The following is a 72,089-nucleotide window of genomic DNA, read 5'->3' as shown; positions in this document are numbered from 1 at the left end:
CATTAGTTACCAAGTAATTAAAACAAAATTACAAAAAAAGTGTTTTAAGAAATTGTTCGAGAAATATATACCTGTTGTTCGTAGAGTGTAACATTTGTACAGTCAGCGTCACAAATATCTACACCGGCCGGGTATAGGCATAAACATATATGATTCAGTTTTAGATTAAACTAGAAATAGTATAGATCCCTTTTGACACAATACGGTAAAAATAGCATGTTTCACACAGCTTGGGTATGACAGGTGTCATTTCGTTTTAGGGTTATGAATTGTATGGAAATGACTGCTGTCACCGTACCCAATCTGTTTGAAAAATTCTTATACTTTTATTTAAATCTTGATACTTGTATCAAGTTCATAAAGTGTATTTTCAGGTACTTTAAAGTGTCTTGTCCGCTTAATTTTTTTTGGTTAATAAGCCCATATATGTACCTAAACGAAGCATAAAGTGAAAGTGAGTAGTACTAAGCACTAGTTACTAAACTTATGTAATCCCAGCAATAAAATAGTATTATATTGATGTTTGATGTATGTAACGGTGACTGTGCATAATTGACCAATCCCTTCAATTTGTATACAGTATATGTTATTACACTCGTGTTCCATTCTATATCATGTACATATTTATTACATAATTCGATCGTATTATATCGTCTTTTTTGGATAAACTCATTTTGCTGTACTGGATTTGACATTTGCATATATTTTATTATTTAAAGTTTAAACGGAAAAGGAAATGTGCCACATCTGAAGTTGCAGGCGTCCATAAGCTATAATAACTGCTTACCATCGTCATCATGGTATACAAATGTGCATGTTTGTGGTAATCTTTTGTTTGTATATGTTATTCGTTGCAGTTACATAGAAAGTGGTGTTAAATAGATAAAAAAATTGTTTGCAGCTTAAAAGTTACAGTCGCCATCATAAGTATCGGAGCGGCTAAGGCGCTCACAAATATCTGAACACGCCTCTATTGTCAGTGCGTTAGAGTGCGTGTTCAGATATTTGTGAACACCTTGGCCGCTCCGATACATCTGATGGCGACCTGGAAAATAAATGAGATAGTTATTATGTTTTATGCACTTGTCAAATCATAATACAAAAATGTATATGTATAAGTCAAAGTCATATAAATTTTGAAATTATAATCTTCCATTAAATTTATCATATTTAACCCATACCCACATAAATTATATTATATTTGTCCTTCCATTAAAATCGGTACTTTATTTTATTGAATATTTGGTATGATATTCTCCATATGTTAGGTCACAGAATTACCAATCTCTAGTCGAATCACTTTAGACTAATGACACAGACAAGACATCCTCCAGACTGAGCATAGTAGCGCTACCCGGTCTGCCACAAATATACGGTAGTTTTACTCCATTTTCGAGTCAAAGTGTCTTTGTGTGACGTCCGTGTCTTTGAACGGACCAATCACGGCACGGGACTCGCTCACCTCGTCCCCCGCACCCCAGTATTTTTGGCAGCATCGGTTTCATTAAATTGCTCTAAACTCGGTCTAGAGGATTCCTAGTCTATGGATTAATGATAATAAAATTGTACCTATTTTTAAAGCCCGGTTTACACCAAAACCCCTTGTGTTAATTTCATTCGATAGCTTGACGTGCGGTCTATTCTTGTATGGGATTTTGTACAGCGCACCAAGCGGGAAGTTTTGGAAACTCGAAATCCCATACAAAATGACACTTGACGCAAACGCGTACGTCATAACGTCACGTCACGCTATCGAATGAAATTATACTATAGGTACCTACTAACAAGTGCTTGTGCGAGTCAGTTTAAGTAGGTATATGTTCGGCTGACAGTAGCGCCCTCTGTTAAAGAAAAATACCTCAAAATAAGTTAATTGATTTCGGGATACGAAATCGCATCTGTCTGAAGGTGTAAATTGTACTGGTTACGTGTAAACCGGGCTTATAGTCTGTGCTGTCACTTAACTTTTCAGTTCGTTTTGATATTGCTGTTTGGTTCATACATCTGTTATAATAGTTTCAAAGTCAACAATTACAGTCATAACGTGCTCACAATTAAATATTACAGGATTTTAAGTATAATAAGAATTTAAGTAGGGTAATTCGACAATTACTGGCCTGTTTAGTAACTGGCCACCCTAAACTAAAAATGAATTATATTCATCTAAAAACAGAATTCATTTTAAGTAGTATAAGGTGGCTAGGTAGTTATTGAAGGGCGGCCAGTTATTCAACTTCAACTTCAACTTCAACATTTATTCAGCAAATAGGCCACAAGGGCACTTTTACACGTCAACATTGAATTTACATAAAAGCAAAATAATAATAATTATACATCAACAATTATTAAATACAACTACAACTACCAAATCAAACTAACGTAATACAATTACTTAGAGATGTATAAGGTCTCTTAATGTCGAATTACATAAAAAAACTATAATAATAATATTAAAATAAAAACAAAACAGATACATGGAAAAAAAATCTAAACTTATTTAGAGGTGTAAATGTCTCTAAGTGTCAGAACTAAAAAATAACATAGTTTATCAAATTATCCTTAGAGATGTATAGGGTCTCCAAGAGTCACAATCCTGTATGATTAACACATTACGAGAAAAAAAAAAAAACATACGAGAACCGAATGAGGCGTCTCACTGCAATTAAATTAAAAAATAAAGTTACTAAATATATTCGTGTTAGCTTAAACAGACCCGTCTCCACAAACAGCACCCGTTCACGAGTACGACGCGTATCTCAGCCATCGCCTCCCTCAACCTTCATTCGGGAAAGTGGCGACCCGATCAACGACGCCACCGTAAGCAAAGACTTTTAAGCGAGCATGACATGTTCAAGCTACCGGCCTATATTAATATTAAAATAGTGATAACACTTAGCTGTGAGACACAGCATTTTGTGCTCGTATGTTACATAAAAGACGGTATAGCTTCACATAATTACTAGCCTAAATTGACTTAGAGATGTAAAGGTCTCTAAGTGTCCGAATCATTAAAAATATAAGTATGTACAATAAAATAAAAATAATAAAATGAATAAATACTTAGGGATGTAAAGGTCTCCAAGTGTCAGAATCATTAAAAATAAAATAAATAATTACTTAGAGATGTATATGGTCTCCAAGTGTCCAAAACTAAAATTAAAATTAAATTATAATTAAATTAAATTAAATAAATTGAAACCTTATACTAAAATGAATTCTGTTTATAGGTGGATAGAATTCATTTTTAGTTTAGGGTGGCGAGTTATTAGCCAGTGGCCAGTTATTGACGATTAATCCTATTGGATATATTCTGCAAAATTGATTGTTTCAATGCCGTAGTAAAAACACATATTTGAAATCACTAAATTCTGAAAAACATGAGTTGATAACTTTAGCTATCGCGTGTTATCGCTTTTAGATCCTCCACGGCACACTTACGCTGCGTCTTACGTAAGCGAACAACTCGCGAACGCGACGCGGCGCGGCGCGGCGCGGCGGGCCCAACTCCCGTATTCGAACTTCAAGATATTATTCACAAGAGACGACACGTACTAGATCCATTCTAGATACGTTATAGTTTAGATATCATCTAGTTCTCTTTTGCAGCGCAATTAAGGCAACCAATGTCACTTTTGCGTAAGATAGAGTTAGATATCTATTAGATGTGAATTGGATCTCTAAGTCATATCTTGTGGAAATCGTTCAAGGGTATCTCCAGAAACGCGCACATGTCAAATTTGACAGATTAGATCTTAAACATATCGTTATCGTCTCTTGGTGATGTCTAAAAGATATCTAATAGATGTCTATTTTAAAATCCGAATCGGGCCCCAAGGCGTTCGCGTTCGCAACGAGATCGCCCACGTAGGACACTTCTAGAGGTATCAAAGGATTGATTCACCCCGCGCCGCATCGCTTCGCTTCGCGTTCGCGTGTTGTTCGCCTACGTAGTACGCTGCGTTACCTAGGTCTTGACCAATATGTAGCTAAAGGACAAATGTTTGCAACCTTCGGGTTGAAGTGATTTTACAATATTTACTGCTATCTTATGTTGACGAACGGTGTTTTATTTTATAATTATTTAGCAATTGATTCCTTATGTCATTGAGATAAGGGCTTATATTTATTAGTCACACAGATCTAGATATTCGTTTCTCTATATGTGGGTTAATAGGTTTATAATACATGGCTATTACAGTACAAATAATATACGTTTTATCAGTGATATTGATCGTATAAAACAAGTAAAAATCGGATTTTTGAGAGGATTAATCGCATTACACCATTTAAGTCAAGGTCAAAATTGTAGTTCTCTGATTGTTATAAATTTTACAAACTGAGATTTTATTCTGATTTCTGAACGGAAAATTTATTTTGCATTTGTTATGTCATTCCATAAGTCATGTTGTTCCACAAAGTCTTACATATTTTTTCATAAAAACATTATTTTACCGTTTGTCCCATATCACTTTTTTTTTATTTGTATGGAACTAAATAATACGGATTGTGAATACTGTTTATATGACGTCATAGAATTAACAGCAAGAATCAAAATGAACTGAACTCAAAACACCCAGTTGCTTACCAAAAGTGCGTATTCCAATTAGTTTCTAGAATGATAAGTCTTGAATGATTAAGTCTAGAAAAATTGCACTTTTGAAGCACTCGTAACTACACAGATATCTCAACTACAAGATGAAGCATTTTATAAGATTTGCGGTCACCACAAATAGCTCCCGTACTAATTTAGTATGGGAACTATTTGTAGTATGAGGGTATTTATAAATATTCAGCGTTAAATTTACTCATGTAAATTTATACAAGACCGAAGTGATCCCATAAGTGTTCCGTGTAAAAGTTTTGTTCGGAACACTATAAAAATCGATTAAAATTGAGTTCTAGGCTTGAATATTCGTTATTATAACATAAAATCGTGCAGAATGCAACTCGGCGGTGCTGCACTGCATTTTACAAGTAAAATTGCAACTAATATGTATAGCTCATGCTCTTTATAAATGCTTCATAATGCGGTGTCTGTGTAGTGTGTAGTCTGTGACAGGTTTTATATACCTTCATAACCTACACGTAGCTATTTCTACTGGACAGATATTTATGTACCTGTTGTACGCTATATAATATATTATAAATTATAACTGTATGTAGTAGGTGTTGTTCGCGCATTTGATGTTAATGTAAATAAGACGGTTAAGGATATTATAATATTAATTGTTACAAATGCTGTGTTTCAATTTTTACTCTGATAGGTGACCCAAAGGCCTGGCATACCGGATGCGTGTGCGTAGCCGTGCACGTGCACGAGACGGCACACCGATTGCGTGTTGCGTGACGCGTGCGTGCAAGGAGCGATTGAAACTACAAAAGAAATGTTGATTTGTGAACAAGAATGCGCACGTCATTTCATTTATTTATTTTTTTATTGATAAACATGTTTACATGACTTTACAGCTAAACCAATGCGTCACGAAACTTAGACTAGCAGCAATACTACTACTACTACTATTACTAATACTTATAACAACAATAATAGCACATTACACTAGTGTAGACAAATTACATTGGAACAGTTGAGCACCTAGCATCCATCGCCTCACAGAATCTCAAGCATTCAGTATACACTGTCGTCCATCGCCACGCAAATAGGTCGCACTCAGGTGTCAGTGCCAGGAGCGCATTGAGCGTCATACCTACTAACTTAATTATTATTCAACACCTATTCATGGTTATTAACCTTTTCAACGCCGTGTCAAACACAAAAGCTGTCACTCAGACGCCACGTCATTGAAATGTCAAAACTGAAATTGAACTTTATGCATATGCACGTAGGTATGTAACTCTGTGGTCTGTGACCGATTAATCGGTCTGGCGTTGAACCTACGGCGCGGATATATTGGTCATTGGCGTCCAAAAGGTTAAATCCTTAAAACAGCTGTAAAACGAAATAATATTTTTTCAGTAATTAAAAGTTAGAATGTATCTGTTCCTTCTTACTCAGTAAGCCTCAGAAAGTATACCTCACAGCAACCCCCTCCTCCTTCAAGCAGGACTTGAAGTACTTATGTAAACTTGCTCCCTTTTTCTCGGGTGATAAGATAGCTAACGAGCCTAACGATTGAAAGGAGGTTATCTTCGCGAAATTAAAGAGTAGGTAGGGACCTACATAATTTTCAAGAGTAGGTACTTGAACAACTTGACCTACAATAATATGAGTTTTCCTTTCCTTGACGTAGTCCTACTGCGCAACCAATTCGTAGGGCGAAAACAATAATACAACCAGATAACGATACAATTTGAAGTTAAGATGGCGCACCTACAGTGCTTACAAAAAAACCGGCCATATGCGAGTCGGACGCGCGTTCCAAGGGTTCCGTCCATTAAATCCGACTCACGCTTGACTGCACATTTCTAATACCTAGGTTTTCCTGTCATCTATAGGTAAAGAACTATTTTGTGTATTTTTTTCAAAATTTTAGACCCAGTAGTTTTGGAGATAAGGGGGGGGGGGTCTTGAGGTCGGGACCCTAATAATTATTCCAACAATGACGGATGAGTAACACAATTTTCTATATATTTCAATTAATTATTTATTTTTCACTTTAAACAAAATAACAATGTAGGTAATTAATTATATTGTCTATCTGGTGGCAAATTAATTATATTGCAATGGTAAACAAAGAATACCTACTTATTATTCGTATTTGTATGGAGAATATCATTGAGTTGTGTCCTTTCTTTTTACCCTTATAAAGGAAAAACTAAGAAAGCAGTTTCATGTGAAATAATATTTGCCTTGCATATATTAATGTTGTTGCGAAGTATAAAGAGCAGACGTGGGTAGTCCGTGCTCGGAGACGACTCGGACAACATGCGGTGTCTATTGATATTGGGGTCTTTGTTTATAATATCGGTAAGTTTTTTTATTAAATTATTAAGATAGAAACGCCAATTCCTGGGATTAGTTGCCAAGCGGACCCCAGGCTCCCATGAGCCGTGGCAAAATGCCGGGACAACGCGAGGAAGAAGAAGATTAAGTTAGAATTTTAAAAATTGTATACTCTTGTCGACTTTATATGGCAACTTTCAGCAAATTTCAGCAACGCAGTATGCACCTACGTGTAAAATTTCGTGTTTTTCTTTGACGATTTAGTCAACTTTGTATTTGAATATCTGGGTGACCGAGCTTCGCTCGGAAAACATATAATAACTCGGAAATGCGCGTCTTCCCAGAGATAAGACCTAGCTAGATCGATTTTTCGCCCCCGAAAACCCCTACATACCAAATTTCATCGAAATCGTTAGAGCCGTTTCTATATATAAATAAATAAATAAACAAGAATTGCTCATTTAAAGGTATTAGATATATAATTTTGTTTTTTTATCAGGCAACCTACTGCTTACCATCGCCATGCGAGAGTAAAACAGATCGAGTAAGTATTATGACATTTTTCTAAAATAAATCCTTTTAGTAAAGAAAATCTGAACAGATGAGTTTTACATTAGGTAAAAGGTGATGTACAATTCGATTCGATTTTCTATTGAATGAACCTCGTGTATTAAAGTTAAGCTTGTCTGAGGGGTCAACTAATCTCCGTAGCTGACTGTACCTAATCGTAATACCCTAATTATGTTACTTAAAGTAATGTGAAATACAAAAACTAATAACATAAACCACAAAGTCAGAAAATTCCTTAATATAAAAAGTGTATATAGTAAGTACAAAGTTCGTTGAAAAAAAAACCTACTTCTAACATTTTTTTTGCCAGGGTCCTATTATTGTAACAGACAAGCCGCCTGTGATCCAGTCTCCCGTGGATAAAAATCCAGGTAAGTTTCAATTCATTAACATGTAATTTTTTTTTTCCTTTTTTGGGATTGGCGGGATCATGCTCAGCACAGGGAGGATTGGAAAAGGAGAGGGGAGGCAGCAGTGGGACACACACATAGGCTATTAAAAAAAACATATCTTTTTCCACATATAATAGGTATACAGACATGGGGGCAATTCGATATGCTATCTTCCATCGCAATGAGAAAATTATATCTTCCATCGCTAACCACACAAAATAATCTATATACATAATCTAATAACATGTTTTAGAAGTATGGACAAGTACCGTAAAAATATAAATTCCCTTTAACATAACTTAGCCCACCGCTTTTACAGAACTGTGACGCGGTGGGCAAAATTTTACAGTGTGGAACCAATTGTTTTCTTGTACTTTTATCATTATTTTATTTTATGTTGTTACATTACAGGTGGGCCTCGAACGGAAATAATATCCAACGGTAAGAATCGACACTATCAAATGAATAACGAAATACCTAAATGATGTTTTAGAACTTCTATTGACAACATTTTTTATTTCATTTTCAGTTTCGAGAAATTCATCACAACTCAAAAGTAAGTCATAAGCATATTTTTATTTTTGGTTGCTAAACGGCAACAATTGAAAAATATTTTTACATTTTATTAACTTTGGTAGGTAATGGGTTTTGAGAGTCCATACAAAACAAAACACAAACTTTACAAAACAATTTTCCACAGCCACATCTAACACCAAAAACAAGCAAAAGGTAAAGACCAAACTAAAGAAAGACGGCAGTACCGTCACCATCCTGGTCGACAAAACGAAGACCAAAAACAAAACGAAAGGATTGTACGATTCCTTTGACGAGACAAACCACACCGTCATACAAGGCGGAACAGAAGAACAAGACATTTTAACAAAAGAAAAACAACAAAGACTAAAAGAAATAAGCGTTGCCAAGAATGTCACTCGACAAAAGATCGTAACCAACCCGGATGGAACTATCAAGTCAAACACGGTCAAAACAAAGGTTTCAGCGAAAGATAAAAAGTCCGTAAAGTCTAAAGAATCGGAGACGTTAGTGCGTACGAAGAAGGCGGTCACCACCGAAGCGCCAAAATGTACTCTCCCGCCGATGCCACCGACAACTACAACTGAAACGCCGTGTATAACCGTCCCGCCGAAGCCGACGAAAACTACAACTGAAGCGCCGTGTATAACCGTCCCGCCGAAGCCGACGAAAACTACAACTGAAGCGCCGTGTATAACCGTCCCGCCGACGCCGCCATGTGACACGCCGACAACGACAACGACGACGGAACCGCCGCGACTGCCGTGCGGATGCAAACGGACAACGACTACGACTGAAAAACCGAACACGTGGCCGTGTGGTCACCCTAAACCAAGGGATTAGGACCTTAGGGCAAACCTTGGCTTATCGGTGATACTTGGTAATTCGGTGATGATGCGTTGTTATCTTACGCTGAGCTTACAATGCTGAAATGTAAGCAATGAAATCGCTGCCAACCCAATTGCAAGCATCAAAACTAACAGCTGCCAACAATTTTATAGCTCGCATTTCCTCATGGTGAGAACTGTGTAAGATTATAACGCAGTATCACCGAATTACCAAGTATCACCGATAAGCCAAGGTTTGCCCTATATAACGACTTCCATTTAGATCACACAGGGGAATTTGGCGAAAAACTGAGTTTAGCGTTTTTATTTTGTTTAAATACTAATTACTCATGGCTTATAATTTTTATTGAAAATCAGTCTTAAGTTAATTGGTACCTAGCAGAATAGCTAGGCTGGGGTAGATAGGTATTTTGTTTTGTAAATAAACACGTATTCATTGTGATCTAATGATCTTAAATTGGACGTTAAATAAATGCATTTATATACTTGTTTTCTTGTAAGTATATTATTTTTTTGCAGGCTTTACCTACTTATTACATACCCACGAGTACTACCTCCTATACAAAATGACAAATATATTCGAACTTAGCTTGATAAATTAATCTTTAGTCGATCAAACCAATTTGTCAGTAGGTAAATAAGAACAAAAAATATATATACAATTATTTCTTTTGGGTGCTAGTACTAGTGTAAGACAAAGATAGCACGATTATCTCTGTCTATGTTTGAAATGAGACAGTTCTTTGACAAACTATATTATGTATATGTGCCTGCAATGGCGTAAATAAGTCTAAGAATTCTAAGTCTAAGAAGTCTAAGAATTCAAAAGTGATTAGACAGGTGATTTTAACAACAACTAAAATGCTAATTGTTTATCCGCTCATCGTTACTAAAGTCCGTCAACCAAATCTTGTCAGTAGTAAAAGGCGGCAAATTTGAAAAATCGCGGGTTAGCAACACTGTGTTCAAATAATTCCAAAACGCGTGTCATCTGTGTTTTATCTGTGGAATGTGGATCGTGAATGACAGCCGTCACCTTATTTGTTTTCATTTGGTTTTCATTCTGAATCGTTTCTGTTTCAAGAGATATTTCTGCTGTCACCATTAAATACCAATACATTAAATAAGATTAAGCAAAGCTAAGGGGCCTACAATGTACAATCATGCTCGTTGATGGTAAACATTACTAAAAATTGAGGTTATGACAAATATTGGAAGAACTCTTTCGAACTTTTAAGATTATGTTCAGTTTTTTTGTTTTAGGGTTAAAAGCCATAACTAAAATTAAAACGTATGCCTAAATCTATCCAACAAGACAATAAATTGTGTCCTGGAAACCGTCCATAGGCCCACATGTCAAATATTTTCAGCAATTACTTGTGACTATTTACAAAGGTAAACCTTTTAAACAGTATTAAGAGCCATTATTATATCGCCGTTCTTTCGCAATATCTACCTAATCTATACATGTTTGTTGCAGGATTAAATCTTGCCCAATATAAGGCGTTCGTAGTAGGTAGTATCTTTTCAGACAATACTTACCTATGGCGGTTTATGTACGTGTACAACGCCACCAAGTCGAAAAGTGACCCTTATCTTATTTACTTTTAAATTAAATAAACACCCAAATATCAGTTGTTTTATTTTTAATATGTATATTGTACAATATATACCAATCAAAAAAATTACACAGGTATGTCATATTCATCCAGAACAGTACACTAATTTACATTAACAAGTGGCATATTATATTGTAAATAACAAATATATGCACTATCTAATTATCTGCATTTTGATATGATTTTATTTTAGTAAACTTAGAAGACATAGATAGGGAACAAAGAGAATATAAGCAGTTGTTTTTGATATCTTCAAATTTGTTCATCGTTTTAATTAACATTGTTTTAACATCGCTTTTAAATTGCCCGTCCATGTTTCAATTTTTTTCAATAAACCGCGAGTGACAATTTGAATTGACGTACGCAGGGCGCGCTCAGCGGAAAAAAAAATCTGTTGGTTCGATGTACATTGCTGCTTTTCTTAACGCAATACTGCTCTTTGAGTGTTGCCCTACTTTAGTTTGCTTTACATTGCTACTGACAAGATTTGGTTGACGGACTATAAGTAATAATACTAATAATTATAGCAATAGTAGACTGATCTGATAAGTAGGTATTCGTAGTTTTTACAATAAAGTTGACGCATTGTCAGTAAAACTGTGTGGGCGATGTACGGAGGATGAGATTTGTCACTTAAGTATATAACTACCAGTGCCCTGTTTATCAAAAGCTTGTAGCGTGTAATACAAGTGGAAGTCCCTTTTTGACAGCTTTTTTTAGAAACAGTGCCCTGTTTATCAAAAGCGTGTAACGTAGTGTAATACGTACAAGTGGAAGTCCCTTTTTGACAGCTTTTTTTAGAAAGGGGCTTCCATTTGTATTACAACCTATAATAAAAATAATTAATTAAAAATTAAAAAACACGACTGCAGTTTAAAAGTGAACTGAAAAGCTAAAAATAAATTTAGTTATGTTAGTTACTCAACTTAATGAATGTAAATTAGAATATAAGTGTTCAGTCAGGGTCATAAACAGCAAATGCAAAAGTTTAGGCTCATTTAGGATCGTGACTGTACCTGTATATTTTATTTCAATTGCAGTCGGGGACCTTGATGTATTAAAATTTTCCCATTTAAAAGGTCCCCGACTGCAATCAAAATAAAATATACAGGTACGAGGGGCGTTCAAAATATTCTCGGTATTGATATCTTACGACCTCTTCTAAAATTTCTTTCGTTACTGGCCGCTAAGGTTTATTCATTGACATTAAAAAAAAGTATAATTCGAACCGAGATGGTCTTTTGTTTTTCTGCAATTGCTGAACAAACATGAACATCATGTGCGAATTGACAATGTTAACTAAATTAGAACATCGATGCGTGATAAAATTCTTGACAAAACAGGGTAAAAATCAAAAAACCATAAAAGAGGAAATGGATTGTGTTTACCGTGAGTCTGCTCCTTCTTTATCTACCATTCAAAAGTGGTCAAGCGAGTTTAAACGCGGAAGGGAGAGTATTGAAGATGACCCTAGACCTGGCCGGCCTGTAGTAGCTACTTCACAAGAAAATATTGATAAAGTGGAAAAACTTATATTGGAAGATGGTCGAGTGAAGGTAAAATCTATAGCACAAGTAACCAATCTCTCTATTGGTACCGTACATGATATTATACATGACCATCTTAATATGTCAAAAGTAAGTGCAAGATGGGTTCCGCGAATGCTGACTCGGCTTCAAAAAGACATGCGTGTAGCTTGTTGTTCCGATTTTATTGACCTGTGCGGTGAAAATCCTGATGAGGTGCTGCAAAGAATAGTTACTGGAGATGAAACCTGGGTTCATCATTATGACCCAGAGGGTAAACAAGAGTCCATGCAGTGGCACATTAAGGGTTCAGCTCATCCCAAGAAGTTCAAGGTCTTCCCTTCAGCTGGCAAGGTCATGGCCACGATATTTTGGGATTGTGAAGGAGTATTACTAATCGATTATAAAGAAAAAGGTGTAAATATCACAGGACAGTACTACGCTAACATTCTACGTCAATTAAAGGATGTAATTAAAGAAAAGAGGCGAGGAAAGTTAACCAAAGGTATTCTGCTTCTGCATGACAACGCCCCCGTCCATACTGCTCATATTGCCAAGGCAGCTATTGTTGAATGTGGGTTTAAAACTGTTACTCACCCACCGTATAGTCCGGACTTAGCCCTCAGCGACTTCTTTTTGCTCCCCAATCTTAAAAAGGATCTGCGTGGAAATAAATTTTCTGACGATGAAGCATTGAAGGCGGCAGTGGAGGAGCATTTTTACACGAAAGATAAAAAATATTTTTACGAGGGATTAAAAAAAATAATTGATCGATCTTTTAAGTGTATGAACATAGGGGGGGAGTATATTGAAAAATAAAAATATCAAACTTTTCGTACTTGTTTGTTTTCATTCTCATACCGAGAATATTTTGAATACCCCTCGTACAGTCACGATCCTAAATGAGCCTAAACTTTTGCATTTGCTGTTTATGACCCTGACTGAACACTTATATTCTAATTTACATTCATTGAGTAACTAACATAACTAAATTCATTTTTAGCTTTTCAGTTCACTTTTAAACTGCAGTCGTGTTTTTTAATTTTTAATTAATTATTTTTATTTTATACATTTTAGTGATCATACAAACTAACTATACTTTTATGATTTAAGGCAATGTAGTTCCTTCAAGGAGATTTCATCATGCTGATTTTTGATATGTTACCATGAAACGTGCTTGAAAACCTAAATAGGTCGGACCCAAAAACCAGTGTGTATCAGGATGGCGGGTGTACATCAACAAATGGAGCTGCGGTATACGTCAGGAGTTAGTGCTAGCAATGTGCCAAATGTGCGCCAAAATTGGAGCAATGTGCTCTTTAAACTCCAGAGATATTTAAGAAATAGATGACGCCCGCCATCCTGACGTCAGGTTGGCGGGTGCATTTCCAGATCCAGCAAACGGCTGCCTACTCAGGGGTGAAAGTACTGCCTAAGGTTAGTGCTCGCAATGTGCTTCCACATGTATGAAGCACAATCAAATCCAGAGAGCGGTTAAAGAGAAATATGGAATTGAATAAATATATATATAGACGCCTGCTCATTTTAAATAGCAATATTACATCTTCATTGCAGGCAGTTCATCGGGCGCACACAAAACATGCAGGCGCTTTACACAAAAAGTCTTATTTTATTTTTTCAATAGACGTGTTACTTACTTATTCAACTTGTGAGAAACACACAAAAAACTCGTTTAGGTACCGTGAAAACGAACACTCGGTAAAATATTTATATTACTCTACGACCAACTATTACACACATTAAGTAGGTATTACTATTGCTTGAAGCTACAACATTTTCTACAAACATTTGCATTTCTAGACACATGTCTACGTTAACCCATTCAAGGCCAGCGACTCTGCGTATGTAGGTATTAGTCGAGTGTGCTCAGAGCATAAAAAGGTCAACTACGGCGTTGTGTGAACAAGAGATTTCCTTTGGCAGGATTGGTCCTTAGGACCCAAGGATGGATTTAAGAAGAGGAGCCACCCAGATTTTTGATGCAGATGGGGGTGGGGAGGGTTTTAAGCGTCTGCGACGTCTGAGGTTAATAAGTTTAGGTTCTAAGTCAAGTTTAGTATCATTTTCAACTAAATCAGAGATGTAGACATATATTTCATCCAAATCGGTTCAGCGTTTATTGATTCCCCATACAACCCTACAGGCCAAGCCACACCGGATGCGTGTGCGTGACGTGCACGTACACGTACGCGTCCCGCTGCGTTGTAGAATACGAAAACACATAAGAGAGGACACACCGCTTGCGTGACGTGTGCGTGACGTGCGCGTACGCGTGACTTGCACGCAACGCAGCTCCGACGAGACAAACCGGCTGCGTACTGCGTGCACGCGTCCACGCAGCGGAGCGGCAACGTCGCTTCGTGATGACGTTGTGTTTAACTGCGATCCCTATGAGAGGGCGAACCGAGCAGGTTCGGACACGCACAGCTCGGTGCTGCATAGGTGCTGTGCGTGTACACGCGCAGCTCGCTTGTATTTATTTACAACTCGGTCGGTGCGCGTGCTGGTTTTTAATATGGATTCAGTGATAAAAGAAAAACTAAATAAAATCTTTCGTCAATACGAATGTATATTTACAACATAGCACAAAGACTACAAAAAATACGTCTTATATAAATAATTTGGCCTGTGGGAACAAATCGATGTTAGGTATTTATTAACCAGGCATGCAGTGAACGCATATAAACCATGGAAGTATTCTGTCCACTCAATTATGACCCAACGTAAAGTATTCGATTGTAGGCGGTGCTTACAGAGTGTTCGATTGGCAACTTCAGTGCGGCCGAGATGACAGTCAGTGACGGATGGCTAAATTGGTTTATAAAAACTACGTTTTTTTGTAATTAAAAATGTCTTCATGTGTCGTGAAGTGGTGCAGAAGTTGTTTTAGTTCATATCAAGGACAGTGGAATCACTTTTCACTTGTAGTAAACAGATAACTTCAGTAAAATTTGGAATAAACATGACGACATTTTTTCAATACTACCGTGCTAAGCTAAAACGTAACAACTGCATACGACTTTCATAACAACATACGACTTTTTAAATTGCGAGGATAATAGGGATGGTTTTATGCCAAATGAAGTAGACTATTTTATTAACTTATGATTGGTTTAGGTATTTTTTATATACAGTAGAATCCGCTTATAATGACATTGAAGGGAAGTAACAAACATGTCATACTAAGCGGATGTCATATAAAGCATAGTTGATAAACTTTTTATTTATTTTTTCCAAATTTATCTCAAACAATTTTGTGAGAGATGAGTTTTATTAACCTTATACCAATTATCAACTTTCACCGAGAGTAAAAACTAAAACAATTTAAACGCCACAGACGTCCTCGCAGGGAAAGATGTGGGGCCGGCCACGAAAACCAGCGAATTTGTCAGTATAACCGGACATAATTCCATAAAAATAGTATTTATAGGTCGAAGTTATCTTATCCGACTTTGTCACAAAGAATTTCATATGAAAACCAAACTTCGCACAGTAATTGCGTCATAGTAAGCGGTTGGTCAGTATAAGCGGAGTCATAATAAACGGATTCCACTGTAATTATAAATGTAGTAATAAATTCCTTCTTACAGATTTGTATTTTCCTTTTTTATTTCATGAGATGGAGCTATAAAAAAACTACCTAGTTATTTCAAATTAATAATCAAATTTGGTATTGTCATTTTACATTACTTTCCATTCAAATTCCCACAATATGCTATTCGCAGAGAACTATGGAAAAAAGCTGTCCAATTAGAGAGACATGAAATTGAGTGGATGCCTGGCAAGATATCTAATGTTCTATTCATGAGATAACCCGTGAGATAATCATATCCGGTCTCCTATATGTAGATACATTTTTTTCTATCACGCTTTCACTGAATTAATTTAACAAATACATTATCTCAAAATGTTGATCATTTTAATCCACCCTCTACTGTCACATATATATAGGTTCTCTCTCAAGCCATTTCCGTCAGTAGAAAAGAGCGGCGAATTTAGAAAATGTAAGCGCGCGAACGGTTATGGTCCCATACAAAATTGTAATTATGCGCCTTTTTCTACTGACAAACTTGCTTGACCGGCTATATACATATAAAATATTTCCATTGGAACTGAAAGTGGGGATTTATTGTGACTCCGCCTGTTCAAATGTTTTTGACCCGATTCGTGTACCTACCCATGTAAATTTTGCAGGCTGTATAGCCTGTCCGATTTCTAAGATCAAGTTCGCCATACATTTACTATGGCGTACTTGATCTTAGAAAAACGGACAGACTATACCAGTACGGCTACCATCAGTTTGGCACTGACAAACGCCGTCGAGAACGTAATTTACTTTCTATACATCTCACTCGTACTCGCATATTAGTGCAAACGAGATGTATAGAAAGTAAATTACGTTCTCGATAGCGTAAATGTCAGTTTTGACACTGTCAGTGACTCATGGTACGGGCTCTGAACGTGACTTCGCACTGCCATACAGATTGATAATAAAATATACAAAATACTTATTATAGCGGAATACATTTATACCTACAACAATGAATATTTAATTATGTTGAATTAGTCTGTCATTTAATTTCATAACAACATTTTAACTAAAGTCCGTCAACCAAATCTTGTCAGTAGTAAAAGGCGGCAAATTTGAAAAATCGCGGGTTAGCAACACTGTGTTCAAATAATTCCAAAACGCGTGTCATCTGTGTTTTATCTGTGGAATGTGGATCGTGAATGACAGCCGTCACCTTATTTGTTTTCATTTGGTTTTCATTCTGAATCGTTTCTGTTTCAAGAGATATTTCTGCTGTCACCATTAAATACCAATACATTAAATAAGAATAAGCAAAGCTAAGGGGCCTACAATGTACAAACATGCTCGTTGATGGTAAACATTACTAAAAATTGAGGTAATGACAAGTATTGGAAGAACTCTTTCGAACTTTTAAGATTATGTTCAGTTTTTTGTTTTAGGGTTAAAAGGCATAAATAAAATTAAAACGTATGCCTAAAACTATCCAACAACACCATAAATTGTGTCCTGGAAACCGTCCATAGGCCCACATGTCTAATATTTTCAGCAATCAGTTGTGACTATTTACAAAGGTAAACCTTTTAAACAGTATTATATAAGGCGTTCGTAGTAGGTAGTATCTTTTCAGACAATACTTACCTATGGCGGTTTATGTACGTGTACAACGCAACCAAGTCGAAAAGTGACCCTTATCTTATTTACCTTTAAATTAAATAAACACCCAAATATCAGTTGTTTTATTTTTAATATGTATATTGTACAATATATACCAATCAAAAAAATTACACAGGTATGTCATATTCATCCAGAACAGTACACTAATTTACATTAACAAGTGGCATATTATATTGTAAATAACAAATATATGCACTATCTAATTATCTGCATTTTGATATGATTTTATTTTAGTAAACTTAGAAGACATAGATAGGGAACAAAGAGAATATAAGCACTACGATAGGGAGTTGTTTTTGATATCTTCAAATTTGTTCATCATTTTGATTAACATTGTTTTAACATCGCTTTTAAATTGTCCGTCCATGTTTCAATTTTTTTCAATAAACCGCGAGTGACAATTTAAATTGACGTACGCAGGGCGCGCTCAGCGGAAAAAAAAACTGTTGGTTCGATGTACATTGCTGCTTTTCTTAGCGCAATACTGCTCTTTGAGTGTTGCCCTACTTTAGTTTGCTTTACATTGCTACTGACAAGATTTGGTTGACGGACTATAGTTATCTTTTAATCTGCATTAAATTATTATACGTGAATTATTTGACTGGTTCTTCAATGTATGGCATAAACCTATCCCTGTCCAAGTCATATTCTAATCAAATATGAACCGCGAATTCTCAGCGGCCAGTACGTACAGCAAGAAGGTTATTAGCGGATTAATGTCGCTGATTGGTAGTTATTGACATTATATGCATTTCATCTACACTTAGCTGTGTACGTTAGTGTAATAGAGACAGGCTCTGTAAACGTATCGTCTTATTTAAATGTAGGCGTAATTGTGTATGTGTGCTAATTTGGCCCGAGAATTTGAACGGTAATGTTCCCAAAGGCGGTTTCCAGTTATATGCTTTCACTGCAGGCATGTTATATGTGTAATAATTGCAATGGCGGCATTAGGTGAGCTGCTTCCATTTGCAACGGGAGTCACATGATGTAGGTACTGTCGCAGGAGTATTTTATTTTACTGCACGCATGACTGAGCTGCAGCGTGCACCTGCGTGGCGTGTGCAGCACACTGCGTGGCGTGCGCTGCGTGACGTGCGCGTCACCCGGTGTGACAGGGGTGCTGCACACGTCACGCAGCGCACGCCACGCAGTGTGCTGCACACGCAGCCGGTGTGGCTCGGCCTTACACCTTACCTTTCATTTTAAGGGATTTTTTCGGGATGAAAACTATCCTATACTTTTCCACGAGACTCAAACTATCTCTATACCAAATTTTATCTAAATCGGTTCAGCGGTTATTGAATCCCCACACAAATTTCCACCTCCCTTTTTTACACCCTTAAGGGATTATTTTTGAGATTAAAAGTATCTTTGTTCTTCCCTGGGACTCAAGTCATTTCTATACCAATTTTCAACTAAATTGGTTTAGCGGTTTAAACGTCAAGAGGAATTTAAATAAAAATTCTTCATATTTTATGTGTTTTACTACGGAATGGTAGAAATATGATATCATAAATGAATTCCGCATCCCCGATTGATATAAAACGATACCAAACTTAGCCCAGTAGCTTAAATAATATAGATAACTAGATAAATTTTGAGCCCCCCCCCCCCCTCCCCCTAAAATTTTACACCAAAAATCTGGGTGGCTCCACTTTTTAAATCCATCCTTGGGTCCTAAGGACCAATCCTGCGAAAGGAAATCTCTTGTTCACGCAACGCCGTAGTTGTAGCGCTGGCGGTTCACCAAAAAACGCTGCAATTGGTATTAATGGTATGAAAAACGGTACGATTGATCTTTAGGACATTTGAAACAATTTGACCCGAAGCAACAACAAATAAAAAAAACGAGAGAAGTTATGACGTCATCTTTTTTTTGTATGGAATTTTAAAAAAATGTTTAGAAACCTATCGTATGTGGTATTAAACGAAAGGGCTTTCTGAGCCAATTCTAAATATATATCTTAGCTATTAGCTATAATTTGAGGTATATTTTACAAAAAATATTGAACGGTATTGTATCTGGAGAAGCCCAAACTTGGTATGTTTTGAAAATTATTTTTATTATAATTAAAAAAAAAATCTGAAATGTAATGATGTGATATATTTTTAGAATTGGCTCAGAAAGCCCTTTCGTACCCTAAACTTGACACTGTGCATTCTTATGCAAAGCTGCGTCTACGCATCGTATGGGAAAAGTGGTACTTTTTAGTGTTTTCCTTTTAGATTTCGGTCTATTTATGATTGTTACATAACAACTGAATATATATTCTATACAATAACGTATTTTTATTAGTCATTGCATTATTGTTATAGATAGCATGAACTCGTTTTATTGTATGTATCTACAAATGCACACCGCCAGCTTCTCTACTAACAACATGCTTTTTGACCGAAGCGTAGCGAAGGTCTACGTTTTGACTCGGGCATTTTGCTTTTGTATGTCCGGATGTTCTCCTCTACAGGTCACAATTCTCAACCGATTCTTGTGAAATGTTGTGACCAGATTCTATGAGTAAATATTTTTTTTTGTTGATCCCGTTTTTGGAAATTTTCAAAAATGGAGGAGTTGTGATACCTCGCGCTTAAACAAATAGTCATATCGATATCATAAGAGTATTTTATTTTTGAGACATTTACATAGTAAATGGCAAAAAATGCAGAAAAATTGTATTGCTGGTTTAGGTGGTATTTAGATATTTAGTTTGTACTCGAGAATGAGTAGCCGAATTTCGTCAGCTTAGAGTCTGGCTAATGAAAGTTGACCCTGAGATTTATTTAAAACTTTTTATATGGCAACTTTTTTTCCTCTCAAATAAGCTGTCAGTTTCAAGCTGTCATTTAATTTCATAGTAATTTTCTTGCCAGGTGCGGTTTTTATTGAAATTCCCGCGTTATCTCAGGCTCAACTTTCATTAGCCAGACTCTAGCTAAGAACTATCATGGCGCATTTTGTAAACAATCGCTTTTTTTGTTTGCACACGGAAAGTCTGGGTTCGATCCCCAGTAAGACATAACTTTTTGTATTTTTTGTTTCAGTTAAACTTCTAATTTTTTTAAATAAATTAATATATTTGTATTGTTGATTGATCAAACCGCTGTGTGGCGCTGTCATCGTGCACGGTCCCAATAAGCTATGCTCGCGAGGTCTACAGCTCACAGAGCCACTAGTTTAAATGTATCTTTAAAGGAACACTGCCAGGTTGAGGTTGCAGAATATTTACTGTCTTACTAAGAAATTATTAGAATTTTATTTATTTATTACTAAAATAAGTGACACAGCATTACAGTAAAACCAATGCACTGTGAAACTACAAAACAAGAAAACAAATTAAATGTTAGATTTGGGCGACAACATAACAGCGTGGCTCCGTTGCGTCGTCTGACTCGGCGTAGGGTTCGGCAGATTGCCCCGGAACCGTCGAAACACCACCCCCTTTGGCCAGAAGTCAGTCGCAGTTCGGCCTGCAGCGGCCGCGGCACGCGCACCACAAATGAACTGAAGTGCACATAGTGACGCGACTGTAGCTGGTGCACCCTCAGCGTGTAGCCAGACTTCCGACGGACGTACTCCACCACCTCGTCGGCCACGGCGGAGTAATGCAGGCGAGACACGTAGAGCGCCTTACTCGGTATCGCTATCCGTAGACCAGAATTAATTAACCGGCTCCGCAATGCCACACAGAGTCTTACGAGGCGCCCTGCGCGCCTTGTTCTTCCTTTCCACCAGTGTGAATCCCTCCTTATCCACATTGGTGCGGGATTTTATGACAAATTACGACATTCTATTTATTAAAAGTATTTAACTATATTACTCAAGTGCCACAAATATTACAGATAAGGTTAAGGCTACATCAACAAAATAGAGCTCGCAATCTGGTTGCTCTTGTTCCTCACCCCTGGGTCAGATCAGAAATAGACAGCAGCAGTTGCCTTCATCTTTACCATCTTCTCTAGAGCACCTACACCTGTTATCAAACAGCGATCATGAAACAACAGATAGTGACCTCAGCCCAGCGACCACTGCTAGCCATGACCAGCATGCCACCACCACCATCGCCAAATCAGATAACATTGCTAGTACATTCAGAGTGAGTCTCCAACTACGAGACAAACAGTAAGCCACTCTGAACAAGCAAATGCGAATGCTCCAACATCATCCCATAATCCTATACCATCGCCATTTTCAGGTTTATCATCCTACATCCTACTCTGCAGTTTCAGTGTTCCTTCCCTTGCAGTAGCTACTCGATCAAAAAAACTAAAACTATAATTGTGACTAAAAAGAAGCCAGTCCAATCAAAACCTCTCACACTGTATTGGAAATGTAGCGATTTACCGGAATTGCGCCAGTCAAAATTGAGCAGAAGTTTTCGAAAGGCCAGTAGTCACAGAAAATATGTAAAAAATAAGCCAAATAAAAAGTAGCTGTTGCAGGGGAAGGAGCACTGAAGCTGAATGATAAACCTGAAAATGGCGATAGTATAGGATTATGGGATGGTGTTGTGGCATTCGCATTTGCTTGTTCAGACAGGCTTACTGTTTGTCTTGTAGTAGAAGACTCACTCTGAAGATGTACTAGCAATGTTACCTGATTTGGCGATGGTGATGGTGGCATGCTGGTCATAGATAGCAGTGGTCGCTGGGCTCGGGTCGCTATCTGTTGTTTCATGATCGCTGTCTGATAACAAGTCTAGGTTCTCTAGAGAAGATGGTAAAGATGAAGGCAACTGCTGCTGTCTGTTTCTGATCTGACATCTGACCCCGGGGTGAGGAACAAGAGCAACCAGATTGCGAGCTCTATTTTGTTGATGTAGCCTTATTTGTAATATCTGTGGCACTTGAGTAATATAGTTAAATAGTTTTAATAAATAGAATATCGTAATTTGTCCTAAAATCCTAATAATTTCTTAGTAGGACAGTAAATATTCTGCAACCTCAACCTGGCAATGAATCTTTAAAGATACATAACTCACCTTACCTGGCAGTGTCTCTCCTAGGATACATACCTAATTAAATGTTAATTTGTGCATACTTGGCAGAGTGCATGTAAAGATACGTTGTAGGTATAAATAAGAAACTAAAAGACTAAGATTTTTTTTATTATTTTTGTACCCTTTAAGGGTTGGTAAACCCTTAATATCCCTTTTTTTAGGATAAAAACACTAAATTCGAGCAAAAAAAATCCTGCCAAGTTTAGGGTTAATACCACACGCGAAAGGTTTCTGAACAAATTTTTTTTAAATTCCGTACAAAAAAAGATGACGTCATAACTCCTCTCGTTTTTTTTTTATTTGTTGGTGCTTCGGGTCAAATTGTTTCAAATGTCCTAAAGATCAATCGTACCGATTTTCATACCTTTAACACCATTTGCAGGATTTTACTGATTTTCGCGGTGTACCGCCAGCGCTATTGACCTTTTTATGCTCTGAGCACACTCGACTTATACCCAAATACGCAGAGTCGCTGGCTTTGAATGGGTTAACGTAGACACATTTGTAGAAAATGTTGTAGTTTCAAGCAAGAGTAACACTTAATGTGTGTAATAGTTGGTCGTAGAGTAATATAAATATTTTACCGAGTGTTCGTTTTTACGGTACCTAAACGAGTTTTTTGCGTGTTTCTCACAAGTTCAATACGTAAGTAACACGTCTATTTAAAAAATAAAATAAAAGACTTTTTGTGTAAAGCGCCTGCATGTTTTGTGTGCGCCTGATGAACTGCCTGCAATGAAGATGTAATATTGCTATTTAAAATGAGCAGGCGTCTATATATATATTTATTCAATTCCATATTTCTCTTTAACCGCTCTCTGGATTTGATTGTGCTTCATACATGTGGAAGCACATTGCGAGCACTAACCTTAGGCAGTACTTTCACCCCTGAGTAGGCAGCCGTGAGCTGGATCTGGAAATGCACCCGCCAACCTGACGTCAGGATGGCGGGCGTCATCTATTTCTTAAATATCTCTGGAGTTTAAAGAGCACATTGCTCCAATTTTGGCGCACATTTGGCACATTGCTAGCACTAACTCCTGACGTATACCGCAGCTCCATTTGTTGATGTACACCCGCCATCCTGATACACACAAAAACCAGACGTATTGAAAAGTGCTAGAGCTTACTATCTCTGCAACTATATATTTCCTATAATATCTTTAATACCGCATAATTATAATACCGATATTTAGATAATAATATATGTACATGGTAGCCATTACTCAGAATTGCATGTACCTAATGCTGATACACATCACGCTGATTTATTCGGATCTAAAGTAACACTCGTGGAGGTTACGTGATTACCTCCTCATCAGTTAATCAACGGATTTGAGCGAAAAATGTGGCATCTGATAGATATTACTGCGATTTAGGTTAATAGTACCAGCATAAAATATGTGAGCTTATAGCGAGCTGTAAAAGTTCCTTCGACCCTTTGTGGAGCTCCATCTTCGGCCTTTATCATTTAGATACTTGTAATATTTTTCTGTGTTTGAACTAGTTTGAAGAACTAGTAAGCATGGACGCGAGCTTGCGTGGAAACGATCCTCTCTCGGTCGCTTCGAGCCGTCGGCCCCTAATTGGAGCTTTGGCCTTCGCCTTCGCTATTAAGAAACTTGGGGAAGTTCCAAAAAGCACGCACCTGCTTTACGCTCCGGGTCTTCGGCTCTACGCGGAACTCGGCCTTCGTAATTAAGATGTTTGGGAAAGTTGGAAGCACGCACCGAGCCTGGCTCCGGGCCTTCAGCCCGACTCGGAGCTCGGCCTTCGGCCTTTGCAATTAAGAAACTTGGGGTAGTTCCAAAGAGCACGCACCTGACTCACGCTCCGGGCCTTACGGCCCTATTACGCGGAGCTCGTCCTTCGAAATTAAGATGCTTGGGGAAGTTGGAAGCGCGCACCGAGCCTGGCTAAGGGCCTTCGGCCTTCGCAATTAAGAAACTTGGGGAAGATACAAAAAGCTCGCACCTGACTTACACTCCGGGCCTTACGGCCCTACGCGGAGCTCGACCTTCGGAATTAAGGCTTCTGCCCACTACACCGTATCATACCATGACCGTGCTATGAACGTATCAGGCACGGAATGTAACGTGTCCACATTGTTTCATATCCGTACATAACGGGTTTAGTGCCCGTAGTAACTGCGTATCATCCCCATAGCATCCGCCTATAATCCCCGTAGCATCCGCGTTTCATCCCCTTAGTACCCGCGTTGTATTCGCGAGAGCCAGACTCGTCAGAAAGAGCGAGCAAATGGTTATCATACTGGCAAGAGCGAGCAACAGATTATGCAACGCGTTTATAACGGGCTTAGAACGGTCACCATACGCGGTTATAACCCGTATGCTCACCGTTTCGCCGCCTGCACACACCGTTCTGGCAACGTTGCGTGCCATGCGCGGAGCGTTTCGGCACCGGCGAAATATCCTCGCCGACAATTTTTGACGGTCCGTGCATGGCACGCTACGGTGCTGGTCGGTGACGGAACGGGCTAGTGGGCATAGACTCATACTTTTTAATACAAAGAATATTTTTTTGCCTGACACGTTCCTACTACGGTCATGGTATGATACGGTGTAGTGGGCAGATACCTTTAAGATGCTTGGGGAAGTTATAAGCGCGCACCGAGCCTGGCTCCGGGCCTTCGACCCTACTCGGAGCTCGGCCTTCGGCCTTCGCAATTAAGAAACTTGGGGAAGATACAAAAAGCACGCACCTGGCTTACGCTCTGGGCCTTACGGCCCTACGCGAAGCTCGGCCTTCGGGCTTCGCAATTAAGAAACTTGGGGATCTTACAAAAAGCACGCACCTGGCTTACGCTCCGGGCCTTACGTTACGGCCCTACACGGAGCTCGGCCTTCGGTGTTAAGATGCTTGGGGAAGTTGGCGCACCGAGCCTGGCTCCGGGCCTTCGGCCCTACGCGGAGCTCGCCTTCGGCCTTCGCAATTAAGAAACTTGGGGAACTTACAAAAAGCACGCACCTCCACGGCTTACGCTCCGGGCCTTACGGCCCTACGCGGATCTCGGCCTTCGGAATTGAGATTCTTGGGGAAGTTGGAAGCGCGCACTGAGCCTGGCTAAGGGCCTTCGGCCCTACGCGGAGCTCGGTCTTCGGCCTTCGCAATTAAGAAACTTGGGGAAGATACAAAAAGCACGCACCTGCCTTACGCTCCAGTCCTTCGGCCCTGCAAGGAGCTCGGCTTTCGGCCTTTGCAATTAGAATACTTGGGGATGTTGTATCGCGCATCGGGTCTGTCTTACGCCCCGGGCCTTCGTGTAGGGTATGCAGTTCGGCCTTTGGCCTTTGAAGAAATGTAGATTATTACAAAAAAAATAGGTTATTAATGACACTTTCACACTTTTTTCTGTCAAAGTCGGTGCAGAGTTAGCTTAGACGGACTCTACAATCGTATCGATTAATAAATATAAGTTATATGTACACATTTCGATTCCATTAGCGCAATTTGGAACATAGGTATTTGGTTGCTTTTAAAACATGTGTTAAAAACTTTAAGTAGTATAATGTACAGTGAAACCTGGTTAAGTGGGACCTGGATAAGTGAGAAACCTCTATAGCTGGGACTCATGGTGCGGTCCCGACACTTTAGCACTGAATTACCTCTGTTAGTGAGAAAAAACGAACCTCTATAACTGGGATTAGCTGTTGTGATTTTATAGTCACATTTACCTCTATAAGTGAGACAGAGAGTGTATTTTACCTCTTTTACTGAGACTATATTTATAAGATTATATTTTCCTAATTGTTTTTTTAGAATTGTATAGGAATTGACCTCTGTATCTGAGATAACGTCAATCTATGACCTCTCTAACTTGGACTTTATTGATCAATTTCCGTATTCTTACTAACTCTTGGGTCAATTTCAACAGTACTAGTTTTTTGTGTCATTCCGGTGTAATTCTTTATTTACGTTTCTTCGATGTTTCTTTTGATGTCAATCGACACCTCAGACTGTTCTTTGATAAGCCTCTTACAGAGCACTTGATATCTTAAGCCGTTTGAGAATTATCGGAGATTAAAAAAATTGACTCGCACGTGAATGATAAGTATACACAGGAATGATATAACACTCCACCTGAATGACATTTTTCCACCGAAATGAAAAAAATGACTCGCACGTGAATGATAAGTATGCAAAGGAATGATATAACACTCCACCTGAATGACATTTTTCCCAACGGAATGAAAAAAATAAACACAGGAATGATATCTATACACTAAAATGAGAAAAATGCTAAGAACTGCCTAAATCAGCCAAGTTCAATAATTAACCGAAAATTTATTTCGAATGCCCATGTTCAATCTAGTATATCGAGTATTTATTTAAAAAGTGCCACTTTTACTAAATTATGGGCACAATTTATGGTACTTATACTCGAGATAACAAGCTCTTTCAATTTAAAAACGAAAAAATTGTCCCACAAATTTAATAGGTACAATTTTAGAATTTCCATTTGAGTTACCGCAATACAAAGCCTATAGAAATAAGCAATACAGTAGAAAAGAACTAAGTTGGACATTTTTTGTTGGAAATTAAAAAAAGCTCGTTATTTCGATTTGAAATACATAACATAATAATTATGTGCCCAAAATTTATATTTCATAAAAGTGGAATTTTATTAAGAATATTAATACAAAGCCTCTGCAACAAACGCCAAGCTGAGCCTGAGCTACTCAAAGCTTAACCGTCGAGCCTGACGGACGCTAGTAATTTAAAGAGTTACCCTTAAATACTAAGCTAAACTTTAGCTTGGTATTTAAGGGTAACTCTTTAAATCACTAGCGTCCGCCCGTTGACCACCTACACGTTATCAGGAAGCGTCACCTCCACACCCTCTAAGCATGTATTTGTAATAAAAGAATCGGAACAGAATGAAAGGAAAAAAAGGGCAGGAATAAGCTTCATTAATAAACATTAAGAGGCAAAATAATCAAATAGGGCTTCTTCTCATTAAGCGTTTTTCAAAAGTCGATGTCTTCTTGGCTTCTTCAACTATATGGCTGTACGATGCAACGTCGACGCAATGGCGATGCAACGCTTTTTAAAGTAAGTTGAAGACCCCGAAAAGACGTCGACAATTGATCTCGAAAAACGCTAAATATGAGAGAGCCCATAGAGCCGTGACAAAAGCGAGTTGAGATAAAAAAAGGAAATTTAGTTAAAAATAAAAGAAAGAAATGATTAATTAACATTTTATAATCATTAATTTCTACCAACAGAATATTTTTATTATGTTCGTATCACAACAATCTTAAACATAATCAGTCAATAGACAACAATATATATTTTGCATTCTGTAAATCAGGCATAATCGTATATCGTTTAATTATTTGACGTCACTGAACATACTGATACCGTATGGCAATGTACTTGTGCTATGCTTTTTCCCAAGTGTCGACATTTTTAAGGAGATATTATTTTTTTCAAGGAGGTGATTATGTCGGTCATACGTAACAACTTTTAATATGGGACCAAGTCCGAAATCGTAATAAAAGTTGTAACGGGTGACCTACATAATCACCTCCTTAAATACTGCCAATTAATCAATTTACATCCTATATATTTTTAACTTATAAAAAATATAACTCAACAGTCATTTATTCTTTTTATAATATTTACCCAATTTAAGAACAGCATGTATGTCCGTAACAACAAAATCAACAACGCGTACAAATAAAAAATATATCAAACAACTACTAAAGTACTAATTAGTACTACTAGTTATCACTATAAGTGTTATAAAATGAATATAAAACTAGAATTAAGTACAATTAATACTAAAGCTAAAAAATTAAAAATACCCATCAAAATTTATATTGTCACTTATTTATATTGTCGTATTTGAGATCAACAATTATTTTTTATATAGTTATCTACTTATAATAAATATTTCGTATACATATTCCCAGCTGGACAATAGACACTGTAGATGTGAAGTACAAACAAGAATACTTTTAACAAAACGGTTGATATTATTCATATTTAAACATGTATATATTTAACTTATAAAAAATATAACTCAACAGTCACTTATTATTTTTATAATATTTACCCAATTTAAGAACAGTTTGTATGTCCGTAACAACAAAATCAACAACGCGTACAAATAAAAAATTATTCTATTAGAATCCTTAAAAAAAAAAAAAAAAAATATATATCAAACAACTACTAACTAGTACCTACTACTAGTTATCACTTATTTATATTGTAGTATTTGAGATCAACAATTAGTTTTTATATAGTTATCTACTTATAAATATTTCGTATACCTATTCCCAGCTGGACAATAGACACTGTAGATGTGAAGTACAAGAATACTTTTAACAAAACAGTTGATATTATTCATATTTAAAGAGTTTTATATTTTGATCCACTTATAATTTAGACACATTAATAATCAACATTATATATGGATTACATATTTCAAAATCAATGGAAATATTATTAAAAAAGGCTCTCAAACATGCAGCCAGATATTAAAATGTGCAAATGTGTAATTTAACCTTATAAAGCTGCTGCATTACACGGAAGAGAAAACTAGAAAATTTGTAGTTAATGAATAGTAAACTAAGCTATATTTTTACCATAAATATCTTTAGCATCCTTAAACTAGGAACAAATTACTTTGGGATCAATAACATTAGTATCACATTATCAACATCTAGCATACTAACATGGCCATGATTGACTTAAATACAAATTTAAATTAACAACAAATTGCTTTTACGTAACTTATACTACTATCACATTAATTGTCACCACTTGTTAATCATTATCTTCGCCAATACTCGAAATACTACATCAAATATTTCTAAAATATGTCTAAGTCAGAAGAATCTGCGTCACTTTCAAATACATTAGATTTTTCCTGATTGACACGTCTTATTGCTGACAAATTTTCCATGTTCCTGGCTTCTTCCTGTTCAGAAAACAGTTTGCTGTCAAACTCGGCTTCAAAAAATGAACTCGATGGTATTACTTCTTCTAAAACCTGATTCTCATAATGTGTTAGCAATGACCTACTGATTATAGAGCCAGTTGACTCTTTTTCACTATCCTTACTAATCCGAGATAAACTTGATACTGATGGACCTTTACCTGGTTTTGCTAAAGACGTAGGTATTTTGGACGTTGAGGGACCACAATTTAGTTTTGGTACATGTTTGGCCTTGAGGAAACTTTTTGGAGATGAGCTTAATAATTGGTTCTTTAAAATCCTCGGGGTACCAACAGGTTTTAATGGTGAAACCTTCGATTCTGATGTCTTTGACTTTTTAGCTACAAGTTTGCCTTTACCGTGTTGCATGACTTTAGTTTTAGATAATGTTGTCATTCGCTCAGAGGCAGGTATTGTTTCTTTAACGGTGACCTCCGACATGTCATGTACGTTTATGTGTTTTTGGGGTAGTATTAGAATATCGGACATTTTAACGGGCGTCAGTTTCGCCAAACTCTCACTTGGTTTGACGTTCTTAGTCTTACTGGATTTTTTTGAAGACTGCATATTTATAGCCGGTACAATTTTGTTTTGCTTATTTTTGGTCACTGCATTATTTGGTTGAGGCTCATTACCACGGTTTGGAGCCGAGTCATGAAAACCCAAATGTTTACCGTGAGGGCATCTGATTGCATTATTTTGGCACTCTGGTTCAGTGCATGAAAGGCATCGAAGTGCCAAGCGACTTTCTGTTTCTTTCATCCATACGACTTGATGTACTTGCATAGTTCCGGGAAAAGTCTTTAAGTTCTTAGGTAACAGCCAATCTTTTTCTGTTACTTCGTAGTCTTGGACTATTTTGATTTTCACTCGTTGAACCCTAGACTGCAAAATTTGGACCAAAGCATCGATATCAGGGATGTCATTTCCAAAGGAGACCATTTTATCGGCAGCCGTCTTTAAAATACCACCAATCCCGTCCGCAGCACCTTTTCCGTGTCCGCATTCGCAATAGTTCCAAATTATGTTGGTCAACTGTGGACAACAGGAAGCCAATTGCGATATAATGTACAACATTTTTTTATTGCGGTACTGACTGGATGGGGAGTCAGAAATGATGTGTAGATTACAAACCAGGGGGGCTCTTTTCTCAATTTCTTCCAAAATAGGTACAATGTGCGCCCATACTGCAGCAGCATCGTGTCGTAAAGAAGTACTTATTGTGCAAAAAGACTGAGTCTCTTTTGTAACTTCGTCTAATTTGAAATAAAGGACTGCCGTATGCAAGGTAATTTGTTTTCTACTTCCGCCAAAATGCACTGATTGCACTTCAGTGCCGTACTTTGTTTCGTAGTTTTCACTGAAGTCAATGTGAATAACGCAGTCTTTCACAGACATAGTACTCTTTATTTTCTTCATGGCTTGTGTCTGATTCATAATATTGCCACAATGTTTCATAAATGGTGTCAAAGTTTTTTCAAAGGTCTTGATAAGGTCTAGTGGTTTAATGTATTTTCTTACCTTTTCAGTCCTGGTAGTCGTTTTTTCGACACCATTTTTGATATATTGGGATTTATTTTTTTCCCAGGCATAATGGGCTATTTCGGTTGCATTACTAAATTCCTGGTAATGTATACTTTTATTTTTACAATTATTACACTGTCTCATGAGACAGGCAACATTTTCTTTCTTGCAGCACAAAGAGTCCAGCATTGTAAATATGGTATTCTCCTTAATGATTTTGTTGGTTTTCAAAGTATCGATCAATAGCTTCATATTGTCGTGTTTTTCGCATAGGCAAGTGTTTCGTTTATTCACATCCGGCTGTATTACCCAAAAAGGTTTCATTCGCGCAAATGTTACGTAGCTAATCGGTGGAAAGCCTGCTCGTATATATTTTAAATGTAAGTCTTTTACAGTGGCATTCAGTAATCTTTTTTGTTTTTTTACCCCTGCTTTGGTCACAGTATCCTTTTTTCCTGGGCAGATAGTTGAGTTTTCATCATCTTCATAAAATTTCAGAACTATGGATCGAATTCTTTTATGCTTGTGATCTGTATTACTCTTAATAGGTGAACACGAATCATTTTGTACAAGGGGCATAGTTTTGGAGATTGTTTTACTAATTGACTTAGTCTTTTATACCTTTTTTTATACATTTCATTCTCTTTAGCAATTTTGGCCACCTTCTTCCTCAAATCAGTAACTTGCTTTGACTTCAATCTTTGATATTTTCTTAATTTAGCCTGGAAATCTCGTTTTAATTCTGAAGACGCTGTTGAGGCAGGACTGCTTGGACAAGGTTCAACTGAATGTATACTACTTATACTTGGCGTGCTACAAGGTGATCTTGGTGCGGAGTTCTGCAAACTGCTTGATCGCAGAAAAAACGGCGAAATTTCAGACTCCAAATCGGCGACAGAAACATTTAACTGCATTGATCGTAGAACCCGATCACTTGACATTGATGTATTGATTTGCAAGTCAGGCTGGGATCCGCTTAATGCTTGTTGATCAACTTCACGGTTGAAATGTCTTGTCTCTCCTCTTAGCTGTTGCGTTTCACCATTATCAGAGTTTTCCCTTTCAATTAAATTTTGTGGAGCTAATAGAACGTTATCGTTTGAGGGATTAATACATTTTGCAGCGGCCTTTGCTTTTTTTCTCCTATAATAAGCTTTAGCACTAATTCTGTTTTTGTTTCGTAAAATTTGAAGACTGCGGGGGTCCAGTTTACTTCTTGGAAGCAACCCTTCTCTTTTTCTTCTTGCATATCTCTCCCTTTCTTTCTGCCGGTATCGTTCACGTAATATAGGATCATTTCTTATCTTTTCTTTACGTTTTCTTTCATACTCATTCTTTTTTCTTCTTTGCTCTTCATTCGTGATTTTTTTTAATCGTGGCATTCTAAAAGCAAATAAATCTCACATCAAAGTTGGTCGAAATCGCGAAATATCAACTACGGACTCTTAAAAAATTATAATAAACAAATGAAGTAACATTTGAAAAAAAAAAGAATGGTACTATAAACATCACTGAAGTGTTTTTCGAAAAATAGTTTTGATTAATAATTACCTACTTGGAGTAATTTTGTCAAAATTTGCCAAAGACAGGTGTTTACCAGTTTACCGAGAAACACCCAATTGATGTTAATGCCTATTTTGTAACCACAAATTCAGGGGTCTAGCTTTACCCATCATAAAACGACATGAGGTTTAATGGCTTGTAGAAAAAGATGGTAAAGCCGGAATCTTATTCTGTCGGACTTGGCGGGGGCATGGCAGTGCCCCCAAATAATACTTAAACACAAAAGTGAAGCTACTTTTGATATCATTCCGGTGTTATTTTCATTCTGGTGGGTATTAAAGCCATTTTACTACACCGAAATCACCGGAATGAAATTGGTGGAATGATAAACCGAGGTGAAATAAAATTATAAAAAAATAACTAAATCCCACATTCTTTAACTATCGCGACATTTAAACTCACAAGTACAAAATACACGATCTGTAAATATTTGAAAAATAACAAATATGAAACAAATAACATATAGCAAACTCCGGAATGATATTTTTTTTGTCCCCGTAACATCGAAATGACATGACTCACGTGTGTAGCGGATCTATTCGGCATCACGTCGACGTCTTCTTGCGGTGAGAGCCGCGGCACAACTGACTCTCAAAGTGCGCAGGAGGCGGGGGGGCGTACGAAGTCAAACTTAGCCAATAAACGTCGATGAAATGTGTCCGCGGTAATAAGGATTATTTTGCCGGACAAATTTCTTTACGCATAATAAGGGGGTTTATTAAAGAGTTAGTAAGCAAGTAATATTTTAAAGGGTTCTTTATTGATATGGTATTATAATGAACTAAAAACTAATTTGATATCTTGTATAGTTTTAGAGTTATGCGGCATTAAACAAGAATAACTGGGTTCCGGACAACCCACCTGAATGAAAAATTGGGCCTTTATTTTTTTTTTTCAATGATTAAATTATTTAATATTTTAATATTAGTTATTGCCCGAGGTCGATAGCTAAGAGATGTTTCCAAAAAAAAATAGTATATGACTATTTTGACTTTCTGCACCAGCGTTTTCAGTCTTGCCATCAAATTTTATTGCTTGGGATATTCACCCTCTTAGTCTATGCACAAATTCCGCATTTGCTTAATTGTGTCTAAACGACTTCAAGTTTCATTTTTCATTTAGTGACTTTATATAGTTAAAACTATCGAAACGAAAGCTGAATTTTTGATAAGTAACACAGATAAACAGATTTTCATTTAATACATTTCTAAGACGCAATGAAGTCGTATCAAATTTAATTGAAAAAATCTATCCTTTGGAGAATCATTCAAAATAAATTCAAAGAAATATTTAAACAGACTTAAAAAATATTTAGGGACAAGGATTATTTTACCTTATTTATTTTTAAAGATAATTACAAAATACCTTATTAACCACCTCTATAACTGAAATATATCCTCTATTCTCACCTCTATTAATGGGACCCTCTGTAAATGAGACAGACATTTATTTGTACCTGGCTAACTGAGAGCCTGGGTAAGTGAAATACCTCTTTAAGTGAGACAAATCTGCTCGTCCCTTGAAGTCTCACTTATCCAGGTTTCACTGTAATATGTACTATATTATGTTTTTTTTATGATCGGCGGTGAAAACCTTCCTTTTAATATCCGATTCAATAATAATAAATGGTTTAATGGGATTTGCTTTTCTTAACATATTTTGAAAGTTCATACTTTCTCAAAATTAGACTTAAACCAACATGTTGCATATATATTATTACTCGTCTTTCAAAGCTCTACATTTTGATACCCTACTCGATTGGTTTTCAAGATATTTTTTTCTTAAGGTTGCGTAATATGGCGTATTAAGTCCGCCATATTGATTTTGTAATGACGTCACATAGCCTATGTCACCCGGGATGACGTAAGGATTCTAATGATATATCATACATCTAAATCGGTTAAGGCATTCTGAAGTTATCGTGGAATAAAGAAACTCACATAAATACATAAATATATACATACAAACATGAACGCTGAAAATGAAAACAATACACTCTTTTTGTTTGGGCAGTCGTGTAAAAATTAAGCTTTTGATAAACAGGGCACAGGTTAATTTTATTTACAAATAATAAAAGTTATCTTTACAGTCCAATAGCTGGCTATATTCTTTTCTATCAACTTAATTTAATGTCACAAATATCACAAATTTACATTTTTCCCCTAATGACAAAGGAGAAAGGTGCAAAAGTGTAAACATATATCTTTGACGTCGACTGTACATTACTGTACATGTAGGTACAACAGTGGCGTACATGGCCATGGAACTCCATTCCCACCGGCTTGTCTAATTTTGACTTAGTTGACAATTAGAACAAATTAGAATCAAACCGTCAAAATACTCTTATAAAACGCCAGCTTTCATAATTTAACCACACGACAATGTCAGCAATGACTACGACTGAATTGTCAGGAGTTCGCGACTAACGAAGCGGATCACGACTATGACTAAAATCCAAGAAACTTGATCGTGCGGTCACCGGAGACAGTAAGGGTAGGTAGTATAACAAAGTAAATTGGTAAAAGTAGGTAGATAATTAGATTTTAAGTAAGATGTTTTGAAACATTTCATTTTGTAGATAAAGTATGTAATGGTACAGAAATTGAATTCCTTACCGCAAAACCGTAACTATAGTCCAAATTCCAAAAGTTCCCAACTATTTATGGTCCAAAATTAACATTAGGTAAATGTTGTAGGATCTCGACGAGTCAAATAAAAAGCTTCAATTCTTAGTGAACTGATATAATTTTCCAAAGTACTGGTTTACAAGGGTTCTTGACTAAACGGTTAAATGCAAAAGTGGTGTGGTTACTGTATGGAGGCTGATGAGAGAGTGATTTGCAATATTTGATCACTATCAAATATTGCAAATCACTCACTCACTACAATAGGGCTTAGCAAAATGAAACTGCATTTTATGCAGAAAGCAAGCCACTTTTCTCAGTGATCTAGGGACCAATCTGAATGTTTTAAGTAAATATTATTATTCAATGTTAAATTATGGACAAATTTTATTGGTTTTTGACATATTGTAATTTTATCGTTCTATGTATTTTAATTAGTTTTAAAAATAGGCTCAATTATGTATTATGACTATAGGTATTATTGTAAAATTGTAAATGAATATTTGTAAATTGTAAATAGGCATGATTTATTTAGATAATAATGTAACATTCAGACACAATTGTATTATTGTTTATGAATAAATGAAATGAAATGAAATGAATGATTCCATCCGAGGAAATACAAATTTCATCTGACAGAATTCAAGATGGCGGACCTTTTCTAAAATGGCGGCTGCAAAATTTTAAAAAATTGTAGACAGAACGGCTGCACCGATTTTAGTAATTGATATATCAATCAATTTGTATTGACACCTGTAATTGTAAAAATCTAAACTATTTAAGAAATTAAAGTTGGCGGCCAAATAATAAGAAAATTGTGATTTTTTATTTTCATTTTATTCCTTCTAATGAAAATAACAACTAATTATTCTATTTTAGTTTTGTAGGTAGTTTTAATTTTATTTAGGTTACTTTATGTTGATTATTCTATGATATGGTCACATATTCTTTTATTTAAATGAAACCTGATAATATTATCTACAAAATAAAATAAAATGTTTAACAATCCGTCGAGTAGTTTTTGAACTATACGCATTACAAAAAGCGCGTAACTGCCACCCGAAACGGCCGCTCGCGCCAAAACTGAGAGCTTTGATGATATTTCTTTATTTTCAAAGGTTTAAAACAACAGAAAATATATTTATTTTATTTCATGAGCTATAAATAAACATTTTATTTTATTTCCGCTTAGTAAATCAAACATTAAGACACATAAACATTTTATTTTATTTCCGCTTAGTAAATCGAACATTAAGAAAATTGTGAAATTTTCTAATTTACTTCTAATGAAAATTACAACTAAATCACTACATACTATAAAACAAAGTCGCTTCCCGCTGTCTGTCTGTCTGTCTGTATGCTTAGATCTTTAAAACTACGCAACGGATTTTAATACGGTTTTTTTTTATAGTTAGAGTGATTCAAGAGGAAGGTTTTTGTATAATTTGTTAACCCGTGTAAGCCGGGGCGGGTCGCTAGTATTCTATAAGCACATATTTGTTACTTTAATTGGAACCTGATAATATTATCTACAAAAAAATGCTTGACAATCCGTCGAGTAGTTTTTGAACTATATGCATTACAAAAAACGTCCGAAACGGCCCGCTCGCGCCAAAACCATTATATACCTTAAAGTTAATAAAACAAAGTTGATTTTTATTGAATTATTGGTTGCACCAAATTATACAGGGTGCTTCCTGTAACAGGAGCAATAAATTAAACTGTAGGCTGTACTTCTCAAACTGACCAACATTTGTTCAACAACTTTTAAAAATTATAAATCCTTTAGACTTCCTCTTTTTCATACAAAATAAATATTGCCTTCAATGTACGGTGACATCAGTGTATTTGACGTTGCCTGTCACGCTTTAAACATAACAAAATTTGCAATACATTGCGTCGTAGAATAAACTTTAAAGTGTAATAAAAATCAAAACCTGAGTTATTTTCAAAAGTTGCTGAACAAATGTTGGTCAGTTTGAGGAGTACAGCCTACAGTTTAATTTATTGCTCCTGTTACAGGAAGCACTCTGTATTATCCGCAGTTGATGAACATGCGATTCAATCAACTGTGCAATTGAAGTGAACGCAAAATCTGACAGTTGTACATCTCGAATAGGGACCCAGATGACAGATGACAATCTTACATCGTCAAGCGACAAAGGAAAAGAATAAATGACTGTGTCGGGATGACAGAGGGCTACAAAAAGTCACGTGACCATTTTCATACAGTTATGTTTAATTGGCATTTTCTATCAACGATTGTCATCTTGGCTAAGCCTCCTGGCGGCCTAGCCAAGGTGACGATCGCTATCGCTTCGCCATCGAATCGCTTTGTGTCTCTATCACTCTTCCATATTAGTGTGACAGTGACAGTTGCGATTCGTTTGCTGCGGAGCGGTAGCGATTGGCATTTTGTCTGCGGAGCCTGGACTATATTTGGGTGGTTTACGATACTGATGTAGGTACATACATAAATGACTCAATTTTCGAATTATTATGTATAATGTGCGATAACGTGACGTTATACAATATTTAATTAAAAAACAAAATGTAAAACAAATTATTATAAACGTCATCAGAAATTGCATGCCAATTATGACATCTTCATAACAGGATTTTGAACCATTTTCAATTTTCAACTTTAATAAATTCGTAATAAAGCTTAAACTGAAATATCATAAACGTTTTTTTATTCTAAACTAAAAGATCTCAAAGTCAATATTATTTGTTCACCTGGGTATCTAAAAGATGGTCTTTTGTATGGTTGTTGATAATATTTGCCATGAATATATTAGTGGGGGGTATAAAGTGGGTAGGCAGTTGGTTGAGAGCCTGTATCGATAGTTAGGTCGCATAAAATGAGGCTTTTCGTGATACTGGGGACGGTGCTGGTGCTGGTTTTGTTGGTGAGTGACAATTTTAGTTCAACTTTATGTGATCCACTTCTCATTTTTACTAGTACTGTATTCCCTTCTCATTTTTACTAGTGCTGTATTCAGCTTCTCATTTTCACTAGTGCTGTATTCTGCTTCTCATTTTCACTGATCCTGTATTCTACTTCTCATGTTCTGTGGCATGTTTCATTGTTGCAGGTGATCAACGCTGGCACAGCACCTACTGAAGATGAGGTGAGCCTGGTCTTCTCGCTTCATTTAGTACAGTCGGAAAAATGGAAATGCGACTACGGAACTACGTTTAATTTACAAATATCTGGGAGACCGAGCTTTGCTCGGAAAACATAAAAACTCAAAAATTCCCGACCTAGCTAGATCGATTTTTCGCCCCCCAAAATCTCCATATAGCAAATTTCATCGAAATCGTTAGAGCCGTATCCGAGATCCGCGAAATATAATATATAAATAAATGTACAAGAATTGCTCGTTTAAAGGTATTAGAATCACAGCACCTAGGTATACAACACTTTTTAAACAAAGAAAATTCAGTAAACGTTCAAATTAGTTTTTCTAATGTTGTATAGTCGTTGTAATGGGGACAGGATGAAATAAAAAATCAATAGATGGCTAGCCTTGGCTGATATTTGAAATACAGAACTTTTTTTCACTTAGGGGCCACCCCCGCCATCAGAAGAATGCAGCCTTGCACCAGCACCAGAACCAGGTTTGTAACTTATTCTACAGATAAGTTGAAAATCTGCCCTTAAGAAGTGCATATTTATATGCAGTGCGATATACGAGTTATGTAGGTATGTGCAGAATTGTGTGTTGAATTGTGTGTCTAGCACACATTGTGTATGGAATTAGGTGTGAATGTGTCTGCGTACATATCTCAGGCAGGCAATAATATATATCTCCATGCAGGCAGGCCTTTTAGGAGGCCTATGTCCAGCAATGGATGACTTTCGGCTGATTTAATGATGATGTTAATGCATACATAATGTGCGTTATTGATTTAGACTGATCATCTTTATTTTATTTTCAGTTCACTACATGAAGGAGACACGGGATACAGGTCAGTATAAGTGCATTTTATGCACTAGCTTCTGCATGATGATGATTAATAATAACTATTCCATATCCTTCCCCGGGCCTCTTCATTTATAATATTAATAGTATCAAGCTTCGCTTTTAAAACAAAATAAATTGAATTCTATTTTATAATGCTCTTGATTCAGATTTGACTGCCTGTTTTAGCTCCAGGATATTATAAGGCCTACATCATGTTTGTAGGTAATAACTAGTAGATATCAATGGTCCTTTTTTTTTTTTTTTTTCTTAATTTTTATAGAGGCTTTCGTACACTCGTGGTGACGATGCCAGCCTCATAGGGGAGTTCACGTGTGTAACTAGCCCTCAGACCTAAGTTCAAGATTTTTTTTATAATATGTCAATATTTTGTTCGCTCCTTCTGATAGCGGTTGAGAAAGTAAGCTATTCAAGGATAATGCACTGTCCAAAATATTATTTCCTAAAATATTTCTTCGCTCGACTTGACCTCTAGTGCATTCTATAAATATGTGAACTAGGTCTTCTGTTCTGTTACAAAGCTCACACAGATTTGTATCTCTTTTTTTCATGAGGTGATAAAATTTATTACACGGAATATGTCCCGAACGCAAGCGTAGTGCACACGTTACCGTCCCTCTAGCAAGCCTGGCACCATCAAACCATGGAACCCAACCGGGTCGTCCTTGAACACTACTATACCATATACCCTTTACAACAGAAACTTCTTCGAATTGCTTGTTCCACTTTTCTAAACATAAGTTTCTTATTTTCGGTATTAATTATATCAATGGTCCTGTTTCCTGCATTGTCTAATATTCGTAATTTTTGTATTTACAGTAAGCAAGAATTCGTCACGAGACTCCAGTAAGTACCTTCCACTCTTTTTGTTAAATACAATATTTTAAATCTCAAACTGAAAACAGTATTTAAATTTTAAAGGCCACCCCACACTAGCGTCTCCCGAGCGTCAGCGTCTAGCCAACTCTATGGCTGCTGCTCGATGCAACCTTTGCGCAACTGCGCAGCGACGCCATTTTCCATAGCACTGACTAAGTAGACGCCGACGCTCAAAAAACGCTTAATGTAGGGTCTATTTATGACCATATTCTCCCTTCCAGTAAAATCCAAAACTAAAACCAAGGAGAAAGTAAAAGTCAAGCATCTCAAAGGTGGTCTGACGGAGAGAATTATAATAGACAAGACTAAGACGAAGACCAAGAAAAAGTCGATCCAGGATGACTACAACCAGGCGAACCACACTCTGAACGTGGACGGGCTTGAGGAAGATGACAGCCTCACCACCAAGCACAAGCATGTGTCGAAGGAAACTGATATTTTGAAGGATAAGAAGGTTCACATCATTATAACAGGTAAATAATGTTTGCTAAAACTAACTAACATAGCCACCAAGTGGATGCCGACGAAGAAGCGTGGGCGGGGCAGGCCCAGGCAGAGATGGCGGGACGACTTTGACGCCTTCCTTAACAACTGGCCGGAAGAAGCGCTGAATCGGGAGTCATGGAGAACCAGGGGAGAGGCCTTTGCCCAGCAGTGGGACACACAAATAGGCTAAGAAAAAAAAACTAATATGGCTCAGTGACCCAAAGAGGATCTTGGCGTTCGAAACGAGAGCACACCATTTTTCCCGATCTTGCGCCGTTTCCTGCCAATTATCGGCTTGAAGCTGACGCAGATCCGCTTCCACACTGTCTCCTCAGTGGTACCGGGCCGACCTACCTGGTGGCCACCAGTCTGTCTTCCCAGGCCCTCTTGGCAGCCCGATCCTCTCCCATTCTTAATAAGTGACCGAACCAGCGAGGTCTGTGGGATTTCGTTTCGCCGAAGATATTGGGTCCGGCCACCAACTCATAAATAGTTTGCTAACCTCTCAAGTAACGAATCTGTAAATAAGTAGTTGAGCTTTAGTTTTAGTAAGTTAACAGGGGGACACAAAATATTATGTGACATTGGGGCAGCCATTCATTTGTATAATTTTGTATTTTGAATTGGTATCTGACCACTCTCATCATAGGTAGTATATTACAATTCTTATGTTCGCGTTTAAAAATCAGCTACCTTTTTCTAATAAATTGATGATCTATGTTTTCCAGCGGTTCAAACTACCCCAACTTCCAATTAGTTAGGTACAATTTTTTTAAACCTACTTAATATATTTCCCATAGACAAATACGGCAACGTGGTATCCGACACGACGAAAGAAAAAAAGAAAGAGAAGACCAAGAAGAAGGAGAAAGACCGTTCGTCGTCGAAGCTGGTGCATACTAAGAAGCAGGTGGGCATCCCGGAGGATTGCGAGTCGCCGCCGGTCGAACCGGTGCCTGAATGCTACTGCTAATTGATTCATAAATAAAAAAAACAACAAGAACAGAACAGAAAACACAATGACTAGTCCAAAATGTCTGCAACACTATGTATAATTGACCCATGCTCCTTTCTATTGAAAAACTTTAGTTCCGAAATTGCTGGTCAGTGAGCTTGTTTAAAATTCGGAATTCAAATTTGTAGCGTTAATTGTTTAAAATTCGAATAGAAATTGTAAAGTTACCTTGCAGACCTCGCATCTAAATATATTTGGTCATGATATTTTGAGTTTTATTCACCAGTACTAGAGTTCACTTTTATTAGCGATTTCATCAAGATGTAGCTTTATTGAATTATATTTGAGTGATATAAAGTTAGAATGTAACTGTAAGATCCTCGTATTTCAGCCCGTACAAGATTAGAACATTGAGCTTTATTGCTTAATATAAAAGTCCAGTTTTAAATAATTGACCTGATTATGATACGATATGACTAAAGTTCTTTGGTGAATAAAAACGAAACAGCAGGCTCAGGCATACATTTTCGCCGCGTGGTAGAACGAGAGGGTTACGCCTTACGCCTCGCCTTGCGCTGTCTCGAGTTTATCATTTTTTCCCCACCTTAAAAAGTGCACAGCGCCGCTAAAAAAGACAAATAAAAGTACGGGAGTAGAAAAAAATATTTTTCTACTCCAGCACTTAAATGTGTCAATTAAATGACTGACAGTGATATCTAAAGCAATGTCATTTGAATGCTTTGTCTATAGGCTCATAAGATGACTGCTAGCAGTCATCTTATGAGTATAATACAACTGCTTTATTTTTTTTAAAGATACAAGTTCCGATCATCTTGATTGAAAGAGGTATGTTTTCATTTACAATAATAACTCTTTTTTTTTTTTTTAAATAATAACTTTTTTTTTAAAATAATAACTCAATTTTTTTTAAATAATAACTCTTTTTTTTAATAATAACTCTTTTTTTTTAATAATAACTCTTTTTTTTAATAATAACTTTTTTTTTTTTTTTTTTTTTTTTTTTTTTTTTTTTTTTTTTTTTTTTTTTTTTTTGCTGCAGCTGTCATAGAAAAAGTAATGTATGCAACAGCTCATAATTGGTTCTTAAAATTCTCGGGTCTTTTTTTACAAAACTCGACTACGTCTCGTTTTGTAACTTCGACCCTTGAATTTTAAGAACCCTTATTATATCACTGTTGCATAAACTACTATTAACTGTTATTGTTGCGTGCTGTCGAATATACTTACTTTGACTAATATGGGAGAGTGATAGAGAGACACAAAGCGTTTCGTTATCCTTGTGCAAGCTATTGTCACCTTTGCTAGGAACCCTGTTCAGAAATTTTCACGAGAATCAGTTGAGAAACGTAGGTACTTATTTTTCCTATTTTAATCGGTCCAACCCACTTTGAAAAATCGTGAAACAAAAACAAAAAAAGTTCAAACGAATTTCGAAATAATCGAAATTTTGACGTCAGTTAAAAATAACTGAATAGAAATAATAATATTAAATAAGTACGCGAAAGTGAATCTAGCATCAGACCTTAACCTTTTCCACGCTATGTTAAACACAAAAGCTGTCACTCAGACGCCACATCTAGGGATTGCAATCCGGTCCGGCGGATGGATCCGGCACACGGCAAAATTCACCGGATCCGGTCTCGGATCCGGTAAAAATAATCAAAGCTTTAAAATATAAAGTAACACTGCTAAAATTTTAAAGTTCTCGCCAATATTCGAACGTCGCTCAACGCGCGCGATAGATGCGGTGCACACAGCAACATAAAATATAATAAATAATATTTTAGTAGGTTTAGTAAGTGTTATTATACTGATTTAATTTTTGTGTGTTAATAAACAAATGAAGAAATATTTATAAGACTTCATTCAGCAGTTAAGTTAATTTGTCGAATTTAAAGTAAATTTGAACTTTATGTATATGCACGTAGGTCTATGTTGCTCTGTAGTCTGTGACCGATTAATCGGTCTTTGGCGTTGAACCTACGGTGCGGATATATCGGTCGTTGGCGTCCAAAAGGTTAATAAGTACTACTACACCTGCGCGTGCGGCCGTGCGCTTATCATCCGCTATCGGACGATTCATACTCAAAGGACGATTCAGACGTCCGCGGCGCGTCGAGCGACATACACGCATCGTCAAAAACCGCGCGTACAGAATACGAGACCAAATTTCGTCTGTGTAGGATCCGGACCATATTTTTCTATCAGTTTTAAGTTTTTTTTTTGCTCTAAGTTTGAACCCACGATATAAATACCTAGGTAACCCATCATTCTTAGTGTTCCGTACAAAACTTAGTTTACGGAACACTTATGGGATCACTTCGATCTTGTGAAAGAGGCTATTTGTTTTTGAACAGGCTTTTCGGACTGAAAAATAGACTATAACAGTGCTTTTCAGTTTTCGGACAAGATTTTTTAAAGTGTACCTACAACAATACAATAGTGTTTCTGTAGTTTTAGTGTGTGAATTGAGGGTAAAATGGCGAAAGAGGTGAACTGCGACTCGATTCTGGCGGAGCTTGGCCAGTTCGGGAGATACCAGGTCCTGAATTACTGCCTGATCATGATCCCTATAATGTTCAGTGCGGTGTACAACGCGCAATATGTCTTCAATGCTGGCGTGGTCCCACACAGGTTTGTTTATTTCACTTTCAAGCTAAATCGCCTATAGTCTGGCAAATACAACTTGTCAGTCAATAAAAACCAGTAAAACTATCATCATAACTCATTCCTTTATTTTGGGTGCTAGTACTAACGTAAGACAATGAAGGGTTTTGATTTTAGCATAAAAATAGGTGTATGCTTGAGGGTATGTTTGTGTTTTGTGTTCTAGCTACCTTAGCGTAAAAACTATTTAGTCATGCAATTTTAATATTTTTATAAATAATATATTATTTTCGACGCGTGGATTACATAGGCAGGCATGTCTCTTTGCGATACATTTTAAGGTTCATATACCTTCAGATCCCCCAGTGTAAATTTCATTCGATGGCGTGACGTGAGTTCGCGTTTGCGTTGTCTCATTTTGTATGGCATTTTGGAAACTCAAAATCCCATTCAATTTGAAATGATACTTAACGCAAATTACGCGTCACGCTATCGAATGAAATTTACACTATGGGTACAGTGAATAAAACGACCGTCAGTAGACCGACAAAAATAAAGACACAATGAAACAAAAGAAAATCGTAGGCAAAAGCACTCTTGTGAATTGAATTTAATTAACAAACATAACACTAACTTATATGTAGATTCCTGAAAAAAATATAGTTGAGTCACTTTTCAGGCGTAAATTGTCAATAACTATATGGCAACTGTACCAGCATAAACTAACACTTTAGGATAAGTTTTTTAGGACAGATATCCGTATGTAGGTATATATCTATTTATGTATATATAGTAATAGACCCTATAATGGACGTGGAACCAGTAATGGGACATAAAACCACAAATCCTCTTAAATAAGTATGTAAAAGTAGTTTATAAACACTGGCCATATTTTACCATAAATAAGAGTTATATAGCTGTTTAAGTTTGACTTTTTATTAATTTCGGTTACTTTTTAAGAAATTGGCGCCAACCCAAAGATTGTCGTGTCACTGGAAAAAATAACCAGTAAGAATTCTTAACAACTTCCCTAAGAGAGTTGACTTCATATATTAAATTGTAATTAATTATTACTTGGTGTAAACTAGAATGTGTTTTGTTAATTGCATTTACCAGTAGATAAGGTATACAACACACTATGTTGTGAGTCTAGAGATGTATAAAAAATAGTGGTATTTTGCCCAATCCCATTATAGGAGCTGTAAAACTGCATACCTCCTATGATGGGACAATTTACATAATGATGCTTGCCATGGCCAAATTTCATGTTTAAACAATACAGAAGTATAATGTAGTTACGAACTATGTCAGGAGGTCTCCTCGGACTTCGGATAAATTAATATCGTTCTTACAAAATTTTATTTGACTTGCTATGTTATAATTTGTATGTTAGTTAGTGTGGTTCAAATCTTGGAAGTTGAATTTGTGCCACTTTGAGTTGAAATTTTGGATACGTATGCAAATCGGATGACAACGCAATATTATGATAACATGGACCTGATCTCATGATGGAGAGAGGAGGTGGCCATGGGAAATCTGTGATAAACGCAACCTAATTGTGTTTGGGTTTGTTAGAATTGTCTCTATGAGTATTAGTTGGCTGTGGAAAGAAAAATACATTCTTACATAAAATCTTATATAAAAAATGAATAATAACCAGTTTTTACCAAAAATTACTTATTCCCTATTCCAATATCTTATACTTATATGGTATGTCCATTATAGGGGGCCCATTACTGGATCCACGTCCATTACCGGGGTTCCATTACTGGAGCTTTGGTGTCCATGACTGGAGAAAAAAACCATAGTTTTAATTTGTTAATTATGTGGAAACTAATTGCAGTATCTTTGATACAACACGCCTGAAACATGAAAGAAGGATAGAATATTCATCTTTTAACAAGCTATGCGGTAGAACTTTTACATGTATCAGGGAAATATCGCAAATACTCCAAATTTCCTCTTAAATGTCCCATGACTGGTGCCGTTACTATAATATCGTCGCCTAGTATCCATATACTTACAATAAGCTTTGGTTAGTTCGGGTCCAGTTTGGGACTAGGTCGACCTCGTAAGATACAAGATTGTCAACCAATTAATTAATTATCTTAGTAGCCTCTACTTTGTTACTTACTCGAGCAAAAAGGAAACGAATCCGTTTAGATAAATAAGTACAAAAAAGCAATCAAGTTAGTAACTAGACCAATTCGTTGAATCCAATTCCTGAATGGATTAAGTATTTATTTAACTCCAATTGACTGAGTCACTGATGCATTACCTCATTATTTAAATCTTTTTGTCACAAACAAATTAAATACTTGGTAAGTACCATCATCGTCTACTGACTGACTAAACTTAAACGAGCAAATGGTAAAGCTGAGGGGCTACCGCGAAAACCGAATTTCGCAAATTGCGGGGATCTTTCTCTTTTACTCCAATAAAGGCGTAATTAGAGTGACAGAGAAAAATGCCCGCAATTTGCGAAATTCGGTTTTCGCGGTAGCCCCTCAGAGACGCTTGCCATACTGATTTTCGTGCTCTGACCCACCTGTTGCTATCTCTATTGCACGCCCATAATTATATTGCTGTCCCGCTCATGATTCCGATTGTCAATGTCACTGTGCGAGCTGGACATCAATTTAATTATGCGCGCGCAATAGAGACAGCAACAGGCGAGATGGAAAGCGTCTCTGCTGGACTCGCCCACCGAAGGTTCCGTACTCTTTAGTACCTATTTGTTATGGCGGCAACAGAACACCATCTGTGAAAATTTCAACTGTCTATCACGGTTCATGAGATACAGCCTGGTGACAGACAGACACACGGACAGTGGAATCTTAGTAATAGGGTCCCGTTTTTATCCTTTGGGTACGGAACCCTAAAAACTATCGTATGTACTCGTATTCTCGTATTAACACACCACCGACATAATTGTATGAGATGGCTGCCGCTGAACGTGCCTAGAGTTCGTCTCGCCGTGTGTCGATTAATTTATTTATTATAATAATCATTTATTTACAAACAAGATATATACAGTGGTATTACTAAAATAAATTAAGAGGCAACAGGAGTGGTCATTTCTCCATACAAACGTACTCGACTGTTTCCTCCGTGGGTTTTGAAGCTAGAGCAATGATTTTTTCAACACAGATAATATTGTCAATATCTGTGTCGGACCGTTTTGCTTTTTATGATATTTTGTTTTTTAAGGCGCTAGAGCCCTTCAAAAATGGCCAAAATGGTCCAATTGACTATGCCGCAATGAGAGGCGTTGTATTCAAAACTGATATCAATTAGCCAAAAAATCAAAACGGTCCGACACAGATAATTTCATAATCATTTAGATTTCCAAATTTGGTTACGATTGGTTAAGTTTTGGAGGAGGAAACAGTCGAGTACGAAACCTCGATATTTGAGATTTTTACGCATGATTTTTCGCCTTGTCCTTATCGCACTAGTTTCAGGAGCCGCTTCCGTTAGCGAGACGTGTATATTTACCTAAAATATTTAAATCTCAGCTCCTGTTTCGTCTTAAAAACTAGCTTAAATCTAAACTAGGCCCTTGAGGCATTGTATGTACCAAGGATGCTGGCGACATTTCCTCGCTGTATCGCAATGCTGATACGTTAGTGCGAGGTAGCTGCCAGCTAAAATTAATGGGTTCAGGCGGAGTAGGTATATTATGTCACTTTCTTAGGACGTCACATTCTGAGTTCGTCACTTTCTGACTTTGTCACTTTCTGAGATCGTCACATTCTGAGTACGACACTTTCTGAGGACGTCACTTTCTGAGTACGTCACTTTCTGAGAACGCCACTTTCTGAAGACGTCACTTTCTGAGGACGTCACTTTCTGAGAACGCCACTTTATGAGAACGTCACTTTCTGAGGACGTCACGTCACGGTTCAATCAATGTGACGGTTATTGACCTTCGCTACCGAGTTATGAGGCGGGTGTCTCGACACATTTCAATTTACCTATCTAATTAGTAATTACTTTGCTGATACTGTATAAAATCGCTGATAATGCTTAGATAAAAGTAAACACCTTCTAATAAGTGATAGCTGTATAAGGATACCTATCAGTTTATTAATGACGTAATAGGTACATTGTGCATAAAGGAGGAAACACCTTCTAGAGTCTGTGCGGAAAGAGAAGAGTCGTGGAATGTATGGGGCCCAATACAATCCACGACTCTTCTCTTTCCGCACAGCCTCTAATAGGTACATTACATTGTGCAAAAAGGGAGGTGTGGAGTATGTATAACTCTATGCTTTGAAAAACTTCTAAATAATTCTATCCTACCTTCATCACCAAGACGACCAAAACCAATAAAGCCAAATGCCAAATGTACATCTTAAAATCATCCGTCAAAATATAAACAAAATTACTGAATTTATTTATAAGCGCTGTAATTTATATGACCTGTGCTTCCTTTTATACAAACTCTACTAGACTAATCTTAATCTATATATAATATTCCACGGTATCATTTTATGTGTTCAAGTACAACATACCTTGTGGAGTCTATTTCACGAGGACTCCACAGACTTTTCGTGCTCAATGAACTTACTTAAACTAATGTGATGTGAAAATAATACGACAGCCGAGGCGATGCGGTACAAAATAATTACTTAGTGTATAATAATGTGGTCGAGATGTCCAGCAATGTACCATTTTCGTTGGACAAGATACTTATTGAAGTAGGCGAGTGCGGGGCCTATCAACTGAAAAACTATTGTTTTATTATACTGCCTATTATGTTTACTGCTTTTTGGAAGGGTCAGTACGTCTTCAATGCGGGTAAAATGCCTCACAGGTACTGTACAAATAGAATACACGTAGATTTACAAAAGTACAGATGTAGTACATAATTATTTTCCATCGTATTTTCACGGAAACGCACGAACGTGCCTTATTATTTCACTCAGTTTCGGTACAAAAAGTCTAAAATCTAAATAAAGTAAATTTTACTCGTAGGTATTTACCGGTTGGGTTAATACATTGAAATATAACCATAACAATTTTAATGGTTTAAATTAATGTCTTTACTTCAGTGATCAGTCTTGATAGTTGCCCGTTGTATAGCGCAGTGAGTTATAATGTTAAGTCCTGTACGGTTACCATCAGTTTGTCACTGACATAAACGCCGTCGAGAACGTAATTTACTTTCTATACATCTCGCTCGCACTCGCATATTAGTGCAAACAGGATGTATAGAAAGTAAATTACGTTCTCGATGGCGTTTATGTCAGTGACAAACTGATGGTAACCGTACTGATCAATCGAAAGTATAGGTACCTAATAGGAAAAGTATGGGTTGATACAGAAGGACCGTAACCCGACGGCAACTTGTATGGGAACTGCACGCCGACGTTGCAGTTGGCGTGCAGTTCCCATACAAGTTGCAGTCGAGATGCAGTCCATCTGTGCCGGGCCTAACGAAAGGATATTATAGAAAAATTAAGTATTGTAAGGCCTGAGTGGACGCTCGAGTTGGGCGTGCAGCGGGGCGGGGCGCGCGGCGTGCATGTTAAACAAATGCAAGCGTATAGGAGCGGCCGGAGGAGTTAAAGTCTCTCGAGATCAAGAAGATCCTGCAGCTGTTTGAAGTTGCAGGCTTGGATCGAGAGTTGTAGTAGGTGGCGATCACAATAGATCAGCAATGGTCGCAGTGATAAATAGGCTATGGAGCCTCATATAGCCCCTAACAACAAGAATAAGAGAATAAATAGGAGCGGCCTTAGTGCACGCTGCTTAAAACACTTGCGATCCCGACGCCACGCTGCACGCCCCGCCGATCGCTCCGCGTCGAGCGTCCACTCAGGCCTACACTAATAAGCCCCCTTTTTACCAACGCTATAAGGAAGATTTTAAACAGGTAATCTAACAATAACATAATTTAATCTCTGCGATCAGTGACTTCTAATCCATTTCTCGATATTTTTTACGAGCGTGGAATACCAAACATATCTTTTGCGTCACGCATTGTTTTAATACCGATTTAATGAGCGACCAGTTCAAAACGGAGTTTTTAATGGCCGTTTGTTGTGTAGAATAAACTTGTTGACGAGGGCTCGGCTTTTGATACTTATTTATTTTTAAAAACATTCAAACTCGGTAACACACAAATGCCCTTACCACACTGAGACCGTCTAGCACAAGTGTTTCCTAACCTGGGGGTAACTCGTAGAATGAAATTAACACTAGGTGTTCAGGTCAGGATTCGAACCCGGGAGCTCACGCCAGGGGGGTGTCACTCCGCAGTTTAGGTACATTTGGCCGGCGCGCCCATCGGACAGGCGTATGGCAGTTGGCAGTGGGCTGCCGCTCGGCATGCACGGTAGTCGTGTCACGTGGCGCTCACGCAAAATTGAAAATACACAATGGCTTCGAAACTTACTTCCGTGAGAATCAGACATACTATCTCCGGATAAAAATGTATGTTTACATAATCAACGTTTGTAATTCCTACATATTTATCTTAAAAATAATAAATCGGTGGGTATAAAGTCTATTTTTTTATTCGGTAGACTAAAATGACATTTCATAGTATGAACATCATGTGTCATTTCATACTATGAAATGTCATTTTAGTCTACCGAATAAAAAAATAGACTTTAGGTATAAAAACTTGTCAAGTGATAACCCCGTGCCGACACTCACAGCTCGGTCATAAAACTGCGGCGCGCGGTTCGTGAGCGGTTATAAGTTTCAATTTTGCTTGCAGGCAGCGATATAGGTGTAATTTTATACCTAAATCTGACTTTTGTGAAGGAGTGAATTTTCTGTACGGTAGTACTATTAGTTATTCTGTGCTCACGCTTCGCAGGCAGGATCACTACCGACTAAGGCTAATATGCCGTTAAAATGGTTTCAACAATCCAATTAAACTTGGTAATGAACAAGGACGTGATTTGCTATTTACCGTCATCGTCGCATGCCATCTAATGACAAAAGAACTGTAATTTCAGAATGCATTCGAGAGCAATCATAACGGGTTATTTTGTACAGATATCTAGGTATATATAATCAGCTCCATGACAATTGATTATATGCAACATCTAAAGTGAAGGAAAACATCGTGAGGAAACCGGACTAATCCCAATAAGGCCTAGTTTACCCTCTGAGTTGAAAGGTCAGATGGCAGTCGCTTTCGTAAAAACTAGTGCCTATGCCAATTCTTGGGATTAGTTGCCAAGCGGACCCCAGGCTCCCATGAAGGGGTCGTATCTCGTCGCATAAAATTGATTGTCCTAATGTAATGTTACGCATAAAACTCTTTCCACATATTTTTTCTCCAGCTGAAACAGAAAGTATTTTCGAAAATATTTTGGATAGGTTGTGTAGAACAGTTAGTTTTCTTTTTATAATTTTTCAGAAATGTTAATGGTTTTAGCACAATAACAATTATGCGAAATGAGTTTTATGCGTTAAGTACATTACATTAGGACAATCAATTATTATGCGACCCAATATGGACCCAATGTGCTGTAGCAAACATGATGACCGAGGAACATGATGACTAATATTTTACAATTAAACAAAAACGGGTGCCTAGATCAATAATATATATCTCCATTGTTATATTTTGTCTACCCCAAACGTTTATACATATAAACTAATATCGGGTAATTTAGTGTTGTTTACTAAAGGGGCCCACTGATTACCAGTCCGCCGGACGATATCGACCTGTCAGTTGTTCGGAGCTGTCAACTTTTTGTTCTAACTGACAGGCCGATATCGTCCGGCGGACTGTTAATCAGTGGGCCCCTTTATATCTTCATTGACATTTTGTTGGGACGTCCATGGGACCTCAGTCTTCCTTGACTACAGCTATTACTGAATCGCGATCAGAAAGGGATTAGAAATAACAGATTTCCATACACTTACGTCAAAATCAATAAGGATTGACAGCTATCTCAATCCCTTTCTAATCGCGATTCAGTAATAGTGCAATCTGGCTGAATTTAGACGTTTCAGCTTTCAGAAAAAATAAAATAATGAAATTTAATCGCGTTAGGCCCGTTAATGACATTAATTACGTAACTCCGCCTGTCTTTAAGGCGGTTAACAGCAGAAATTAGTGTAGGCCAATTCAAAATGATCCGTTTTCTTTGCTCGTATCTGTAGCATACTTAATCACATCGTCTGCAATCAAGTGACAAGTTTCTATTGTAACCTTATCAATAACAATGTTTCTTGCTTTTATTGTTTGCTAAAGAAGCACACAACCTGTTTGATTACAAGTGGTCACAACAGTTGTAAAGAAGCACACAACCTGTTTGATTACAAGTGGTCACAACAGTTGTAAAGGGGCCCACTGATTAACAGTCCACCGGACGATATCTGCCTGTCAGTTAGAACAAAAAGTTGACAGCTCCGAACAACTTCACAATCTTTTACGGTGTAATAAATACATACTTAAATTCATTCATTTACTTCATTCACTATAATTGTTGAACTACTTATACTTAAGAAAAATCGCAAACGAGCTCCTGGTAGTTGTTTATTGTACTTTAATTTAAATTGACGGTAGGATAAAAGGATGTACGTCGTTAGGGTCTCTTGTAAAGGGATATAGTAACGGCACCAGTCATGGGACATTTAAGAGGAAATTTTGAGTATTTGTGATATTTCCCTGATACATGTAAAAGTTCTACCGCTTAGCTTGTTAAAAGATGAATATCCTATCCTTCTTTCATGTTTCAGGCGTGTTGTATCAAAGATACTGCAATTAGTTTCCACATAATTAATAAATTAAAAGTATGGTTTTTTTCTCCAGTCATGGACACCAAAGCTCCAGTAATGGAACCCCGGTAATGGACGTGGATCCAGTAATGGGCCCCCTATAATGGGCATACCCTATCAGTATAAGATATTGGAATAGGGAATAAGTTTTTGGCAAAAAACTAGTTATTAGTCATTTTTGTCACCCGATTGCATTGTCATCCGATTTGCATACGTATCCAAAATTTCAACTCAATCGGAAATCCGAAAGTGGCTCAAATGCCATTTCCAAGATTTGAACAACACTAACTAATACAGGATGGATTTTCTTTTTGGGTCAGTGAGGGCAGCTACCAGATCCCGTGCTGCTACGAGAAAACGGTCTTAGAAGACCTTCCCTCGATTTCAAATTAATGAAGATTGGCTTTTACAGATTTTGGAAAAAACATACAGGGTGCGAGGAAAAGGTAATTTTTGACAAACTTTTTTTTTGATGCCAATCGATCCCATTCCTATTGACGATCAAAAGCTTGTATGGAACAAAAAAAAATTCCGGCTAGAAAAGCCACAAATCGAGGAAAACATTTCCCATACAATTTGTATGAAAATGAAAACTTATATTTTTCACATGCTATTTTTGTATGCCAATCGATTCCATTCCTATCCAGTATCAATAGTTTTTTTGGGGTCAATGGAAAAAGTTTTTATTAATTTGTGGCTTTTTAGTACATTATCGTAAGTTGACCCCAAAGAAACTATTGATACTAGATAAGAATGGAATCAATTGTCATAGAAAAATAGCATGTGAAAAATAAAAGTTTTGATTTTCATACAAATTGTATGGGAAAAGTTTTCTTCGATTTGTGGCTTTTCTAGCCGGAATTTTTTTTAGCTCCATACAAGCTTTTGATCCTCAATAGGAATGGGATCGATTGGCATCAAAAAAAAGATTGTCAAAAATTACCTTTTTCTCGCACCCTGTATGTTTTTTCCAAAATCTGTAAAAGCCAATCTTCATTAATTTGAAATAGAGGGAAGGTTTTCTAAGACCGTTTTCTCGTCGCAGCACGGGATCTGGTAGCTACCCTCACTGACCCAAAAAGAAAATCCACCCTGTATACAAACTAACAGGGCAAGTTAAATAAAATTTTGTAAAAACGATATTAATTTATCCGAAGTCCGAGAAGACCTCCTGACATAGTTCGTACGAGTAACTACATTATACTTCTGTATTGTTTAAACATGAAATTACGCCATGGCAAGCATCATTATGTAAATTATCCCATCATAGGAGGTATGCAGTTTTACAGCTCCTATAATGGGATTGGGCAAAATACTACTATTTTTTATACATCTCTAGAGTCACAACATAATGTGTTGTATACCTTATCTCATGGTAAATGCAATTAACAAAACACATTCTAGTTTACACCAAGTAATAATTAATTACAATTTAATATATGAACTCACCTCTCTTAGCGAAGTTGTTAAGAATTCTTACTGGGTATTTTTTCCAGTGACACGACAACTTTTGGGTTGGCGCCAATTTCTTAAAAATTAACCGAAATTAATAAAAAGTCAAACTTAAACAGCTCTATGACTCTTATTTATGGTAAAATATTGCCAGTGTTTATAAACTACTTTTACATACTTATTTTAGAGGATTTGTGGTTTTATGTCCCATTACCGGTTCCACGTCCATTATAGGGTCCATTACGTTACGCCTATTATATAATGAGTACATGCTTATGATTCCATTGTGCAATAATCTTACTAATCTTGGCGAGTTAAATTGGATCAATTTGTTTATTAGGCTCAGTGGAATATTTTTTAGCCTGATACCTACAGTCATCATTGTCACCAGATGTATTGAAGCAGCTAAGGTGCTCAAAAATATGTAAAAATGCACTTTAACATCATGATAATTGGCTTTCTTAGCCACTCCAACATATCTAATGGTACAGTTAATATTTTAGTTCATAGAATGGTACTTTATTTAGTAATTAACAGTAGAAAACAGTACAAACATAATCACTACACATTATAAAACATAGTCCCCGGCCGCTTTTGTCTGTTTGTATGTTCGCGACAAACTCAAAAACTACTGAACGGATTTTCATGCGGTTTTCACATATCAATAGATAGAGTGATTAGTGATTCTTGAGGAAGGTTTAGGTGTTTAATTTGTTAACCCGTGCGAGGTCGGGGCGGGTCGCAAGTTATTAATAAACTACACTACACAATACAAATCTACAATTAATCTAGAACTAATCTTGAATAAGAATCTCCAAATGTTCTTTTAAATGTTTTTTTTTAATTAAGTATAAATGGACTTACTCATGGCCACAGACTAGCCGAGGCGAAGACGTGGCCTACGATGGAGCGAGCCTGCCCAGAAGGTGCCTGTTCACCCTAGATTTGAAATCAAGAATGTATCAGAATTGTTGCCGTTACTGTATGTGGAGTTGGCCAAGCTTCTTGTAGTGTCGGTAACATGAGTCATCCTCAATTTGAATGCAGATCGAGTGTATGACACTCGCAAAATTGGTGTCTACTCCGGAAGAAAGGCAAGGCCGCGCGTCCCTAGGACAGGATAATGAATGAATGGATGAATGATAATGTGCAATCAAACAGATACTTAGTAATGGACACTTCCTACTGATTAGAATAAACTAAGGAAAATTGTAGCACTAACTAGTATGTAATTATAAATATGGTACCTGAATATTTTAAGTGGCAATTAAAAGCCAATTTGCCATCAATAGGGTTATGTTGGGGGTAATTCATGGGCAGATCGGAGGTAAACTTGGTGTACCTATCTATTATAATTATGCCTGTAGGCCTTTATATTTATGTTTAATATCACTACATCTTATAAAACAAAGTCCCCCGCTGCGTCTGTCTGTTTGTATGTTCGCGATAAACTCAAAAACCACCGAACGAATTTTCATACGGTTTTCATCTATAAATAGAGTGATTATGAAGGTTTAGGCGCATAATTTATTAACCCGTGAGAAGCCGGGGCGGGTCGCTAGTGATTTTTTATAAATATAAATGAATCCGTTTCACTTTTACTGCAAATTTTTGGTCTTTCTTATGAAATAAATGAGTGTTAAACAAATAACGAACACATCAAAGCATTTGTGTCAACGCGATCGGAAGTAATTGCACTAATTACAGTATCATCGTGAGATAAAATCTCGAAGAATGTAAAGCAGTCTTGAGATGCCATGGTTGCAAAACGAACTGAACAAAACGTGAGCTATGGAATGAGGTTCCCACGTGTTTTACTTTACGAGTACGAGTAGATATATGATTATGTAGGTATGCAATCAATAAAACTATGTAAACGGATTAAATCGCGTATAATTAATTTAAATTTAAAAGACATCCCGACATTTCGAACCCTATATAGTTTATAGTTAGTGTTCGTGGTCAACGGGTGAAAATCTATTTTATAGCGGCTTACGGTTACTCTAACAAATTATACACTTAAACCTTTCTCAAGAATCACTCTATCGATAGGTGAAAACCGCATGAAAATCCGTCCAGTAGTTTTTGAACTTATCGCGAACATACAGACAGACGCGGCGGGGGACGTTGTTTTATATGATTCACCTCTCGGCCCGATTCGAAATTTAAGTTACGACTAGAGCTGGGTCGTTTCGAGTTTTCCGTGAAACGAAACGTAACCGTTTCTTTAAATCACGTAACTGTTTTCAAAAACAGTTTCTAAAATAACTGGATTCCCAGTGTGTGTCGAACGAAACGAAACGAAATCGCATTGAATTTAGAAACGTACGTACTAGTTTTTAAAACAAAATTATACAATCAACTTCCCTTCGTACTTTGTTCAGGCTTAGGACTGACTGCAATTCATGACATGTTTTGCACTCGGCTTTGTAATCATCACGTTTTTCAAAAAAGTCCCATACTTCGCTAGAATTTTTTCTTGGCGCCATTTTTACACTTTTATACAATCAAGTTTACGAACACAATCTAATGATAACTAAAAACTAACCTAACCTAGGAAATGTTTTCTAACACTAAACTATTTACGAGTAGATATTTACAAAGTTTTACGTAGGTTCTCTACACTTCACAAGTTTATATACACATGTATCCAAAAAGGTCAATATTTTTGAATAAAAACAAAACTATCACAATACTCAAACTCGAGTAACTCGACAAATACAATCACATTAGTTTGTTATTGTCACGAATTCCCGCCAAGTCGCGAAACCAAAACTAAAACGATCTGCAATTCACATTTCAAAAAAACCTAATTTGCATCGTCTCACAAATGTCTAATATAACTTGACCCCTAACTTCAGTACTTTATAAAGATAAATCGATAGGTCACACATAAAATGGCCCCTAAATTCGTGATGCTAGCGAGTGTTTGTTAAGCGTCGTGAATTATTTTTAAAGTAGTCCAACTGGCGCCAATTTCGCTACTTGCTTAAATTTTACGCATTAAAAGATTCCTTAATTTAAACCCTAATGCTAAATAGAGCACTTATTTATCTAACGAACATTGAAGTTTTTGAATATAATGCCTGCTAAAAAGCGCGATTAGCGTCTACCTGACAAAGCTCAATACGTTTCGTTTCGTTTTTATCTCTATCTCGCTCTTTCGTTAGCCGATAACCTATAACTGTCCCTGCTCATCGGAAAACGAATAAAACAGTTTTAGAGCTGCATTTTGCTTTGCGATAGTTGCGTCCGTTATGCGTGGTTATGAGCGACTATGTTATCGTATGCCGCCGCCTCTTTGTCATCGTTTTTATAAAAACAGTTTGTCGTTCCTACCACAAACTGTTATTTCGTTACAGCACAAGAAAGTGTTTTTAAAAACACTTACGGAAAAAAACGCTCAGCTCTAGTTACGACAAATATTACGCCTAGATACGATATGGATTAGATGTATCAGTGTTCAAAATAGGTACCATAATAACCATACAAAAATAATGAAACAAACTATATATTCTGAGGCCGGTTATTATTATTAATTATACGCAATAAAATCAGAATACTTGACGGATTTCATTCATAAAATGTTCGTTTACCTTATTTCCTAACTAAATTACCATATAAGAAGGATCCTTATAGTATCGAGGTAACCAGGTTGCACTGTATGTGGGTCGCGGTCACTCGATGGTTTCGCAACTTCGATCATCAACAGGAAATGCTATTGTGGTTCGATAAAAGTTATTTAGTAAGAAACCTTTCTGTATAAGTAAATTACTACTACCTGCACCTGTCATTTTGATAAAAAAAATTACGACTTTCATTTCATTTCGCATGCACCAATCTCATTTTAGCCTTCGGTCGCCCACTGCCATAGAGAAAAAAATACATAGAGTGCTCACTCCATACATCACTTTTAGTACCAAAAAGACTATTAGCATCTAGCATCGAGTAGCGGAACTATCAGTACTGCTACTTGACAATAGATGTCGCCACCGACCGGAAAGTCTTATGCTGTTGAGATAAGACTTTCCGGTCGGTGCTACATCTATTGTCAAGTAGCAGTACTGATAGTTCCGCTACTCGATGCTAGATGTAGACACTGAAATTAATAGTCTGAACTGATGTATGGAGTGAGCACTCTATGTATTTTTTTCTCTATGCCCACTGCTGAGCATATTAGGCCTCTCTTCTTGTACGCCATTTGTCCCGGTCCTGTGCTAGTCTCATCCAAAAGTGCCCCGCGATACTTCGAACGTCATCCACCCAACGAGCCAACCGACGCCAGGCGCTTCTTTCATCCGTAAGCGGCCACCACAGTCCGTCAACATTTTGGTCCACCTGCCATCACACTGCCTAATAGCAACATGTCCCGCATTAATGACGTCATCCACGTCCCGCACCTTGGTGCGGCGTCGGATCTCGACATTCCTCACTCGGTCTTGCAGTATGCACCAATCGGCGTGAGCGATGTTCAATGTCGTATCAAAACCATAACCAATTGTGAAAGCTGAATCGGGTTTTTGTTTTAAAATGTTATTTTAAGTACAGTCAGCCGCAGAAGTTGCTAAGCGGGCGAGGTGTTCAAAATGATCTTGACGCGACTTTATTGTTAAAGGGGCCCACTGATTAACAGTCCGCCGGACGGTATCGGCATGTCAGTTAGAACAAAAAGTTGACAGTTCCGAACAACTGACAGGCCGATACCGTCCGGCGGACTGGTAATCAGTGGGCCCCTTTAGAGAATGCGTGTCACTGTCAAGGTAATTTTGAACACATCGCCCCTTAGCAACTTCTGCTGTTGATTATGTACCCAAAAAGGGCACTGCATTAGGTACTCTAATTTAAAGGTAGGTTTTTAATGTCACGAACGACATTATGACACATATTTTGCTCATAACATTTTATTTGTCCGTATCAGATATATATCATATATATATAGCAACGTCTGCAATTGAAATAACACATTTTATCATTAAGATAAAGTTTAAAATTGCGAGACACTAGATAATTCGACATTTAAATGAAAGAGGAAAATCTAATAAAGGAAAATTGTCCTTACCATAAGGAAGCATTCAATTTATGTTGTTTTCAACAACACAATTTTATTTTACATGAACCACGAGTATCTTTTGTACGTGTCATTTAACTACATGAAGACAATACCTAAGTAATAAAAATAAAAATGTTAACTGTGATATTTAAAACATCATGTTTTACATTCTTAACAAACCACTTATTTTATTTCAATATGAGGTTTAAGGGTCATACGATTCTAGACGACACCAATAACGAAATTAGAGCGAGTAAAAGTTTTACAAGTTGGTATGGCCGATGACAATAACCTTGTGGAGGGGGAGAGCCATACATTTAGTTAGTTACAGTCGCCATCAGATATATCGAAGCGGCCAAGGTGTTCACAATATCTGAACACGCTCTCTAACGCCCTGGCAATAGAGGCGTGTTCTGATATTTGTGAGCACCTTAGCCGCTCCGATATAGGTATGTGATGGCGACTGTACAAATTTTAATCTCGGGGGGTCAGGGATCAAATCGCTGCCAACTTAGCTATGGTCTAACTCTAGTAACCGGTTACTTGAATCGTTTAGCCAAAAGCCATGTACTTCTGTCGTTTGTATCTTAAAAAAAAAATCTTTAACTTAAACTCTATCTTCTCCAGATGCGCAGTTCCAGAATGCGAGTCCCCACCGTACACGTATGAGACCGGCGAATGGGGTCTCTGGGCGCTTGGGTCCCAGTGTGCGCGCCCGGCGCCTAGCGACGATGGCGCGTGCGCCCAGGGCGCCTTCAGCACCAATCAGACCGTGACGTGCGATAAGCATGTTTATGGTGGCCATGATACCATTGTAGCTGAGGTGAGTTCAAATATGTCATAGTCAGGCCTCTTAATTTCCTTAACCCTTAAAGTTGACACCATACAAGTACGAGACTGGCGAGTGGGGTCTCTGGGCGCTTGGGACCCAGTGCGCGCGACAGGCGCCTAGCGACGATGGCGCGTGCGCCCAGGGCGCCTTTAGCACCAATCACATCCGTGACGTGCGATAAGCATGTTTATGGTGGCCATGATACCATTGTAGCTGAGGTGAGTTCAAATATGTCAGTCAGGCCTCTTAATTTTCTTAAAAAGTTTGACACCATACAAGTACGAGACTGGCGAGTGGGGTCTCTGGGCGCTTGGGACCCAGTGCGCGCGCCCGGCGCCTAGCGACGATGGCGCGTGCGCCCAGGGCGCCTTTAGCACCAATCAGACCGTGACGTGCGATAAACATGTTTATGGTGGCCATGATACCATTGTAGCTGAGGTGAGTTCAATAGCTTTCATAGACTGGTAGCCAGTTCAACAAGGCCCGATAAACACAATCTATCTATACTATACCATACAGTGGGAAAAGTAGGAAATTTGCAACGAGTGGCGATAAATTAAAACACGACTGAGGGGAGCGTTTTAAATCGACACGATTTGTAAACAATACATTGGCAAGTACTTATATCGTACGACGTTTTACAGTAGGTACATAGCCTTTTAAGTTTTAGACATAAAGTGCTAATTAATTACTGCACTAGTAAACCGCGGTAAAGTAACACCATAAGTACTGCAAAAATCATGAAGTAAATTAAAATCGAATTACAATATTATTATTACATTGTTAGTTACATTACAAGTAATGTTAATTGTTAATATACTTAAGTGTGTTAAAAAGTGGAAGTAGTGGAACACTATCGTCGCGTGTAGTCGTATCGTCAAGTAGGGATTACTTACTGTATTATTTGTCTAAATCCCTTTAAGTGGCAGTATTAGCTTATTGACAGATAAAGCCGAGTAAAAGTCGCGTTTAGTTTGACTAAAGATAAGTCTGTAAGTAGCAAGCCAATTCGTATTTTATATTGATTTAAACTAACACGATTTTCACTCGTACTTTTATAACTAACACGGGACTTAATCGCGTAAAACTTACGTTTATTTATGGCCTGAATGACTGACTGACTGAAAACGCCAATCGAAACTTAACGTAATGCATGGAAATAATCACATGATACTTTCCGTAGCATCTGTTATCCCGATACATTTTAACTTACCGTTTGGCGTTTGTCGATGTACGATTGTCACCTGCGGGCGCAGCATGGTTTCATTTTTATCGCCCGTCACTATGTTCATCACTCTATCACTTACATACTTGTTAGAACGTGACAGGCATGGTGACAAGCGGCAAAAATGTGACCATACTACCGCCGCTGGGCTAGGCCGCCAGTAGGGCTCACTTTTAAAATAATTTTGTATTATGTCTCGTTCTCTTGTTACAGTTCGACTTGGCGTGCCAAGAGTGGAAGCGCACGTTGGTCGGCACCATACACAGCGCGGGACTGTTCGCCGCGTTACCGCTCACCGGCTATGTCTCCGATACGTGAGTTTACTGCTTTCTTTTGCACAACTTATTAAAAGAAACCCAACGTAATGACATGGATAAAACATTGAGGTAAGTATATCTCGGGACGGGCCTTGCGTGCACTGGTGGTACTAGTTCAGTGGTGTCACTCACGCATTCGAGCCAATCCTGCAGTCTAACGCAACTAGTTGCGACCAATCGCGTGCGTGCTGCGAACTCATTAACCAATCGCGTTGTACCGGTGTCACATCGCTGTACCCCCATTTATTTACCCGTATAGGCAGTCCTTCAAGCTGTACAGCGAGAACGCAACTCATGCTAGACCGCCTGATATCAAAACCAGTTCAAAAACATAAAGATTTAACAAACTATTAAATTTAATCTCAATAAGGCTTCAAGTTATAATGTATTATTTAAGTTATTTGCACTAAAGGTCGGAAGGTGATAAATATAATAAATGCCACGTGTCATGTTTATTGTCAGACGACGATATTTTTTAAAATGTTCGCATTTTATTATTGCACGACTGGCATTGACCAGGACATTGATATATATTGTATCCTTATGTAGGTCAAGGATTAGTATAAAGGGCCACGAACTTCAAAACTACCGCATTCATTTCAAAAGTTTATTTTAACCGAATAAATTTGTAAACTTTTACGTTTACTTGTATCATTTGATATTTACCAGAAGCTTTTCGGTGAAGGAAAACATCGTGAGGAAACCAGACTAATCTCAATAAGGGCCTAGTTTACCCTCTGGGTTGGAAGGTCAGATGGAAGTCGCTTTCGTAAAAACGAGTGCCTACGTCAATTCTTGGGATTCATTGTCAAGCGGACCCCAGGTTCCCAATTCCCATAAGCCGTGGCAAAATGCCGGGATAACGCGAGGAAGATGAGAATTACGTTTACTTGTGTAAGCTACAACGCTAGAACGTTCAGGGCAAAATCTAATATAAATTCCTTGAGTTTTGCTGGTATGTTTCGTATGGCTATGTACTTATATCGTGTGTAAAAACACGGAACCCTCCATAATCTTGGCCATTTTGGTGATTTTAAAAACAATAGCAACTGTTATAAACTGTTAATTACCTACACAAACGGGTCTACCGCGATATAAAACAATTAAATTATATCGCGGTAGACCCGTTTGTGTAATTAAATATGTGTACAAAACGCGAGAGTTTACAGTGTTATGTTATATAGTTAACCGCGTCATTTTACTTACAAAACTCGTATCATGAAACAAAATTCACAATTATCTGCACGTACCTACAATTTACCTAGATACTTTGTTATTTTACTTATTTTAAATTGTAAACATACAATGAAAAAACCCACCTGATTAAATATAGTTTGCCCTGAACGTTCTAGCGACGGAGACAATACAATTCCTAATACATAACCTTGTACCGCCGACCATACAAAATTATAGCCAAGGAATAATAGAATCTTGTTGTATTTTTTATACAATTTTTTTTTCATGTTTGACGATCCTTTTGTGAAATTCTTTTTGTGTTAAATTTGATTTGTATAATAATCCAATATTATTATGGAATAATAACATCAATAAATTGCTCTGATAATTAGCTTAAGATAATTTATATGTTACGATTCAAGTGCTTGTTGCTAGGCCTACATGAATAAAGTATATTTTGAGTTTGAGTTTGAGTTTGTTGTATTTTCAGATTTTCAATTAGGTTGAATTTCATTTGTTCTAAAATTTTACGAGACAAAATGAAATGCTACTACTTTTAATTAAGGTTGACATTCCATCGAAACTGAGTGTACATCCTAATGTACATTGGGTGGCACGAGGATAATTTCTGCAACGGCAGATCATCATCATTGCTAATACAATCTGTCAGGCGCTGATTATTATGCATATATAGAGCCGGGACTCAAGTGCGCCGTAAAACCATAACAAAAATTGAAAAGTTAATGAATTGTGCATATTGTGTATGTAAACCACAATATACTTGACACATGTAAATAAAGTCACGTTTTAATAAACTACAAAGAGTCTACTTAGTTTTGTCGTTTTGTGGTTTTCGTAAATAATAAATATTTTATATGTTACCTATGTGTGCTAGCAAATAAAATGAACTTTTTGAAGTTACCTGGAGTTATTCATCCATAATTATTACCGTATCTTACCATTTCTTCTCATTTGCTAAAAAAAGATAAGTTTAGGTATACATAGGTAAAAACTTAACTAAACCCCAACTTCTTTATAAGGCATAAGAATGTCAGAATTTACGCAAAATAAAACCTTATCAGTTTGAAACAAGATTCTAAATTTCAAAATCATGTAGGAAATATATTCCCTCTGCCTTAAAAAGGCTTAAATATACTACGACTACTCAATAACTATAGTTTGTTTTTTTTTAGCATTAGAAAGAACTTGCAAGAAGGTAAGCGATCTTGCTTGACATGTCTTTTAATTGAAAAACGCTTTTTAAAAATCAAAAACTATTACTTATGAAAGCAGAAGAATATTAAATGATCGTATTAGATTCATAATTGTTACATATTTGCCGTAACTTATTTTTAAAATGTGTTTTTCAATTAAAAGACACATCAAGATTGTTTACCTTATTTCTAATGCTAAAAAAACGAACTATATTTATTTTAATGTTTCCAGTTTCGGCCGTCGCACGGCGTTCGTCTTGACGGCGGTGCTAGCTGCGTCGATGGGCCTAATACGATCCTTCTCCGTCAACTACGTGATGTACCTCGTATTTGAATTCCTGGACGCTATGCTGGGCTCTGGCGTGTATAGCACCGGGTTTATTCTAGGTCAGTATACTTGCATCCGTGGCAGCAATCCCATAATTACAACAAAAATAAATTGACTATTTTGTTAAAAATATGTCACTAAATACTGTCGCCTCTTATTAAGACAAAATCAGCATCTAATACATACTCAAAGAAAAAAATTGAACATTCTTGAATGGCTATTTCCAACTATCGTTCTATTCCTACATTTTATATATTTATTATAAGAGATTGACTTTGAGAGAATGGATCGATTCAATTTCAAGTTTCTAACATTTGACACTTAAGGCCTTAGCATTACACTGTTCAGCATAGGTATTTAAAATATTGTTTTTTATTTCAGCGCTAGAAATGGTGGGCCTCAAACGGCGAGTGCTCGGCGGTAACATCATCTCCAGTTCTTTCGCCATCGGCCAAGTGATTCTCGCCCTAGTGGCCTGGCAGGTCCCCTACTGGAGGCATTTAACCCGCGTCCTCTACGTACCATCTTTCCTCTTCATCTTCTACTACTTCCTCGTTGAAGAAAGCGTGAGATGGCTGCTAAGCAAAGGCAGGAAACAGGAAGCTGCTAAAATTATCTATAAAGCTGCTGCTATTAATAAGAAGGAACTGTCTCCAGAATCGCAAAAGCAGTTAGAATCTCCTGATGAGCCTACGGAAGTCGCTGTCACTGAGCAAACGTCTCTTAGCCAACCGCAGAAGAAATCGCTGTTCAAACAAGTTGTGAAATCAAAGATTCTCATGTCACGTCTCTTCATTTGTTCCTTCTGGTGGATTACCGTGACTTTCATCTACTATGGACTGTCAATCAACTCGGTTTCTCTGGCTGGGAACCGATACGTGAACTTCATGTTGACGTCCCTCGTGGAGATCCCTGGGTATGCGCTGAGCGTGCTGACCCTAGACCGCTTCGGACGTAAGAGTTCCATCATGACAGCGTTCTTTGTATGTGGATCGGCGCTCATCGCTTTGCCTTTTGTTCCTGCACGTAAGTTTATCTATTTTTTGCTATTTATTTTTTAAGTTAATATTTTATATAGAAAACTTTGTATAAGTAAATGTTGTTGACTAGTGTTTAGATTCATTTGCATTACCTATCTAATCCTCCTAGTCATACTCCAAGTATTATACTGTCGATAGACTCAAGCTAGTTCATTTTAGCTAGTTGATCCTCTTATTTTCCCGTATTTATATTAGATTAATTTTCATTACCTACTGACGACATTCATTAAAAAAAACATTTATATTATTTTCTAGTTCAATTCACTCCCTAGCGTAGAAAGTAGTTTCTAGAATACCCATAATCCACTTTTCAGACCTAACCTGGATCCACACGTGTCTCACAATGCTGGGCAAGCTGTGTATCAGCATGGCCTTCAGCTCCATATATATCTACACGTCGGAGCTGTTCCCTACCGAGGCGCGACACTCTATGCTCGGTACCTGTTCTATGATTGGAAGAATTGGCAGTATCGTCGCTCCTCAGACACCACTACTGGTCAGTATACAAATAGAAGCAAAATACAAAAGGAGGATGGAGTTGTTTTCAGTGCTCCGTGAAAAAGTTTATTCAAAGAGCATTTATCGAAGATTGTCGGCGTAAAAATCCTGTGGTTTTCTTAGAGACCATTTGACATAAAATTAGGATAAATTGTAGCAACTTATAGCTTTAGGATCCCAACGTTATAGAAGTTGTATGAAATTTTGCCTTGAAACTTATCTCAGATGTAAACTAGTGTCAAGGTACATAACTTACAGAACACTTCAGGTTGTTGGTCCGGACTATCCTCGTAATTCCCCGTGTACTTGTACAAGTACAAATTAAATTCGAGTTTTGAACTCATAGAGAAGTAAAGGAAAGTTCCCAATTCAAAAGCGCCAAAATTGCTCTAGGTCTTACGAGACTATATTAAAATGAAGAGATAGTTTAATTAGACCCTTTAGTGTAGGTTCAAAAGTTTGGTTACACTGTAACCAAACTTTTGAAACCAACATCAAGAAATGGTTACTAGGTATCTTCTGTGCGGTCACCAGAGGCGTATTTACAAATTTGGCGCCCCGGGCCATTTTGATTTGCCGCCCCCCTTCATCAGTGACGATAAAGTATTTTATTTAGGAAAAAAACCTGCAACAAGTACCTTTGGGGTGTGGAATAAAAAAAAACTAAACCTTTTTACCATTTACTCACATAATGCCTATGTGAGTACATTGTTTTCCTATGTACAAATTGGTTGACAAAATCATCAATGACGCTGTCGTAATTTAAAACGTTTGTCAGCTCAGCTTCTATATTAAGAAGAGCTAAGCTATTCAGGCGCTCTTCGCTGATGGGCCCGGCCACATGTCAGCGGTGCGACATCAGCGGCGCCGCAAACCGCTCTGCGGCGTCGCCCGCCGCACCGCAAAATTTAGCGGTGCCGCCCGGCGGCGCCGCGGTGCCGCCGAGCAGCGTGCGTCGCCGCGTGCGATGCCGCGCTGCATAGTGAAGAATAAAAATTCGACTACCAGTTGTTTGATCAGACATGAATCCCTTCACACGTGTTCTGCTCTTGCTGTTGTCGAAGTAATATTTTGCTTAAAAGTTCTTCAAAACACGGCACAGACATTCGAAAATAGTTATAAAATTTATTTTCAGTCATCTTCAACGCCTCGTATTTTCTTTTGAAATGATTTCCATCTTCATTCATTATACGAAGATATGGGTTCACCCAATTTTTTCTTTTCAATTATTTTTTATTTCTGCTCCTTCTTAACAACAGCAAGAGCAGTCGTGTGATAGTGCTGGCGGTACACCGAGAAATTCAGTAAAATGCTGCAAATGGTGTTAAAGGTATGAAAATCGGTACGATTGATCTTTAGGACATTTGAAACAATTTGACCCGAAGCACCAACAAATCTTTTTTTGTGTAGAATAAAAAAAAAATGTTTAGAAACCTATCGTGTGTGGTATTACACGAAAGGTCTTTCTGAGTCGATTCCAAAAATATATCACATCATTACATTTGAGTATTTTTTTTTAATTATAATAAAACTATTTTTTCAAGACATACCAAGTTTTAGCTTCTCCAGATACAATACCGTTAACTTTTTTTTGTAAAATATACCTCAAATTATACCTAATCACCTCATGTCTAATCCTAATAAAGCAATTTTGAAAATATTTACATTTAGTATTTTTTTTTATTTTAAATATCCTCATATTACCTATAATTTGAGGTATATTTTACAAAAAATATTGAACGGTATTGTATCTGGAGAAGCCCAAACTTATTGGTATGTTTTGAAAATTATTTTTATTATAATTTAAAAAAAAATGACTGAAGTGATGATATGATATATTTTTAGAATCGGCTCAGAAAGCCCTTTCGATTAATAGCACACACGATAGGTTTCTAAACAATTGCAAAAATAATTATCTGTGCGCTCCCATATAGAATGTCGAGCGAGGTCAATAAGAGGGTATTTCGTTACAATTCTTTGTTTTATAACCTTTCCTTGTACAGTAGTACGATTTCGTATTTTGATACGAATACATTTGTAGACGATTTTGTTATGCCCCATAAAAGAACCTACCTCCCGAGAAGATGTCTAGCACGGTGTGCTAATCTGTTAGCGTATAATATTGAAGACCCCGTCGTGGCTAGCGCGGCGTCTAGTAGCCTTAAGTCGCCTAATAATATTGTACGCCTTGGTAGTGTAGGTTTTGAGATGGAGCCGCCTGGTGATATGAATTTAAACTAACCGCTCCGACAACGTGTGCACCGTCCGGCTCCGTTCCTATTGATCGCTGCGATGCTAGTATGATTAGTAAAACCAATTTATTGAACTTGGTTCACCAAAATATCATTTGCACCATTTGCATCGCTATGAAGGGATCCATGTCTGATCAAACAACTGGTAGTCGAATTTTATTTTTTACTATGCAGCGCGGCATCGCACGCGTCGCCGCACGCCGCTCGGCGGCACCGCGCGCGGCGCCGCGCACCGCTAAATTTTGCGGTGCGGCGGGCGACGCCGCAGAGCGGTTTGCGGCGCCGCAGATTTCTAGCGATATAGCTAAGTTTTATTATAAAAGGCGCCAAGAAAAAACCGCGAGGGGGCGGCGAACCGCCCCCCCGCGGCTGCCGCCCCGGGCCATGGCCCCCTTGGCCCTAGGGTAAATACGCCCCTGGCGGTCACGATTGTAATATTCAGACCCCACCCTCATTCCAGACCTGAAATGGGTCCAGACCGGTCTAACGATGCAGGGAAAGCTCTGCATCAGCATGACCTTCTCGTCCATCTACATCTACACCATAGAGCTGTTCCCGACTGAAGGTCGTACCTCCTGCATGGGTTTCTGCTCCATGATGGGCAGGATCGGGAGTCTGATGGCGCCGAGCACGCCCTTGTTGGTTGGTCAGTCTACAGATTCTACAGAGCTGATGTAGTTTGTTACTACATGATGGGCCAGCGCCGGCCACTCCAAGCGACGCATTTATGCGTTAGAGGGAGCAAGTGATATTGCTATCTCATTCTACCGCATGGCTGCGTCCCTTGGAGTGGCCGGCGCTGGCCCATCGTGTAGAGTGGCCATTAGATGTTTGAAGCACCATCAATGTGGCTTACAGAGATATTTAGTATATGTAGGAGCAGTCCATGCAGCCTATTAGAATCTTGCTTAGAGAGTTGTAATCATCCTGTTCCTAAAATTTTGCTAGTCTTGACTCTTGATGTAGAATTTTGTTATATATTTGGACGTACAGTCACCAGGAATAATATGTTACAGAAACACAACGAAGTCGCAAAATGATCTGACACCATCTTATTTGTAGAGGCAATAAGAGCGTGTCACATATTTTTGCGGACTTTGAAGAGTAACATATTATTGCAGGTAACATGTACATAGTTTAGAAGTCTTCGTTTAGAATTTTGTTATATTGAATATATTTAGATAAATATACGGGAACATCGAACTGTCGCTGCCAAAGTAATTGAATCATTGTATAGTGAAATCACGAAGTATTTTGAGGAAAGTATTTAGCTTGATTTCTTAGCTTACGTTGATCGTAGAGGTGTAGTAGAATTATGTATTGATGGATATTTAGATATATCACAAATAGTAAACCGTGTATAACCAGTTAAGAGTGTTACTGTTAGTAGCATCATTCCAACAGTGTCCCTTGCAGTGGTGAAACAATGAAGGGTAAAGGATGTTTTAGTATAGTTTCATACAGTGCCGGCCCGAGCCCTTGATCAGGGTATAGCGAAATCGGGTTTTGGCGCCCTTAGTTGAAGTATTTTCCACCCCCCCCCTAGCCACACTCGCGTCCGCTAGCTTATAGCTTGGGATTTCTGCTTTATGAGGGGCAGAAGTATATTGGTCGGTCGGTCGGAATAGGTAGGAATAGTGCTACTTACGTTTAGCGTAACCTTGCTAGTTTAAAATTGACTGAACATACTCGTAACATCAAACCAGAACAAATTGAATTGTTTAACTTCTGTACTAGTAGAATTCCCCAAAGTTTTATTCGTACCTAAAAGTCAACTAAAATTAAATTTTACTTGTTTTCAGATGCAAATAATGGTGTCCCTCCCGTACCTGATCTTCGGCGTGATGGCGGGCATCTCAGGCGGTCTCATGCTGCTCACGCCGGAAACTTTGCGGTTACGCCTTCCGGACACCATCGAGCAGGTCATATATTTTTTCTACTCCCGGACTTTTATTTGTCATCGTGCACACACCTTTAAAACCCTACCTTATAGTTGTCAAGACAAGTCTTTAGTCTATTCCCCAAAAAAGAATTTGTGCATATAAGAATTTATACACGCAGTGTATTTTTGGCGATTTTACGATACTTCGTGTAATGACTTCAAAAATATTCAATGAAATACAGTGTTGCCAACCTTATTTTAAATGTCATCTCTGACAAATAAGTGAACCATAGACTTGTTTTTTAGGGTTCCGTAGCCAAATGGCAAAAAACGGAACCCTTATAGATTCGTCATGTCTGTCTGTCTGTCTGTCTGTCCGTCTGTCTGTCCGTCCGTATGTCACAGCCACTTTCCTCCGAAACTATAAGAACTATACTGTTGAAACTTGGTAAGTAGATGTATTCTGTAAACCGCATTAAGATTTTCACACAAAAATAGAAAAAAAACAATAAATTTTTGGGGTTCCCCATACTTCGAACTGAAACTCAAAAATTTTTTTTTCATCAAACCCATACGTGTGGGGTATCTATGGATAGGTCTTCAAAAATGATATTGAGGTTTCTAATATCATTTTTTTCTAAACTGAATAGTTTGCGCGAGAGACACTTCCAAAGTGGTAAAATGTGTGTCCCCCCCTGTAACTTCTAAAATAAGAGAATGATAAAACTAAAAAAAAATTATGATGTACATTACCATGTAAACTTCCACCGAAAATTGGTTTGAACGAGATCTAGTAAGTAGTTTTTTTTATACGTCATAAATCGCTTAAATACGGAACCCTTCATGGGCGAGTCCGACTCGCACTTGGCCGCTTTTTTTTAATTTCATTCATTCATTCATTCTTTTCCCGCCCGTACCCTCCATTTTTGCTACTTCTTGAAAAAATATTTGTTAAATTTACAATTTTATTTCAAAGTGCTTGGTCGTAGAAAAAGTATTGTATGCAACGTTGTTTAACTGAGTCAAAAAATACTCGTGGCGTCTTTATTAACAATTTTCGGCTTCGCCTCAAATTGTTACTCACGCCACTCGCCTTTTTTGACCTCTCTTAAACAACGGTTGCATAAAATACTATTATTTAATGTGTCAATATACCTACACATTGTAACTACAGCAATTCCCTGTCTGTACCTCCCTTATCTCGTCTGTACGCCCAATGTGAACACGCCCTAAACCAATATGCAGATTTCACACAACATTGTACTAGTTGATCGACACAAGATGCAGTTTGTGTGCAACCCCTGAAATTTTGTTATTAGCTAAATATTTTATTTTGCTAATAACGAAATTATTTTGCTATTAGGCGAGGAGTTTCAATAACCCAATGCAGAACACAAAATCCTCAGCAGAAATTGCTTATAAAAACCAAATTAAGTAAGAGTAAGAGTAATTAATTAATAATCTTTTGATTTCTGCTATATTCAAATTCTTTGGTTACAGGCGGAAGCTATGGTGGTGGCGCCGCGGACGACCAAACGTACAGATATAATTGTGGATTAACCTGACTCCACCTCGGTGGAAAGCCTCAGTTTTGGTTTCCTTCACACTACTCGCCGCTCTCTCCTTTACAGAAGCAAGCACATTACGAATGTGTTGCAGATATATTTTTTGATGTGATATGTATATGTTGTGAGATAGGGAGGAAAGTGCTGTTCGGGTATTTGCTAGTTAAAAATATAAGTTGCTTATATTTTCGAAACCCGCAGAGTTTGTATTAGGCAGCTATAATTATGCTAAATTTAAAACTTCAAGTATTTAAGTACCATGGGAATCGAAAGTTCAAGAAGTA

General features: G+C 37.4%; 3 protein-coding genes and 1 long non-coding RNA gene across 4 annotated transcripts; 3 read left to right on the top strand and 1 right to left on the bottom strand.

Moving 5' to 3' along the window:
• Nucleotides 1-6,883: 6,883 nt before the first annotated feature.
• Nucleotides 6,884-9,240, top strand: LOC134651714 (mucin-2-like). Its single transcript, XM_063506816.1, has 5 exons — nucleotides 6,884-6,925; nucleotides 7,782-7,842; nucleotides 8,275-8,304; nucleotides 8,393-8,419; nucleotides 8,564-9,240. The coding sequence occupies exons 1-5, from the start codon at nucleotides 6,884-6,886 to the stop codon at nucleotides 9,238-9,240; spliced, it is 837 nt and encodes a 278-aa protein (XP_063362886.1).
• Nucleotides 9,241-29,452: 20,212 nt separating this feature from the next.
• On the bottom strand, nucleotides 29,453-33,312 carry LOC134651713 (uncharacterized). The gene has a single exon (XM_063506815.1). It carries the CDS (start codon nucleotides 31,679-31,681, stop codon nucleotides 29,453-29,455), a length of 2,229 nt encoding a protein of 742 aa, XP_063362885.1. The 5' UTR covers nucleotides 31,682-33,312.
• A 7,251-nt stretch (nucleotides 33,313-40,563) lies between these two features.
• LOC134651597 (uncharacterized) lies at nucleotides 40,564-41,546 on the top strand. The gene is made up of 2 exons (XR_010097133.1): nucleotides 40,564-40,627; nucleotides 41,441-41,546. It is a non-coding gene; the product is annotated as an uncharacterized LOC134651597 (long non-coding RNA).
• Nucleotides 41,547-44,030: 2,484 nt separating this feature from the next.
• LOC134651351 (organic cation transporter protein-like) lies at nucleotides 44,031-71,807 on the top strand. The gene is made up of 8 exons (XM_063506429.1): nucleotides 44,031-44,250; nucleotides 60,104-60,299; nucleotides 61,747-61,847; nucleotides 64,473-64,627; nucleotides 64,950-65,594; nucleotides 65,923-66,104; nucleotides 70,161-70,280; nucleotides 71,741-71,807. The coding sequence occupies exons 1-8, from the start codon at nucleotides 44,096-44,098 to the stop codon at nucleotides 71,798-71,800; spliced, it is 1,614 nt and encodes a 537-aa protein (XP_063362499.1). The 5' UTR covers nucleotides 44,031-44,095; the 3' UTR covers nucleotides 71,801-71,807.
• Nucleotides 71,808-72,089: the final 282 nt, after the last annotated feature.

The sequence above is a fragment of the Cydia amplana genome, chromosome 10, assembly GCF_948474715.1.
Source record: "Cydia amplana chromosome 10, ilCydAmpl1.1, whole genome shotgun sequence".
NCBI classification, from domain to species: Eukaryota; Metazoa; Arthropoda; class Insecta; order Lepidoptera; family Tortricidae; genus Cydia; species Cydia amplana.
The sequence above is the reverse complement of the archived record's forward strand: the minus strand, read 5'-3'. Positions and strand labels throughout refer to the sequence as shown.

Bases quoted from the DNA above. Each gene is read 5' to 3' on its own strand.
- LOC134651714 (XM_063506816.1), top strand. From the start codon at position 6,884: ATGCGGTGTCTATTGATATTGGGGTCTTTGTTTATAATATCG. The intron at 8,305-8,392 runs GTAAGAATCGAC...TTTCATTTTCAG, and splicing joins AACGGAAATAATATCCAACG to TTTCGAGAAATTCATCACAA. The intron at 8,420-8,563 runs GTAAGTCATAAG...AATTTTCCACAG, and splicing joins AAATTCATCACAACTCAAAA to CCACATCTAACACCAAAAAC.
- LOC134651713 (XM_063506815.1), bottom strand. From the start codon at position 31,681: ATGCCCCTTGTACAAAATGATTCGTGTTCACCTATTAAGAGTAATACA.
- LOC134651351 (XM_063506429.1), top strand. From the start codon at position 44,096: ATGGCGAAAGAGGTGAACTGCGACTCGATTCTGGCGGAGCTTGGCCAG. The intron at 60,300-61,746 runs GTGAGTTCAAAT...CTCTTGTTACAG, and splicing joins ATGATACCATTGTAGCTGAG to TTCGACTTGGCGTGCCAAGA. The intron at 61,848-64,472 runs GTGAGTTTACTG...TAATGTTTCCAG, and splicing joins ACCGGCTATGTCTCCGATAC to TTTCGGCCGTCGCACGGCGT.